The sequence below is a fragment of the Calliphora vicina genome, chromosome 1 (genome assembly GCF_958450345.1).
Source record: "Calliphora vicina chromosome 1, idCalVici1.1, whole genome shotgun sequence".
Lineage (NCBI taxonomy): Eukaryota > Metazoa > Arthropoda > Insecta > Diptera > Calliphoridae > Calliphora > Calliphora vicina.
In genome coordinates, this window is record NC_088780.1 from 26402368 (window position 1) to 26474456 (window position 72089).

Consider the following 72089-nt stretch of genomic DNA (forward strand, 5'->3'; position numbering starts at 1 on the left):
AAAAATGTTACACATTCCAAAGAAAAATATAACTTTTCTCGAATAATCCAATAAAATAAAAATAATGTAAAATTTCATCAGTCCATAGTGTTCAACTAACGCTCATTACATTTCGTAGAATTTCATAACTCTTAGACACTTAACGAATTCAATCGTTACTTTATGCCACAGAGTTTTATCAGTCATTGGTCATTTTATACCGTAGATTAACGGAAATAAGAGATAATTTGTATTTAATAAAAATTAAAATTTCTTTGAAATGATAAAGTTTATTATTTGAGAACTGTTTCTTATTTTATTATGAAAGCAAAATTGGTTTACAATTTCTTTATTTTGTGTTTACTTTCTAATTGATCCCTCTGTTCGCCACAAAAGAATAGTAAAGTGATGATATACCCACCATAGATAATTTGGGAACGATTAAATAGATAGTATAAAAAGACAAATAAAACAAGTAAAAGAACTACCCTTCACCAAATTATACTTTAAAATACAAATTTTAAATATTTTTGGGTAAACAAATTTTAAATTGTTATTTTTTTTTCAAAATTTTTAAAAAAAAATTACATTTTTTTGTTTTTTATAAAATTTTTTTTCAAATATTTTTTAATTTTTAATATTTTTTTTAACTTATTAATGATAAAAATTATGACAAACAAATTTTGTTGGTGAAAGTCATGCACTTTTTTATGGGCCTCCAAATATTTGGGGCATCGGGTCATTTTTGCAAAAAAGTGATAATTTTCTCAGGCTCATATCTTGCAAACAGTTCGTAATTTTGATTTAAAGAACAAAATGTGTGATTATATAAAATCAAAAAAACTTCATCTGTAAAATCAAAATCGCAAAACTTTTCGAAATAAATTTAGAAATTTTTTAAAGTTGCCTAAAACTATGCTTTAGTTTATAATAATTTAATAGTTTATGGCTCAATACTAGGGTATTCATTCGATTAATGATCGTTCGATTAATCGAATAATTTCTTACGAATAATTATTCGAACAATTTAAAAATGGCCATTTTCGAATAACGAATAATTCGAACAATTTTATGTAGAATAATCGAATAAAACGAATAAATGTTCATGTACATATATTTAAATTTATTAAATTGCTTACAATTTTTCATAATTTCAAATTTAAATAAGTAATAATGACTCACAAAAATTGTATTGTTTCTGAAATTCGACAAATAACTAAAGACAAAGGGATTTTCGATCACTGTAGATGAGTGTTCCGATAGCTCCTTCTATAAATATATAAATATTACTGCAAGATGTTACAATTCTAAAAACAAATCTTTAAAAATTTTTAACTTAGGACTTGATCCAATGATAATAAAAGGTATGGAATAAAATATTTGTTATTTAGCTGGCGAAATATTAGAAGAATCGCAATTAATAATCAAAATTTGAACTTAGATTAAAGTGGAGTTGAATGTGATAGATAATGTGATTTTGAAACGGTCGTCGAAAGTGATACTGAGGATGACATTTATAATGATTACATTGAAATAGATGAAGGCCATGATCTTAAAATATATGTATATAAGTGATGTTATTAACCGCATACGTAAGTGTTGCAAAATATTTAATAAATCGAATGATAAACACAAATATTGCAAACTAACGTTTTGTTGCAAGAACATCCGTTGAACATTTTTGTCTAACATGTGAGTAAACTTTTTGCGTATTTGTAAATGCGTCATCATGCACTGTCTGACTTCAAATTAGCCACGTTCACAGACAAGATACCAAACTTCAAACTTTGGACAGATTCCCTTTATTATGTAACTCCCCAAGACCACTTTATTAAGCAAAGATCCGGCAACGTTGAAAGAACTTGATGTATAATACAATTTGTTATAAATAATTTAGAAATAGTGAATAATTAATTTACTAAAGAATTAGTTACTCAATTTAAAACCCGAATTAATGAACGACATAAAAAAGTTCTTAATACGTTTATATTGTATAAAGCATAGCTCCAAAACGGAAACTAAAGGCTTTGCAAGTCAATTTTTTTATAGATTGTTCGGGAGTTAATCTGATCAGAATATTTCTGTTGAAAATTTAATGATGGACTTTGTTTTCGAATGTTTTTTAACATTATCAATACTTGAATTGTTAACTTTAACGTTATTTGTTGTTTTTCTTTAACAATAAAATATTAAAAAACCGACATCAAAACTTCATTCTTTACTTTTTTTAAAAAAATTTAAATTATTCGAATAACTCGATTAATTTTAAACGTGTGATCGAATTATTCGAACAAGTTAAAATCTCTTATTCGAATTATTCGTTTTATTCGAACAAGAGAAAAATAGAATAATTCGAATACCCTACTCAATACACTTAATTCCTTTAGTTTTTTCTTTCAAACTTATATTGACCTAACTAAGTGGTCTTAAGAATCATTCCTAGGCAGTTCATATGTTCTAGAAAGTTGTTTATTAAGATCTTATGTACATTTTTGTAGTTGATTGTTTCCTTTAGTTTCGAGCGGTTTGCTATTTATGTACCTGAACAGGGGGAAAAAGGTATTTTCTTTACATTTTTTTGCGATTTTGGTATTGAAGATGAAGTTTTTTTGATTTTATATGTTCACAATTTTTATTTTTTATGACAAGGGATACAACTTTGCCTCAGAGAGTAAATCAAAATTCCAAACTGTTTGCAAGTTCTGAGCCTGAGAAAACGAACACTTTTTTGCAAAAATTATCTTTGGATGCCCATAAAAAAAAGAGCATGACTTTGGGCAAAACTGTCCGTATTTGGGTTTTTTTCTTGTTGCACTGTGAAATACTATTTGCACAACAAAGGAATAATTAGGTGACAATTTACCATCAATAGATAACATGGGAATAGTAAGGTGTCAAATAACCCCAGCTTAGATGAATTTGTGGCAGAAATAAGTGCAAGAGAATATGCTTAGAAAAAACTTGTCAAAAAAGTCTTCAGATTTTAAATCAATTGTGAATATATCAATAACGTAGAAAATACTTAACAAAAAATAATATATTAACTGAAACTGCAACTAAAAGTCATAGTAACATAACAAAATAATCAACCTTACCTACATACAAGATTCATACATGAAAACATCCTCCATAGTCCCGGCTCGGTTGCTGTTTAAAATCGTTAGTGAAAAAAATTCATAAAATTTTTTTCACTAAAAAATTATTTTTTTTTTAAATTAAAAAAAAAAAAATTTGCATTAATTTTTTCACTAATAAATTAGATTTATTAAATTTTCTTCACCTAAAAATATTTAAAATTTTTATTTTAAAGTATAATTTGGCGAAGGGTATATAATATTCGACACAGCCGAATATAGCTCTCTTACTTGTTTTTTAATAAAATGTATTAAATAATAGCTTTATACAAATTATAACCAACGAAATTTGTGAAACAAGTTGTAATTTATTTTGAAATACAAACTTAATAAATTAATAATTTTGTTTGTTTTTTTAATTGATGGGTGTAAAACAGGTTTTTATATACGAGTCTTAACTTTAACTCTCTCTTTCTTACACTAGATTACAGAAATAAAATCTACTAAAAAAGATAATAGAATATTTGCATAATTTTTATTGTCATCAGCTCCACTGTTTTACTACTAGCAATCATTTATGTATTTAAAAGCTGTTTTTCAATTGAATTAAATTCACTTATTGTGAGCTCTTTTAAATATTTTTTTTTATATTAATGTCTCAAGGAGAGTACAAATATAGATATGTACATATTTAGTACCATTTTGTTTAAAAAAGTACTTTACCTAGAATCAAAATTATAAATGTACCTTTATGTTGGTTTAAATGTACCAAATACTGCCATCACTTGGTATTAAAGTTATATTCATTGTTGTTTTGTTTTATAAACAAAACACCACAACATTTCTAGATTAGAAGATAAAGTGCAATTTTATTAAATTTAATTTAATTTGGTTTGACGCTGTATATTTTTAGCAAACATTCTCAGTTTGTATTTATATTTTCTCTCGTTCATACACTAAAATCAGACGGCTGTGCAATGAAATTGTTTTTATTTATTAAAATATGTGTCGTTTGTATAATTTTGGCGACCTTAAATACTCAAACAAATGCTGCTAAAATATTATCAATTTTTGGTTATCCGGGACCTTCACAATACATCATGGCAGCGACTTTATTAAAAGATTTAGCTGAACGTGGTCATGAGGTCACCTCAATTTCAACGTTTCCACAAAAGACACCGGTTAAAAATTTCCGAGATATTGCAGTAATGGAAAATTCAAAGTTGTTTGAATGTAAATTGAATTTATTTAGACTTTATGCTTTAAACATATAGACTACAGCTTGCGACTACAAATACAGTTGACAGCAATTGTCGCCCTGTAGTCAGCTACTTAATTATAATGAAAACGACAGTAACATCATAACCAGCTGGCATGGAATTTTGACGTTTCGATACATATTTTTCATTGCCATCTACGAAAACAAAAACTACATTAATTTGGCTACTGGGGCAACATTGTGGAGTAGCCGGGTAGCTTTGATGGCGTCAATATAATCGTCGTTTTTAATTTTGATATAAGGTAGTCGGTTGTCGGTAGCCTGCAGTAGTCTATGTGTTTAACACATAATAATTATACCTTCATATATAAATAATTTTTGAAAATTTTCAGCTCTAATGTCCGAAGCCGTGGGAGAAGTGAAAGAGAAAACCTTCTTTGATGAGCTATTTGAGTTTTCTGATTTTGGCGCTAAAATGGTGGTGAATGTGCTGGAGCATCCAAAAGTTAAAGATATTATGAAAAATGAAAAATTTGATTTAATAATACTGGAAGCATTATACTGTGATGCCTTGTATGCTTTGGGACAACACTTTAATGCTCCCATGGTGGGTGTCTCCACCTTTGGCACCATAAATTTTGTTGATGTTTTAGTGAATAACATATCGCCCATGTCTTATATACCCCACATGTCTCTACCATTTGACAATCATATGAATCTCCAGGAAAGACTAGTGAATGTGGTCACCAGTGTTATGGATGATTTTCTGCATAATTTTCTGATGCTGCCGACTCAAAAGAAAATTTTTGAAAAATATTTCCCCTCTTCCAAGCTGACATTCGAGGAAGTAAGAAAAAATTTCTCTTTGGTATTATTAAATCATCATTTTACCTTGGGTTTCCCACGGCCATATGTCACAAATATGATTGAGGTGGGCGGTTTGCATATAAAACAAAAACCTGATCCATTACCCCAGGACTTGCAGCAGTTTCTGGACAATGCCAGCGAAGGAGCCATATATTTCTCTATGGGTTCGAATTTGAAGAGCAAAGATATTCCGCCCGAAACTTTGAAGGTATTTTTGGATACCTTTAGGGAACTTAAACAAAAGGTGCTTTGGAAATTTGAAGATGAATCTATGCCCAACAAACCACACAATGTTTTCATAAAATCATGGTATCCTCAACCCTCGGTATTGGCTCATCCCAATGTGAAGCTGTTCATATCTCATGGTGGTTTCTTAAGCACAACAGAAACCATATTCCATGGTAAACCTATTTTGGGCATACCCATATTTGGTGATCAACCCATGAATGTTAAGAATGCTGTTAGAGGAGGTTACGCATTGTCTTTGCAATTAAATGACATAACTAAGGAGTCCTTTAAGTCTACCATAGTGGAGCTTCTAACAAATGAACGTTACACTAAAAGAGTCCAACAGTTATCGTGTCAATTTAGAGATCAGCCTCAGACACCTTTGGAGACAGCTATTTACTGGATTGAGTACGTTTTGAGGCATGAGGGTGCACCTCATATGCGTAATGCTGGAACGGACTTAAACTATTTGCAGCAATATAATATTGATGTATTTGCTATATTAGCTGGAGGTTTTGTTGTCATTATTTTTGCATTGGTGGCTGTTGTACGTTTAATGGCTAAATTGTTGTGTGGAGGTAAGGAAACAAAGAAGAGTTCGACCAAAAATAAAGTAAAGCGTAGTTAAGTAAATATATATATATATATATATCAACAATATAATATATATAAATTATCTATATATATCAACAATGGCCAAGTTGTATAAATTAATTAATTTGTTTGCATTTAGTATTTTAAGCCATTTAATAAATATTTATATACAAAATAAAACCAGAATTTAATTGTCTTATTTAATACTAGAATTTCAAAAATAAGACTTGCATAGTGGGAGAATTTCAAATAGGTGCAATTGTTAAAATTTTAACTGATATACATATAAAAACAAGTAAGAAAGTGTAGTCAGTCAATCCCGACCATAAAATACCCTACACTGAATAAATGAGCATAAATCTTTTTGTTTTAAAATTTCAATAACTTATACAAGGTGGCGCAAAAGTAAACTTCCGATGTTTTTTGGCTGTAATTAAAAAAAAAATTAAAAACTTTGATTCTTCTTGTGGATTGTTTTTATTTAGTCTTTTATTTTTTTTTTACATCAAGTAGAGAATATGATGTCATGTAAATGGCCGCCTCCACAGTTGATTGTCATTTGAGCCCTTTTTATGGCATTTTCCATCACTTTGGCCAAAACTTCCGGCGATAGGTCCTCACATTCTTGACGGATATTATCTTTAAGAGCTGCAAGAGTCTAAGGCTTTTTGACATAAACCCGCGACTTCAAAAAGCCCCACAAAAAGAAGTCTGGAGCGATCTTGCTGGCCAGTGCAAATCGCCAAAACGGGAGATTAGGCGCCCGGGAAATGCATTCTTCAGCATATCGGTTGTGGCACGTGCAGTGTGTGCCGTTGCACCGTCCTGTTGAAACCACATGTTTTCCAATCCCAATTCATCAAGTTGCTGCAAAACGAACTCGTTGATCATTGCTCAGTAGCGCTCATCATTCACAATAACCGTTTGGACCGCGACGTCTTGGAAGAAAAAAGGTCCGATGACTCCTCCAGCGAAAACTGCACACCATACAGTGACTTTGAGCGGGTGTAATGGCTCATCGTGGGTTACACGCGGGTTTTGCGCCACCTGTTATTAGTGAATGATTTTCTGAAGTGGAACTTATATAGGAGCTATGACTAATTATGGACCTAGCGCCATAAAATTAGGTCATGTGAAACTTATTTCTGTTGAATTATATCACTTTGTACCTTACAAATGTTCGTTTGTTTACTATTTTTTAACTCTAAAACAAATATTTTTTTGTTAAAAAGGATTTCGAGTGTATACTTCTCTATTGTGCTGCATTACCGAAGAATATGCAAATCATTATCGGCGCATCACGTTACCCAATCTTGATCACGCAAAATTGGCTTGATACAAGATATGAAAAAACGTTAAAATGTTTGAAAGCTAAGGTTTGTGGAGTTTCTCAAGAGTAAATATAAGCATCTTATATAAGTTTTTGATATTGGTGTAAACCCTAGGACTTGAAGATTGACATTTTAGTGAAATTAAATAATTTTGTGTTTTTTCGGACATCATTTACCTTAACAACTAAGAGATCTATATCCGGCTGTGCGGAATCTTATATACCCTTCACCAAATTATACTTCAAAATACAAATTTTAAATATTTTTAAGTTAACAAAATTAATTTTTTTTTCAAAGTTGTTTTTTTAATTTTTTTGAAAAAAAAAAAAAATTTGAATTCTTATTTAAATTTTTTTATTTTTTTTTAAATATTTTTTTTTGGTGAAAAAAAAAAATTCGGTATAAAAAATAATTTGTTCCGATTTTGACCCATTGTAGGTCCAACTTACTATGGTCTTATATACGTCGCTGCAAAGGTCTTTGAAATATCTATCATTAGATATCCATATTGTATATATTAATGACTTAAGGTAGGATCACACATGGCAAATATTTGCTCAAAAAAGCGTAACCACTTTTTTTAGCACACATTTGTTTGACGTGTTTACTCTTACAAGTGTTTTGTAAGATCAAACAGCATCAAATAAAATAAAATAAATTTTTTTTGTTTTGAATCATCCTAAGTAAAAGAAGTTTTTGATATAAATAAAATAATTCAAATGTATTTTATTTAGTGGTTACGTCTTTCTCGTCAAATATATGTCATGTGTGACCCTACCTTTAGTAACCCAGATATAGGTCAAAAATCCAGGTTGTTCTGGTTTATTCATCATATCTTAGCCATTTGTGGACCAATTTTGCTGATTTTAAATAGGAAACTTTACGAAGGCATGTCTGACCGAATTATTGAAGATTCGGTTCGCGAAGATATCTGGGGTCTTCAGAAAATCGATTTCACCAGACAGACTGATAGACGGACATGGCTTAATCGACTCTGCCATATATGTGGATTCAGAATATAAGTATATACTTTATAGAGTCGGAAAATTATATTGTGGAAATTGCAAACGGAATGACAAACTTATATATACCCTTCTCACGAAGGTGAAGGGTATAAAAACATATATTGCTATACAAATATGAAGCAATATCGGTGCTTTGCGTTTTTAGAATTTGTTACTCAAACCTAAAATTTTGTTTCAAAATTGGCTAAGTTTGGATAAGTCTGGGGCGCACAATGTCCGCTCAAGTGATTCAAATTTTACTTTATACGTTTTTGCATTAAGTTCTCTTTTCAGATCATAAAAAAAATTTATATAGTCCCGAAGACTTTTTTGAGAAAAAACTTATTACATTTTTTTTTTAGTTTTTAAGGTAAATGACATCCGAAAAATTTATATAATTATTTCCATTCATAAAAATATTAATCTCCAAGTCCAAAGGTTTTCACCAATACCAAAAAATTTTATAAAAAGCTTATATTTACTCTTCAAAAGCTTCAAAACCTTGGCCATTTTAAAAAATTTTAAACGTTTTTTCATATATTTCATGCAAAATTTTTTCTTTTTTTTTCCTTCACCTTCGTGAGAAGGGTATATATAAGTTTGTCATTCCGTTTTTAATTTCCACAATATAATTTTCCGACCCTATGAAGTATATATATTCTGGATACTTATAGATAGAGGAGTTGATTAAGCCGAGTCCATCTGTCTATTGATATCAACTTTCCGAAGTCCCAAATAAGGTCAAAATAGGAAAACATATTTTTTAAGCCGAATTTTTTTTTAAACAAAAGTTTTTTCGCTAAATATTAAAAAAAACTAAAAAAAAAATAAATTTAAAAAAAAATTCGAAAATTTTTTTTTCCCAAATATGAAAAAAAACAACTTGGAAAAAAAATTAAATTTTGTTACCCTAAAAATATTTAAAATTTTTATTTTGAAGTATAATTTGGTGGAGGGTATATAAGATTCGGCACAGCTCTCTTACTTGTTATTTTCACTGTACGTAGTTGGGAACAACAACAACTGAACGTAGTTCGGAACAAGGAATATATTATATAATATTCCGTATTGACTATTCTGGGAACTTCTATTACCAGAGTTTTCTTACTTTGTCGTGAAGTGTGGTGGATCAAAAGATGAAGTTCAAGAGTTGTATGTAGTTTGACTAAAGTAATGCTGGATCGAAACTTGCTCATAGCGCACAGTGGGAGAAAACCCGAATTTAGTGGAACTAAATTCGTATCTTCTAAACGCTTGGCCATATTAATATCATTTATATGGAAATATTGCAGGCAAGGAGGTAAGCTAATAAAGTTATGCAAAATGGGTACTGCTACTTCAGTAGAATGAGCGGTAGTGGCTGCTAAACTACACTACCTCGGAAGAAATTCTATACTATTCTATACAATTGTAAGAAATTATTTTAATATATCTTTCAAAAAATTTAAATTATATAAGTAATTTTATTTATAGCAAGTAACTATTTAAATCTATAGATTTTGGACATTTACCCTATTGCCGGCATAGGTCGAAATATTCATATAAAATTAAACTTTTTTAGTTTTATTAATAAGTTTATTTTTAAAAACGAATAACAATTACACTGTGCAACAACCAAAATCGGAATGGAGAAAATCGGGAAATATTTGGACCCGCTGTTATCAAAAAACTGGAGTCTGATGAATCACTAGGAATTAATGGATCCAACAAAAGATGCATAACATCTTTCGATAACGGTTCCACTTTTTAATAGCTTACAGAAGAAGTTCTGGACAATGTGGATATAACAATGCGTTCAAACAAATATATTAATATTGACATAAAATGCTTTGCAAATGTTATATTTTTAATCTAAATAAAGCACTACCATATTAAAAGGACTCATAATTTTATGTCAAATTTGGTATATTGGCATTTGTTTTTAGCAACTTGTAAGTAGTTAGAATTACATAAATTTCATTTTTATATAATGTAATTACTAATAGCACTTCTTATATACAATCTTAAAAAAATAAGGAACAATTTAGTATGAGATTTTACATCGTCCAAACGATAATAATTTCTTAAAAAAATTATATAAATTCACCTCGCACTTTTTCGCAGCTAAATTTTTCACCATATGTAGTCTATAATATAGCCTTGATATTGGTATAAAAATTAGGACTGCATCTCACAGCATTAGTAACTGGCAACCTTCCGAAAATTCAAAAAGTAAAAAAAAAAAATTCTATAAGAATATGGCCATTGGTTATCACAAATAGCGGAAAATATATTTTTATTTTTCTGATTTACCAAGCCTCATATTCCATCTACATAAAAAAGAGTAAAAATACGACTTAAAGAAAACCTTGTACTATCCAGCTTAACAACAACTTTGAAACCAATTCTTCATAAAAAAAATTTCTGAAAAATTTTTTACATTTAAATAGTTGTCAAAACCAAAATACTGAAGTTATTAATAAATGTTAAACATTTTTAAGTACAGCAACAACTATAGATTGAAAATACATAACAATAAATCAAATATGCGAAAGTTTTTTTTTTTTTATTTTGCGCCACTAAATTGTTGATTTCTCCCACAGTGTAGCGGAGCTAATGTCTTAAGTATAAAAAAGTATCAAGATTTTTTAAAATCGCAGGATATTTTTTATATTTTCTGTGTAAATATACAATTAGAAACTTACAGAAAATTCCTATATAAATTATATTCTTTTTATTGTTTATAAAATCCTTTCACATATTTACTACGATGCACAGAGGGTTGAAATGTACCAAAAGTGGCGATTAATTCAAAAGCTGAACTTTATCTGTTTCAGTCATGTTTGGTATTGGGTTAAAATGCATTAAATAATACATCACAAACTGCTAAAATTACAGTTGTGAGTAACTTACTTTATTGGCAGTGAGCGGTCAAAGTCAAAGAAATATTAAAATGGAACCATCAACTTCAGGTATTTGAGAACATAAATAAATAATTTTTGTTTAGATAAATGTTTTGAAAATATTTTTTAAGATTTTTTTTAAAGTTCTCCATTATTGGGGTTTTTTCGATATATAGATTGAGTTTAAAAAAAATCAGTGCGAGATCGGGTAAATTCCATTAAATGCTCCTAAAATATGAACTTTCAGCTTCTATATACAGAAAAAAAATCGTGCGGGTTTATTGAGGTTTTTTACTTATATAAGTTATAGTGAAAGAACTACCCTTGCTAAAAAACATATTCCGATACAAAATAGGTTAAAACATTTTTTTCTTACATTTTTTTCAAAGTTGAGTTTTTATGTATTTATGATTGTTCATTACAAAAATTTATGATATTGTCTTTTGTGGCTTTTATTTCCAATTTAATTCATTAATTTATCGCTTTCCGTTCCAAAGTTATAGCATAAATTGTGAGCTAAGGTCTTTTTTTCCAAAAAACAATAATGCATTTAACGGGTTAAAAAATTTTTTTTTTAAACTTTTTTTTTTCTAAAGTGCTGTGTTTTTATGGATTTATGATTATTCAGTACTAAAAAATTATAATATTCTCTTTTATGACTTTTTTGAAAAAATTTTTAAATTTATACAATTTTGTGTAAAACAAAAATTGGATTTTAAATTAATTTTATACTAATATAAAAACATACAATAAATTTATATTTTAAATTTTTTAATAGCACATTAGGTATGCTTTAATTTCCAATTTTATTCAATAATTTATCGCTTTCCATTCCAAAGTTACAGCATAAATTGTGAAAAAAGGTCTTTTTTTCCAAAAAACAATAATGCGCTTAAAGGGTTAAATTTTTTTTTTTAACCTTTTTTTTCTAAAATTCTGTGTTTTTATGTGCTTATAACAACTCATCAATAAAAAAATATAATATTTTAAAACTACGGCTTCTATGAATTAATCGCCACATTGGGTACCATTCAACCCACTGTGCGATGGGGGGGATTGGTATGCACCTGGATATGCTAGTTTTTTACTCTTTCATATTTTTTTTTGTATTTCACTATGATAGTGATAGCGAATCATTATGGATTTTTTTTTTTTTTAATTTTTTTACTGTGACACAAAACATGAAATTACAAATAAAATGTGCAATGATGGAGAACAAGACATTGGAACATTGGAAAAAAGCCAAATAAGAGAAATTTATAACACAGCATTTATTTTTCTCTTAAAAATTTAACATACTAACTAAGAGAAATTTCTTATCAAAATGCATTATCGTGATAACTACATGGTGGCATTATCAAATATTGTATTTACTCAATACGATAATAATGGCAAATAAATAAACTAACTACAAACTGATTTCATTAACAATTAGACAGGTTAAGGCAATATAATGTTTAAATTCTATACAATAGTAATTTACCTAATAGTGTTATGTTTGGAGCAAACAGTACGAATAGAAGCTGCCAGAATTTTGGGTATTTTTGCCCTACCACAACCGGCTAAATACACAGTTATGACATCTTTAGTAAATGCCCTCAACGAAAGGGGTCATCAGTTGACGTTGATAATAAGATATAACAATCAAGAGCCACTACACCATAATATACGCAAAATATTAATAGATGGACAGGATGAAATCTCTAAAGGTTGGTGAGTTAAGTTAGTTTAAGTATTTACAGACGACAATACTGTGTACTATTATTATTTATAATTACTAAACCCTTCCAATTTGTCAAGAAATAATTTTGAAAAATATATTTCGTATTTACACGATAGTATTAAACAATTTTTTTTTTGTTAATTGTTGATGTTTTCCTGCAAATTGAGGAACTTTTTCGATTTTTTTTACAAATTGATTTTTTGGGTTAAAATTTTTTAGAAAAAATCAATTTTCCAAAATTTTTAAATTTTCAAAAAAGTACCTTTTGTTCTGCGACTCCTCAATTATGGGTTGCCTTATTTGTATTTATAAATACATATCCGATATACATACATACAAAATGGATATAAAAAGGTTTTGCATTGTTTTAAAAAATGTATGAATATCGACCGCAAATAAAACAAGTAAGAGAGCTATATTCGACTGTGCCGAATCTTATATTAACCCTTCACCAAATTATGCTTTAAAATAAAGATTTTAAATATTTTAAAAAATGAAAAAATTTAATTTCAACATTTTTCTTTAATTTATTGAATTGTTTTAAAAAAATTATGAATACCGTCCGCAAATAAAAACAAGTAAGAGAGCTATATTCGGTTGTGTCGAATCTTATATACCCTTCACCAAATTATGCTTTGAAATAAAAATTTTTAAATAAAAATTAAAAATTAAATTTGTTTTTCGATTTTTTTTTTTTAATTTTTTTAATTAAAATATTTTTTTTTTTTAATTTATTAGTGAAAAAACTTTATGAAAAAAATGAAATTGCAAACGGAATGACAAACATATATGTATATCGGGGATTTCATGTCAAGTGAACCAACTTTTATAATCGATGTCTTCCGATCGGAATGAAATATACACCAAGGTTACCCTATTGGATAGCAATTCAGACACAAATTTCAACAAGATTGGTCAAGAACTCTCTGAGTTAGAAGAAAATTTGAAATATTGACCAAACACGTGATTTTTCTCATTCATGTAACATATTACCTATAGTTCTTAGCAAAATGTGTTCCAAATAGTTTAGATAGCTATTTCTTCAATCTTTCAAAAAAATATAAAAAAAAAAAATAAAAAATTTTTAATATCTTTTTTCCGAAATCAAAAACTTTTTTCAAAATTGGCCTTTTTTTTCTTAAAATAAAGCTTAGGTATTTCCCTTGAAGACCTATTTGGTCGCTAAGTGGGATGTGAGTTCGATATCTATCAAAATAAATGTTTTGTAACTCAAATCATGCAATGTTTGCCTTTTTTGCAAAATCCAAAATTTTGTTGACTTTTTTTTTTTCAAAATGGACACATTTTTTTTTTGCTCAAAAAAAGCTTAGATATTTTCCATGAAGATATATTGCAATCACTCATGGTGAAGGGTATAACAAGTAAGGAAGTGTATAACAAGCGTTAGTTATACACTTCCTTGTTGGTTCTTTACAAATATCTGAACTAACCAAATATGCCCTCCCCACTATGCACAGTGGCGCCTGTAGAACAAGTGAGGTTGAAATAATCAAAAATTTCATGTGCCCCTAAAAAATATTTAATAAACCTATTTTACAGAAAACTGTCCAACGATTTCAATTTAATTCAGAAGATATCGTCCTTCAAAGATGACTGATTTTCAGTGTTCAAAAAAACAGACCATTTTTTCATAATTTGGTCTGCTTTCAGACGCAGTATCTCGAAAACTGGGTAAAGAATCATCATTCTTTTTCATTATGTTGAAATATTTGCTAAAACATAAGTAGGCACTTAAAACGGGCAAAATCCTCTCCAAACACTTATTTCATAGGCTGATCAATTACACAGTGCAACACGAAAAAAAATAACCATATACGGATACCACTATGTGATAAAAGACCAAAAAAAGAGACCCGTGTCTCCCAATTTTGCCCAAAGTCATACACTTTTTTTTATGGACCCTCTGTGTCATTTTTGCAAAAAAGCGATCATTTTCTCAGGCTCATATCTTGCAAACAATTCGGAATATTGATTTACTCGCTGAGGCAAAGTTGTAGCCCTTGTCTTAAAATAACTTCTTCAAAACCAAAATCGCAAAAAACTTTAAAAAATTCTACATTTTTTTACCTGTTTTCTCCTGTTCAGGTCCAAATTCAAGGAAACAATATCTTTCAAAAATGATCTTAGTTTATGGCATACTTTTAGGCAGCTTTAAAAAATGTATTTCTAAATTTATTTCGATCTTTTAAAGTTTTTTGCAATTTTGATCTTGAAGATGAAGTTTTTTTGATTTTATATCTTCACAATTTTTGTTCCTTATGACAAGCGCTACAATTCTGCCCCAGAGAGCAAATCAAAATTCCGAATTGTTTTCAAGATATGAGCCTGAAAAAATTATTACATTTTGCAAAAATGACGAGGCTCCAAATATTTGGGGGCCCATAAAAAAAGTGCATAACTTTGGGCAAAACTGGGAGACACGTTTATTTGTTTTTTTGGTCTTTTATCGACTTCGCTATCTATGACGGTCCAGAATATATATACTTTGTAGGGCGCAAATGAAAAATGTAGAAATTACAAACGGAATGACAAACTATATACATTTGCCACTCATGTTGAAGGTTAGAATAAATAAATAAACCTAAATATCTCTTTAACTAAAAGGGATATCGCCGCAAGGACTATTTATATTTTCAGCTCATTCGGATCATAAATGGATTTTTGCCGATTTTTTAAAAAAGTTTGAGACTAAATTTGAGAGGAAACGCACTAGCCCTCATTATCCATGGTCAACTGTAAATCAAACCGGAAACACCTCAGCTCTAACCATATAAAATTTCGTTAAGATATCCAGTACTTCCGGAGATACTGAATTATTTGGAAAAAAAGTTTCGAAACCACTATTCTATGGTGGTGTAGGGTATAAAAATCATTTGTATTATTTGATAATTTAATAATATTTATTTTCAGACGATAAAATTGTATTGTGATATAAGTTTTTGACAAATATTAATACTCAGTATTGTCGTTAATAAATAGCTCTAGCAAAATTAAAAATATATGTATGTATATTTCACAAAAAATCGTATAGCAGAAACCATTGGTCTAAAATCAAATCCTATCTTGCGCATTTCGTCTTTTATCCAATGATATTTCAGTACATATTTTTTTTAATAGTTTTTTTATTGGATAAAAGACGAAATGCGCAAGATAGGCTTTGATTTTAGACCTATGATTTCTTGAGGAGATTTTCTTAGAATTTTCCGTAGATTGCGTTTCTGCTAAACGATTTTTTACTTTTTGATCGTCCATATAATTCGACCCGGCCTAATGTATATTTTTCTTTATTTTGCTTTTAGAATTTTCAACATTTTCCACCGAAGTTCTGGATAAAAGTTTCTTTTCGAATATGCAAAGCATTTTCGGTAAAAGCGTGTTAGCCACCTCAAATATTATCAACAATCCGTATGTTAAAGAGATTATGAAAAATGAACAGTTTGATATGATAATGCTGGATACTTTTATATGCGAGGCCTTGTATGGCTTGGGAGAACACTTCAATGCTCCCATGGTGGGTATTTCCAATTTTGGCGCTCTAACATCTTTGGACTTAATGGTGGGCAATGTCTCCCCTCTGTCATTTGTGCCCTCCTTATTCACACAGCATACATTTGATGTAACATTTTGGAAGCGCTGTTTAAATGTTGCCCTAAATGTTGTTGATTTAATGACTCATGAACTTTTGCAACTGCCTTTGCAACGCAGACTTTATAATGATTTATTTCCTAATGCCACCATTACTTTTGATCAGGCCAATCGTAACTTCTCTTTGGTGTTGTTGAATCAACATTTTTCTTTAAGTTTTCCTCGGCCGTATGTGCCCAATATGATTGAGGTGGCTGGTTTGCATATTGAAGAGAATTTGCAGAATTTACCTTTAAATGTTCAACGATTTTTAGATGATTCTCCTCAAGGTGTCATTTATTTATGTTTAGGTGTTAGTGCAGACATGTTTAACCTTAATCCGAATAATTCTCAGTCATTTGTTCAAACATTTAAAGATTTAAATTACAATGTTATTTGGCATAACAACTATATGCCATCAGAAGGTTATAAATACAAAAACATCTTGCAGGTTTTCAATGTATCCCAATACTCAATGTTGGCTCATCCAAATATTAAGTTGTTCATAACAAATGGTGAGTTAATTAGTATTATAGAGGCTGTGTATTATGGTAAACCTATTCTGGGCATACCTATGTTTGCCGATCAGCATGTAAATATCAATATGGCCCTTAAAACCGGTTATGGTTTGGGTTTAACATTGCGACAACTCACTGAATCGAAACTGCAACAAAATATTCTAGAACTTTTAAACAATCCACGTTATTTAATAAAAATCAAAGAATTATCCACCGTCTTTCGTGATCAACCTATGAAACCTAAAGACAAGGCGGTCTACTGGATTGAGTATGTGCTGAGACACAAGGGTGCTACACATTTGCGTGTTAAAGGACGTTTTTTAAATATTTGGCAATTTAATAATATTGATGTCTTGTTAGCATTTCTAGTAGCATTTGCTGTAATTGTTTTTAGTATTTGGTTAACAATGAAATGTATATATTTGCTGGTTTTTAAAAGTAAAAATAATTTACAAATAAAGGTTAAGAAAAATTGAAAAGAACTGGAAATTATTATTGGGAGGAAATAAAAACTTTCGACATGGTATCGCACAGAGCTGTATATTTGGTGAATAAATTGTTGGTTAACACAAATATTTGATGAAGAAAAATGTTGTCAAGACAAAGTTGTTGGAGCTAAAGCACTAACAATTTTGTCATAACAAGGCAATAATACTAATGAATGGAGACTATCACAACAATTTTAATAAACAAAAATTTATCAGGTATAGACAGACATACGGTTAATGAATGTTGTAAAGTGTTTTTTTTTAAATAGGTCGAGAACTTTAAATTGAAATAAAACAGATACATGTATGGCATTAGTGATTAAATATGATTTCGAGCGCGTACATATCGTAACCTGAAAGACCAATATTTACACACCATTCGCAATAAATCAGGATGTATCGCGGCAATAACGCGACGAATATTCTCTTCCAAATGGACAAGGTGGTCAGTTCGCCAAATGTTTCTGAAAATTGCATATTGTTACGTTTTTACCTTTTAAAAACGGTGGTTTATTTCCTTTGAATAAACCAGATACATTTGATTGCAAATAAAAGCAGTTTAGCAGTTTCGAATTGTAGCAACTCTTTATTTATTCAAATTTACACAACAATAGTCACTCAGTGTTTTTATATAAATACACGTTTATAATTCACAGTAGTACACAATTTTGAATTAAACTCTTTATAATGTACAAGAATGCAGTTGATGTTAACTCTAACAGCGCCTATGATAAACTAAATCATCGACCGCAGCCATTTATACACAACGCAATCTTTCTTCTAGTAGCTTCATGAAAGTTTTATTTATACAATGATCAACTCAAAGCTTTTATTCAATGTGATATGTTCCATGGTAGGCTTGTGGGATGCCAATTACATTTTCTATTAAATTACTTGAGGTGTAATTGCAATTGATAATTTTAAATAACCATTACATGTAATTGTAATTGATATGTTACTGATTACAATTAGTATAATTGTAATTGCCTTTTTCTATTACAATTACCAGTATGTAATTGATAGAAAAATGCTATGCTAATTAAAAGTAATGTAATTACTTTAAAATCAATTACATTTCTAAATTTTAATATGACTTTTTTAGATAAAAAAGTAAGAGATCTACATATCGAGCCCTTAGCGCCAAATTATCGTAAGCGACATTTTCTAAATTTTTTTTATTGCAAAAATTAAAATTTTATGGACCGACTGATGTTTTAGCGTTCTCAGAATGTCAAAATTGTTAATAACTTAAAAATTATAGGGGGTAAGATTTTATCGTAAGTCAATGTTTATTTTTTATAGAAAACGAATTTTATCATTAGCGACACACAGTGGTATCGAACAAAAAGAGGGAAATAAATCTGTAACTTGCAAATGGTTAGATTGGTTTGAATGAAATTTCACATGCGCAAAGAAAAAGTGTTGTCGAGTTTAAGTTTTGAACCTTGACCTCTGGGCCCATGGGGGCGCGACCAAGGATCCCCAAAGTAGGACACCTCGGGCATGTTATATTTTTAAAACGATTCAATTTATTCGTTTGTGTTCCGATTTCAAAAAAATTACACACATATAATCTTATAGCTTAGGAGATATTCGCATTTGAATATTAAATTTTCAAAATATTTACCCACCACACTCCAGCGGGTCCAAATATTTTCCGATATTCAACAATTTTCATTTTTTGGTATAACAACACATTTATTTGTCAAATAGAAAAAGAATTGTTTAAAAATAATGATTAAGTCCAAAGTTCGAATTTAAAAAGTTTTAAAAAGACGACTTTTCGCTAATTTTCTGGGAAAAAGGTACTTTTTTATTTTTAAGTTATCTTAAAAAATTTCTAAGAGGTTGTATAATGGATTTGTACTTTCTGAAAGCTAAGTATTCATAAAATATTTTAAATTAGTAAAAATTAAAAAATTGTTGTTATCGAGGGGATCAGGTCCATTCAAAAAACACCTATTTTTTATGTAAAATAAAATTTTATTAGTGTTTATAAACCGGTTAACCGAAAAACCGGTTTTTCTTCGAAATCTCGATTTTTTGCGAACCGGTTAATTTAAAATGTTGATTTTCGGTTAACCGGTTTATCCGGTTTTTATCACTCTGTTAACCGGTTTTTAAAATTTGGGACTAAAATTAATAAATCTCATGTTTTTATGCATTTTTAATATTCATTGTGTACACATTATTGGTCTGATTTGAAACCTAAATCGTAGATTAAAAATACAAACCTCTTTAGATTGATATAATATTAATATTTAAGAATTACAATGATTCTAAATATTAGAGGACGATGAGTTTACTTAAAAACTTTTTCGGAATAAATTGCGCATAATGAAACTACTTAAAAATTACAATTAAATTCCGCATAATTCTATAAGTTTAGGTTAAATCTTACTAATGATTCATTAAAAACTTAGTGATGATTTTACCAAACTTTAAATTGAATTCGATGTACATACCTTATTTAAATAAATAGGACTTCATTAGTGTGTTTTGTTCTTAAAATTTTAATTTATTAATCATTTCGTTAGCTTTTCAGAAATATTACAGGAGAGACAAAAAAATTCTAAATCCATGATTTGAAATATGATAATGGAGTTTTATTAATTATTTGGTATGATTTATAATGACAAATAATCACAGCTAAGAAGAAGTGCTTTTGCATAAATAGAAATAAGGCAAACAAAAATGTCAAGAAAATATAAAATAAAAATAAAGTTTGCAGAAAAATATCAATCAACAAAGAAATAAAATATTTGTAAACTATCGTGTAAACAATAAATGTTTTTTCGAAACGATTTTTTGAAATACCGAATGATTTCAATAATATTTTAAATTTGAAAATTGTTAATACTCAGTGTTGCCGTCTATAAATACCTTTAGTAATATATTTATACTCAATTCCATTTGACTGAGATAATAATTTTGACATTTTTACAATATAAAATGGACTTAGCACCTTTGTATATTTATAGTTTTTTAATATTAACCATTCCTGACTACTAAAAACTACAAATTTTAAAGCTGTATATACTTTATTGGACATTTAATGTTTTCTACACATATATGACGGTTAACCGGTTTAACCGGTTTTTTCGATGTCGGTTAACCGAAAAACCGGTTTTTTAAAAAGTCGGTTTTTTATAAACACTAAATTTTATGGCAAAAATTCTAATGTCGCATATTCGATATCAAAACATAGTACCCAATTTAGGTGACCTAATATGTTTCTAATTATTTTGTAAAGGCTTCCGATAACCCCGACCCTGGTATGGATATTATAGCCAAAAAACTAAAAATTCCCATTTTTGGATCTTTGGGAATTGCGGGATTGGTGATAATAAATTTCAAATTTCGTTTTTATTTTTCCATTTTAAATAGAAAAATTTACATATCTGTGAAATTTCATTAAAAATTATTCATAAATAAAAATTTAATTTCAATTCGAAAAATTTGTATCTATGCAAAAATTCAATAAAAAACATTTTTTATCACATTTTTCAATAAAGTATTCAATGAATTTTTAATTGTCAAAAGTTATAAATATTTTTGAAAAATAAGCAAATAGCTTGAACGAAATTATATTATATCGCATCATAACATTTTTAATTCTATGTATAAATTTCAAAATAATAAAAAAAATCTTCTCCTGTAAATTTTAAAATTATATTTTTTTGTATTATCAATTTTTTTGAACATTTAGAGAAAAAAAACTTTTCGTGAAAAAGTAAATGCGGGTTTGTGATAATCCACACTGAGTCGAATTAAAATTGAATTACCCAATAATGAATTATTTTACAAACTATACTTGTACCAAAATTTTCAATCTTTGTTGGGAAACTAAAGACCAAATTAATATCTAGTACGGGTCGTTAGAAAAGTATTACTATAAAATAATGGTCTTCGGCATTGTAATGCGCACTGTAAAAATAAGTAATTGATAACTTTTGTAATTTTATATATTTTTAATAATAAATATTTTGAAAGTAATTATTATATATTTTTAGTCATATTACTATTACTGTTTCTTAATTTTGTAATTGTAATTGATATTTTCCAATTACAATTACATGTAATTGTAATGTAAATATTGCAATTACAATTACTTATAATTGTAATTGAAAAATTAAATTAAAATTATTTGTGATTGTAATGTCCTATTGACCAATTACACATTACATGTAATGGTAATTTAAAAAAATCCAATTACAATTACAAGATAATGGTAATTATACCAGTAATAGATTGCACAATGTAATCATTACACCCTAAGCCTGTTCCATGACTATGTTAATAATGTCCATAGTTATGTTAACTACTGTTAATCGTCCGGTGGACAATGTTTTTCCATAATTGTTTTATCAAATTTTTAATGATTTTTTCTTGTTATCCAGCGTTCCAAATTCACTAACTTCAAACGCGTGTAAAAAAAATCTAGCGCTGAACTAAAAAAAAGCCTTGAGGCTTTTGTTATAGAAGACGTAAGCTTTCATTTGCTTTTGGTTTCATCCCATTCCAATTCGGATTGTTCGATTTTGTGTCACAGTGTAATTAGAAGTCTCCAGAAATATAAAGTATGAAAACATGATGCAACTTTAAACCAGCCTTTAAAACCGTTATATTTGAATTCAAATACAATTTTTTTAACAATATTTATGACTGACCAAACAGTATTCCAGGGGGATATTTATATCATGCACCGATATTGCCCATTTTCAATACCAAACAAACCTTATAAGGTATTAGTGGAACAATTCAGCCAGCTATTTCCTTTCGTATTTTCAACAGACAGACGGACGGACATTGTTAGATCATCGTAGAATTTCATAAGGATCCAGAATATATGTATATACTTTGGTGGGTCTAGGATGATGTGCTGTAATGACAAAAAAGCCCTATCTTTTTTGATTGTGGTTTATACCCATGTGTCCAATATACATATAATAGAAGAAGGTTTAAAAATAAATTTTTTCGTTAGAATTTGTTTTTTGTTTGTCCCTATTATGATTTTTAGTTATTTACAAAATGTAAGTAATTAAATTTATGCATATCTTTGATATTATTTCTGCCAATTTGGCTTTATATAAAATTTCCCAGAAATCAAAATAATAAAACTAAAACAACTTTGCTGTTATTCTTAATTAAATATGTATCTCTAGCCTATTTTTTTTTTAATTTTGCTTAGTTTTAATTAGTTGGCATTTTGTGATATTTTTGTCTTTTCCAGTTTGTTTCATAAATTTTATTGTTTTTTTGTGTGTGAGTACTTCTTTTGTATGGCTGTGGGCCTTTTTATTGCTGTTACTGTGAATATTTCGTAAAATTTGTGAACACAAACATGACACACATAAATAACTAAGGATATATTTAGCTAAATCAGCAAAATATTCAACAAAATATTTACACAGTCTTTTGAATAATAAAATAAACTATGGTTGTATTTAGTTTACATGTATATTAATGGATGTATGTGTTTATATGGTCAATATATAAATGTATGTGTGAGCATTAGGGTGGCTCTAGTCGATGGTAAACTAGATGCAAGTTTTTACATTTTTGAGAACAAAATTATAAAACACAAGTTAGAGCAGTATATTCGGCTTTGCCGAATCTTAAATACCTTTCACCTGCATACAAATTTTTTAGATTGATATATATGGGAGCTATAATCAATTATAGGTCGATCATCATAGAATTAGGAATAGCGATTTTGGTATATATGGGGATTATTTATGACGAATTTCAACTTAATAGCGATATTTATAAGATATTTATGCTAATTTAAGTGATTTCGGAAGTGAACTTTATATGGGGGCTATGGTCAAATATGGACCGATCCACAAAAAAATTAGTGTTGTGATTTTTTTTAGCACGAAACTTATTTTTGCTGAATTTTGTATGGATACTGCAATTCTTAACGCATTTATAGACCATAGAACCATATTTCGGGAAGAAATTTGCATGGGTGCTAGAAGAAATCATGAACCGATTCTTATAATTTTCACCAGAGTTAGTCCTTTTATTATAAAAATAACGTGTGTAAAGTTTTATGGTATTATCTGCAATATATTTACACAAATAACCAAAAATATGTGAAAATTGTAAATTTTTTTTTCGGTTGTCTCACATTTAGGTTCATAGCTCTGGTTGTACTGAACCGATTTTGCTGATTTTCAATACCAAACTGATTAGGGGAACAGTAAATATATTTTTTGCAAGTCTATCAATTTTGTTTGCGTATTTTGGACGTGAGCGGACAGGCAGACGGATATGGCTCAATCGACTTAGAATTTCATAAGGATCAATAATATACTTTGTTGGGTCTCAGATGAATATTTCTCAATGTTACACATGGAATGACAAACTTATATATACCCTCATTCACCGCTTGTGGTGGTGTAGGGTATAAAAACTGACGGATCTTATTTTTTGACAATGAGAAATTCGATTAAACGCATCTTCAAGACTATAGTTCTCAGTTATTGTAGGACACTGCAAAATTGGAACCAGTTTCATAATATGACTGGGTCTAAGATTCAATAGTTACCGAAGAACTTGTCATAATGAGGAACATGATGAAAAGGTTTCTAACTTATTCTGTGAGTGTCCGTCTTTGGCTACAGTGAAAATTTCTACGTTTTTTTTTTTAAATTTTTCGTTCTAAATAACAAAGTGTAAAAAATTCCAATTCCTAAAAATCCCAAAAATGGTATTTTTTACAATTTTGGCCATAGGGTCCACATTTTCTATGGGACTGGGAAAATACTTTGGGGATAAATAGTGAACACAACAAGGTTTCCTAAACTGCTTTCGGTTTTCTGATCCCAGCTTTGGGATTTTAAAACATGTGGCCCAAACTTAAAATTTTGATAAAAAAATAGTTCAAATTCAGAAGGGCGTAGGTGAGACATATTCGAAAAATAGGACATGTTTTTTATATCAATATATTCTTCGCAATGATACCTTACAGAAAAACATAAAATTGTTACATGTTCCTAAAGAAATTTTTTTTAATAAAAAAATATTAATGTAACTTTCGCCCTTATCCCTTGAAGGTATAACCAGGTCTGTGTAGACCTTTTGCATATAAAAGTGTGTATAACATTATTGTTTTACTTTTTAGAGACAAATCCTTTCATGACTTCCTGAAGCAACATTCTCCAAACACAATGAGCAAAAAATCGAACCGATTGTGGATCCTGGTTCGGCTTAATCCAGGTTTTCAAATATTTTGGTTCAAACATCATAACCAGGTCTGTGCAGACCTATGAATAATTTGAACGTTAATAAAAATTAAAAAAGGAAACTATACTATTGGGTAGCTCTTTTCTATGTATAATATAAGGAGATTCACACATTAATAATGCATGTGCATAATTGTGGTTTCATTGCATGTATTGAAAAAAACCGGTTTGTTTACAGCATTCACGTGTCAGGTATTCGTGCCTTGAATACCAAACAAACAAATTTATACATAATTTTAGGAGACCTGACTATGTATTTCCACACAAATCCCATATAGGTCTGCACAGACCTATACCGTTTAGCGCCAAAAATCCTTACACCTCCGAGGGTTAACTCTACTATTTTATGAATTTTTAAATTGAAAATCGTTTAGTTTTGTTACCATATTAGATATTGCTCTGAAGACCTAGCTGAGAGCTTTTCAAAAATATTAAATTCTTTGAAATTGGATGGGAAGCAAAAAAATGGCACGTGTTTAAAAAAGTTTACATGTCGAAGGTACCCTACTTTGCCCCTGAAGCATGTGTAAGGCCCATTTTAATAACTTGAACTCGAATTCTCCTTGGCTACACCATATCGGAGCTCCGTTAGGAGCAGCCATTTAAAACTGCTAGATTTATTTGATTTTGCCTCACTGTGAACTGTCATCACTCCTACTTAAGCTGTAAGAATGGCAGCATAACGAATCTTACGATATGTTACGAGGAATATAGAAAATATTAAAATAGGAAAATAGTATTCAGAAAAACAATTGTATTTAAGTGTTTTTTATCTGAGAGATCTACTGATCTTCTTGTTACTTGAATTAGCCTAAAAAAGGCTAGCGGTAGTACAAATATTTTTAAGAAATGTTATTGAAACTAAAGCGAAAAAACGTCTCCACCCTAATGTAAATATAAAACATACGATATCACAACCATTGGCTATTTACCATATGGTCCATGCAAACATTCAATGATGTTTATGATGATGACGACGATGATGTTAGATAGTTTCGCTCAATACATATTATTGACGTAATAGTGATATATTTGTTTAGACAGTATTGCCGTTTATGAAAAACATTTGATTACATTTGGGAAAGTTAATTAAAGTACATAAATTGAATGATATAAAGGAGAAGAAAATGCAATATATTAGACTTAATTAAAGTTGGCTGAAAATTGCTAGTAATTTTGTCGATACCAAATATGATAAGAGATTTATGTGAGTTGAAGTGATTTTCGGAAGTGGACTATTGTCCGCATATGGACCGATTAGAATGTGATTTCAACTTGCATGAAATTTGTTTCTGTTCAATGAATTTTAAAATGTATGTCTGTTAAGTCCCTATTTCAACAATATAATTGGGGTATTCACACGGTATCCTATTAGTCGTATTGTCATTATATCCTAATATATTATAATAGTTGTTGTTGTGTTTTAAACAAAAAAAAGAATTATAGTCTTATTAGTTTAGAACATTTTTGTTTGAAACACAATAAAAATTTGATTAAACTATCATAATATATTAGGACATTATGACAATATAACCAAATAGGAGACCGTGTGAATACCCCAAATATTTCCCGCCCAAAAGTAAAGTTGGGGGAAGGTAATAAAAATTTTTCCCTTAATACATTAAATACGATTAGAATTTTCATCCAACTTTAACAAAATTCTTAACCTGTTGATAAAACTAAAAAATTACAACCATTTATTTAATTACAAAATCCATAAAATTTGATTTACCCAAATGTAAGTATGCATAAGAAAATAATTAGAAAATTTAATATAATATCTCATAAAAATCAAATAAAATAAAATTTTAACAATTCAGTCTTTATTGTTTCAACCAATAAAACATACAAACAAACATAATGTTTATGTAACAAAATTAATAGGTTACTGGCAGCAGTAGCATAATATCTACAAAGCTCTTAAAAAACTATCTAACCTTTTAATCAAATTAGGAATTTGGAAACTAAAAACCCCAATAAATGAAGTCAATTTGTATGGTTTAGGGGATTTTATTGTGTAAGTTTTTGACTCTCGTTTTTGTTGTTGTACATGTTATTCTTAATGTTGTTGTGTCTGCTTTTGTCTATTGTTTGTTAAATTAGGGAAATCTAATGAGTCAATATGGGCAGTATGAAAACCTCAAACTATTTGGCCACACTCATGTTGTTTTGGATACTAAAATGCCAACCAAAAATGATTTTAATTAATTAGGCTTTTATGAGGCATGCATCCCAGATACTAACACTCATACACAAAAGCACACTCATACATACATATTACATAAACATAAAACATAGTTTAACACACATAGATACATAAAAAGCTACAAATAAATATAAAACTAAACTAATACATACATGCTAATAAAATGTACTATATTTTAGAGAGAGAGAGTAAACATAAAATCACACACATCAAAATGTCCTTTTTCGCCATGTTTGTTAATACTCGTATCGGGAAGTTAAATTTCAACATAAAATCAAGCACTAAAACACATGAAAATATGTAAGTACACATGTATGAATGCTTGAGCTAAAATACACCAACATCCTTAATAAAAAATGTTTTAGTTGAACGAACAATTTGCATTTGTTGGAGGGTAATAAGTTTTAAGTTCTTTAAAATCTGTTCAGATTACAATAAACTAAGGATGTGAATTGTAATCCAAGTTCGATGTTTTGTTTATACCGACCACTGATCTATATCTAGGGTATTCATTCGACTAATCATCGTTCGATTAATCGAATAATTTCTTACGAATAATTATTCGAACAATTTAAAAATGGCCATTTTCGAATAACGAATAATTCGAACGATTTTATTTAGAATAACCGAATAAAACGAATAAATGTTCATATATAATTTCTAATTTAAATAAGTAATAATGACTCACAAAAATTGTATTGTTTTTGAAATTCTACAAAAGGACTTTCGATCACTGTAGATGAGTGTTCCGATAGCTCCTTCTATAAATATATAAATATTACTGCAAGAAGTTACAATTCTAAAAACAAGTCTTTCAAAATTTTTAACTTAGGACTTGAACCAATGAAAATAAAAGATACGGAATAAAATATTTGTTATTTAGCTGGCGAAATATTAGAAGAATCGCAGTTAATAATCGAAATTTTAACTTAGATTAAAGTGGAGTTGAATGTGATTTTGAACCGGTAGCCGAAAGTGATATTAAGGATGACATTTATAATGATTACATTGAAATATATGAAGGCCATGATCTTAAAATATATGTATATATGTGATGTTATTAACCGAATACGTAATTGAAATCTAAAAAATATATAAACTAACGTTTTGTTGCAAGAAAAGCATGGAGTTCGTTTTATACATGATTTTGAACATCGTTGAATGTCTTTGTCTAACATGGTAATAAACTTTTTCGGAGATTCGGCAACGTTGATAGAGTTTGATGTATAATACAATTTGTTATAAATAATTTAGAAATAGTGAATAATTAATTTACTAAAGAATTAGTTACTCAGTTTAAAACCCGAATTAATGAACGACATAAAAAAGTTCTTAATACGTTTATATTGTATTTGAATTCAGAATCATGTCCAACTAGCTCAAATGGTTGAAAGCATAGCTGAAAAACAGAAACTAAAGGGTTTGCTAGTCAATTGTTCGGGAGTTAATCTGATTGGAATATTTCTGTTGAAAATTTAATGATGGACTTTGTTTTCGAATGTTTTTTAACATTTTCAATACTTGATTTGTTAACTTTAACGTTATTTATTGTTTTTCTTTAACTATTCGAACAAGTTAAAATCTCTTATTCGAATTATTCTTTTTATTCGAAAAAAAGAAAAAAAATTTTTTGTTAAAAAAAAAATTGTGTGAAAAAATTTTTTGTGAAAAAATTTTTTTAATAAAATTTTATGAAAAATAGTAGACAAAAATCGAGGAAGTCGCAGTTTTTTTTTTTGCCAAATTTTCTCAATTTTAAATAGCAATATAAGACAATAACGGATATATTGATGTATAAATCATTTATAACTTGATTTTAAAGTTGTTCACGGGAATTCCCGCGACAGGAAATCCTGGGAATTCCGCAAAATTTTTAATCCCGGGAAATTGAGTGAGAATTCCCAGAAATTATTTTCTTCAGTTTTATGAGATGTATTTTGAACTTGACTTTCTCTAAAAGATGCTTGACTCTAAAAAAAGAAAATTTCAATAATTTATATTTTTGAGTGATTTTCGGAAGTGGGCCTTATATGGGAGCTATGACCAATTATGGACCGATCACCATGAAATTGGATCGTGTGATTTACGTCTATATGAAAGTTAACTATTTTGAATTGTGTGTGTATACCTACATTTTAAAGCGATTTATGCAAGTTAAAGTGATTTTTGAAAGCGAGTCTATATGGGAGCTATGAGTAATTATGGACCGATCGTAACAAAATTTGGTGACATGAATTTTGTATATATAAAACTTATTTGGAGCGGAATTTGTGGAGAGACATATATAAATTAAACATTTATGACCGATAAAGTCCAATTCCGGAAGGACATTTGTATGGTGGCTAGGTCAAATAATGGACCGATTTCAGCCGGTTTCAATAGGCTTGGGCCTTGGGACGAAGAAATAATATGTACCAAATTTGATCGAAATATCTTCAAAATTGCGACCTGTACTCTGCGCACAAGGTTTACATGGACAGCCAGCCAGACGCACAGTGGGAGAAAACCGTAATTTAGTGGAACTAAATTCGTATCTTCGTATTAATTTCATTTATATGGAATTATTGCAGGCAAGGAGGTAAGCTAATAAAGTAATGCAAAATGGGTACTGCTACTTCAGAAGAATGAGCGGGAGAGGCTGCTAAACTACACTACCTCGGAAGAAATTCTATACTATTTTCAATTGTATGAAATTATTTTAATATATCTTTCAAAAAATTTAAATTATATAAGTAATTTTATTTATAGCAAGTAACTATTTAAATCTATAGATTTTGGACATTTACCCTATTGCCGTCATAGGTCGAAATATTCATATAAAATTAAAAATTTTTTAGTTTTATTTTATTAATAAGTTTATTTTTAAAAACGAATAACAATTATTAGTTATGAAATGATTTTATTTCATTATTATAAATAATTTAGTTATAATTAAACAATGAAATAAAGAGTAATTAAGCTAACTAACACTTGTTAGAATTTTGTGAATTTTTATTACGAGATTTTTAAAATTTATTTAAATTATTCGACTTCAGAGTCTGATGAATCATTAGGAAGTAATGGATCCAACAAAAGTTGCCTAACATCTTTCGATAACGGTTCCACTTTTTTATAGCTTGCAGATGAAAATAGAGATGCTAATCGGGACTGAAATCCCGACCCGGGGTTTCGGGATTTTCGGGAAATCTAAAATCCCGAAAATTATGAGAAAGAAACGTACAGAAAGAAACGTGTCTTTACAATTGAAAGAAAATTTTTTATTTAGCAATTAATTTTTTATTAGACACCAAAAAGCTTAAAATACTTGCATGAGTACATTATATAAGAACAAATAACAATAACGATAGGTCTAAGATCAAATCCTATTTTGCGCATTTCGTCTTTTATCCAATGATATTTCAGTATTTTTTTATTGGATAAAAGGCGAAATACGCAAATATTATATTTTTAATCTAAATAAAGCACTACCATATTTAAAAGGACTCATCATTTTAAGGCAAATTTGGTATATGAGCATTTGTTTTTAGCAACTTGTAAGTAGTTAGAATTACATAAATTTCATTCTTATATAATGTAATTACCAATAACACTTCTTATATACAATCTTAAAAAAATAAGGAACAAATTTAGTACGATTTTGTACATCGTCCTAACGAAAATAATTTCTTAAAAAAATTATATAAATTCACCTCGCACTTTTTCGCAGCTAAATTTTTTACCATATGCAGTCTGTAATATGGCCTTGAAATTGGTAAAAAAATTGCATCTTGCAAAAACTGCATCTCACAGCATTAGTAACTGGCAACCTTCCGAAAATTCAAAAAGTAAAAAAAATAAAATTCTATAAGAATATGGCCATTAGTTATCACAAATAGCGGAAAATATATTTTTATTTTTCTGATTTACCAAGCCTCATATTCCATCTACATAAAAAAAAGTAAAAATACAACTTAAATAAAACCTTATACTATCCAGGTTAATAAAAACTTTGAAACCAATTCTTCATAAAAAAAATTTCTGAAATATTTTTTACATTTAAATAGTTGTCAATACCAAACCACTAAAGTTATTAATAAATGTTAAATATTTTTAAGTACAGCAACAACTATAGATTGAAACTACATAACAATAAATCAAATATGCAAAAGTTTTTTTTTTTATTTTGCGCCACTAAATTGTTGATTTCTCCCACAGTGAGACGGCCGGACATCGTTTAATCGACACAGAAAGTGATTCTAAGTCGATTGGTATACTTTAAGGTGGGTGTTACACTAATATTTTTGAGCGTTACAAACATCTGTACAAACGCATTATACCCTCCCCACTATGGTGGTGTAGGGTATAATAAAATATTAATTTTTTGCGAATTAACTGAATTAATTGGAATTCAAGGAAGGTAAAACAAAATCTAATGGAAATTGAAGACATATAACCAAAATTACTAATCTTGTCAGTTTATCTCTTTGTATTAGATTTTGATTGGAAGTCTACATTCTTAAAATTGAATAATTTGTTCTAGACTGGATTTCCCGGAATCCCGGAAAATTTCAAAATGAATCCCAATTTCCCGGGAAGTGGAGAAGTACGGGAAAAGAAAAGACTCTAGCTGATTTCAACATACAGAATAACGATCCTGAATATTTATACTTTATAATTTTTTTTTTCGTTAGTGATTTTCGGAAGTGGGCCTTAAATAGGAGTGATAATGATTGGAACCATAGCCCCAATTATGTATCGATCGTCATAAAGTTTGGCGACGTTACTTCAGTGTACATGAAACTTATTTGTATTAAATTTAATGCTAATATCGATAGTTTTAAGAGCTTTGTGCTCATTAAAGTGATTTTTGGTAGTGGACTTTATATGAAAAATATGGTTAATAATGGATTGATCAGCAAAAAATTAAATATGATTTCCTTTTATAAAACACTTATTTGTGGAGGAATTTGTGTGGATTCTTATGGCATTTATGACAAAAAAAGGTAATATTTCGGGAGAACTTTTGTATGGGGGCAAAGTAAAATAATGGAACAACTTCAACCAGTTTCAAATGTATTCAAAATTCCGGTGTATACTTTGCGAACAAGGTTTACATGCACATCCACACAGTAAGGGTGACGGATGGATATAGTGGTGGTGTAGGGTATATATGGCGGCATGAAATAACCCCCCACGAAATAACACCCCAAAAATAAAATGAAGTAACCCCCTAAAATTTGGGGTCTTATTTCATATGCAATAAAACCCCAGTTTTGAAAATGAAATAAGACCCCAACGAAATGAAATAATTCCCCAAACAGAAATGAAATAACACCCCATTATTGGGGTCTTATTTCATATGAAATAGAACCCCAATTTTTAAAATGAAATAAGTCCCCAAACACAGTGAAGGTGATCAAAAACAATTGGTGGTTTCAAACGGTATGCTATAAGGTCATATTTAAACACATTTTTGTTGTTTTTCAAACAAAAAAGTTTTAATCTAATAAGACTTTTTGAACTACATATTTTTATTGTTTTATCATAAAATAACACTTTTTGTTCGAAGTACAACAACCATTTTGTTTAAACTATCATAATATATTAGGACATTATGACAATATAACTTAATAGCAGATCGTTTGAATCCAACAAATGTGCTTGTAGCTTTCTTATTTTGTGTTGAAATCTCTTTTAAGACTTTTGGATGAAATAAAAACTATATCTATTTCAATACGAAATATATTTGGGTTTAATGAGATTTGTTAAAATATTGATTTGTAAATATATTTTGAATTAGTGTAATATTTTGTAATCAAGCGCCGAAGGCGAAAAATTGTGTAAAAAATAAAAAATCGCCCGATTTTTTATTTTTTACACAACAATATTAACAAATAAACAATTTACAAAACAATATTTCAACTAAACTTGTTTTAAGTTAAACCTTATAGCTCTTATTAAAAAAGTTAGAGCAGACTAAATATACAAATTTCCTATGAAAAAGTAGACCTTTTTTAAAATTAAAATCTTTTTAATTTTTATTTAGTTAAATATGAGAAAATAAATTGAATTGTTTTCTCAGAAAGTATTTTAAAACACCATTAGACATTTAGAAAAAAATATTTTTTAACTAATATTTAAATTATCACGATCTTATCTCTGCGAAATTATCACTTCAACTGATATCACAATTTTTTTTTTGTGAATGGTAAATACAAGTTCTTTATAAATAAAAAAATTAAATTATCCCCCAAAATTTATATTGGGGACTTATTTCATATTGATTTTTTGGGGTATTATATCATATGAAATAATACCCCAAAAAATTAAATAACACCCCAAAAATCGTTGTTGTTGCTCTCTGTACTAATTTTTGGGGGGTTATTTCATTTTATTTTTGGGGGATTATTTCGTGGGGGGTTATTTCATGCCGCCGGTATATATACTGTTTTTATTCCTAGGATTATTTTTTTTTATTGAACTATACATTGGTCTAGGGTATATATGAAACTATATAGTCGTATGGCTTTCACAGCTTTGTGGTTGAATTTCTTTGACGTAGTCTTCAATTTTCTCCTTTAATTCGCGGACGGTTGTTGACTTGTTCTCATAGAGCTTTGACCTTAAATAACCCCATAAAAATAAAAATTCTAGTCATGGAAATTATAGAGTACACCAGGGAATGTCCATCAATAATTTAATTGTTTTACTGGCTGTTGAAAATTCTTTAATATCAATATTTATGAAGAAAGAACTATATTATCGGTCATTATATTGAGCAGCAGTCACTGCTTGACCAGCCTCATTTTCAAAGAATGTTGATAGCTCCAGATCAAAATCAGCACCAACGATTGTCATGTTGTAGATGTATTTGATTTTCAGCGCCCATATGTGGGTTACCTGAAACTAAAATTTTGACGATTAACAAAGCCATCAAGGTGAAAATGTGCTATATCGTTCAGAATGATTTTGCTCGAAAAATTTCATGATGTCCACCACCAAAAACATAAATATTGATTTTGTAATTCCGTTTGTTACACATCGACATATTGATCGTAGACTCACAAAAGTATATATAGATTATACTAGGTTATATAGTATTCAAATAATTCGAATAATTCGATCACACGTTTAAAATTAATTTAATTAATAAAAATTTTAAATTAAAGAATGAAGTTTTGATTTAAGTTTTTTAATATTTTATTGTTAAAGAAAAACAAAAAATAACCTTAAAGTTAACAACTCAAGTATTCATAATGTTAAAAAATAGTCGAAAACAAAGTCCATCATTAAACTTTCATAAGAAAAGTTCTGATCAGATTCACTCCCGAACAATCTACAAAATAATTGAATAGCAAAAATTTTAGTTTCCGTTTTGAAGTTATGCTTTAAAAAATTTGAGCTAGTTGGACATGACATGTTGGGATGAAAAATTGATGGCTGCAAAAACGATTCTATGGGTCGCAATGCGTAAAGCTTCGCTAATAATTATACTAATGTGACATCTTCTGTTTGTTTCATAAATGAAACCTTTTTATTTAACAAGTATTGTCTTTTAGTGATTTCTCTTTGCTGCAACGTTAAGCTATATTTGTTGCAAAACTCTATAAAGTTCATTTAATTTGAAGCATTTGGTTGCGTATTCTCTATTATTTTTTTTATCTATTATTATATGGAAAAAAATCTATAAATTAAATTTCTTTTCTTTTCTGTTGAAAATCTCATAACTGCTAAGTCGATCATTTTATTAGGTCATTGTCATGATTTCATTTAATTTCTTCTCTTGTAATTCTATATTTATAAATAAGTGTGTGTAAGAATATCGTTGGTTCATTTTGATTACGATGACATTTTACAACTTTAATACAAATAATAGCAGCTGAACGATGATAGTATATTGTGCAAAGTTTTTTGCGTGTCCTGTTAGCTGTTGTGTGAAAAAGTGTGAGAAATACTTGGGTAAAATAAAATTAGTTAGCTTTACATTTATGGACCATAATTTCCCTTATGACTGGCAGTATAAAACTCAGACACACACGTAGCTAGCGACACTTATCTAAGATTTGCGATTACCAGCAGGATTAAATGATTCAAACATTTCATAGCCATCTAACCATAAATGGTCAAAGAAGAGCAGAGTCTTAAGAAATTAAAAAAACAGAAAATTTAATTAAATAAAAACGTGAAATATATCTGTTGGCAACGAATATCAAATCTTTAAACATTTTCTACAAAATGTGCAAAACCAAACGAGCCCCACCACACATGTAATAGGAAATAAAAATTTACTATAAAATAAATATTTCAATCCAGCCATTAAAGTATTGTTTCAATTATAAGGCTTTAATTTTCTTTGTGAGTGAGTGTGTGTTGTATGTCTCTGTTCGATTTTTTTACACAACCTTTTTTAATTTTCCCTTTTTATTGCAATTCTTATGGTCCCTAAACAAAATTTACAGTTCTGATTAGTATGAGCTTGAACATGTGTGGATTCATAATTGATCAGTTGAGTGTAAATGTGGGCGTCAAATCCTGAACCGCACAAGATAAGTCGAAATACACACAAAATACATAATAAATTATAAAATTTTTGTAGTAGGATGTGTATTGGAAATGTATTGGTTTAAATGAAATCATCAAATTGGCGGTCTGCTTGATTGTAACAAATTGTGTGGTCTTCTCTTTTGCAGTTTAAGTTTCTTTTTGCGGAATCCTACAGCTAATTATGGTATAAATTATTACATCAAAAAGATATTTAATATTGGGAGTAGGAAATTTAATGTGTGGGAAAAATCAAGGAATTACATTTTGCTATAGTTAAAAAACAAACGTCAAATAAATTAGTTGTTAACGCAGTTATCCCTTAATAATTTTTAAGATATTGTAAAGGGAGTAGAAAGCTCGATTGTCGTCGAATCGGTATGTTAAATATTCGATAACTTTCATAAAAAGTATGCAAGTGTAGTCAGTCAAGCCCAAACACATGAAATTCTACACCGAGTATACACTGGGTGTTGCAAAATTCAGACAAGATAAGAATTTCTACAGTAGAGTGTTACCAATAGAGTGTCCAAAAAACCGGCAAATTAAAAAAACTGGTTTCCGGTTTCACCGAAACAATGTGTTTTTGAAAAAACCGGTTTCGATTATTGTCTTTTAAAAAAACCGGTTAATCGGTTCATAGTAAATTTTTATTTAATGAAAATTTAGCATTTTAGAATTCTTTATGGAATTATTTTATATCATTTACGAAATGTTGTCAAATGCTACAATTTTCTATAAAATAAATCAATATTTTTAAAAATGGTATCAACGTTTTTCATAAATATGTTTGAATGAGCTTTAGAAAATATATTTCATTAAAACCGGTTAACCGTCTTACAAAAACCGGTTTGTCAAAAAACCGAAAAGTTAAAAAAAAACCGAAACCGGTGGAGTTTACAAAGGTGAAAAAACCGGTTTTCGGTTTTGGATACTCTATTTACCAACCAAAAAAATCAGATTGATAGCTCAGAGTTTAGGGTTAGTAACGAGAGATCAAAAAGTAAAAATTTAACAGTTCGAACATTTCGATCAAAATCCTTCTAAGCTAAGTATGAAGCAATTTTTTTCTTGATGGCTATGTTAAAAAATTCGCCAAAATTATGTGTCTGTACCAGCAAAGTCATGGAGTCCATTTTAAGTGAAAAAAAATCTTATATACCCTTCACCAAATTATACTTTAAAATAAAAATCTTAAATATTTTTGGGTAAACAAAATTAATTTTTTTTCCAAACTTTAATTTTATTTTTTTTTTAAATTTTTTTTTACAAAATTATTTTTTTAATTTTTTTTTTAGTGAAAAAAAAAAAATTATTGAATAAATTCTGGTTGAAAATATTTTTTCCGATTTGACCCATTTGTGTTCCAATTTACTGTGGTCTTATATATACGTCGCGACGTCGTGTAGATACATATATAAATTAACCATTTACGACCGATAAAGTATAACTTCGGGAGAATATTTGTATGGGTGCTAGGTGAAATAGTGGACCGATTTCAGTAATTTTCAATAGACTTCGTCCTCGGGCTGAAAAAAATTTATGTACCAAATTTTATCGCAATATCTTCAAAATTGCGACTTGTACTTTGCGCCAGTCATATGAACAAATAAAATAAAAATAGAACAAAAATTTGGGAGTAATTTCATTCAAATGAAAAAAGTGTTCAACAAACAGGTCAAAGCAGGTCAACAAGTATATATAGGCTTAAAGAGGACACTTTGGACCTTCTCCTGGTTGTAAAATTTGTTTAACCCCTTTTGACCCTAAGCACTTTTACTCCACTGAAATTCAAATTTGGCTAAAATATAGTACCTGAGAAAAAAATTAATAACACATCAGATATAAACGGTACAATGACGAATCATATCAGCTCTTAAAGACTATTATCCTACCAACATAGCAAAAGAAAAATCATCCAATTATCGATAATAGTTTGCGAGTAATGATAATTTATTTCAGATCAAATTTACAAAAATCACATTTTTATAAAATGACATAAAATATTTGACTTTAACATCATGCCACGCACACAATTGACAATATTTTTATCTAATTTTTTGGCTACCTTAGTTTCAATGTGTTTACTATTGAATGGCATTAAAATTTTTGAAATCGGAGTTAACAAAAAGTTGGACTTTTGGCCGATGAAATTAAGATATGAGCCACCGTGCGTCGTTGAAAGTCGAAGGACTTTGAAATATCTATAATTAGATATCCATATTGTCTATATTTATGATATAGTTATTCAGATATATATCAAAATAGGCCAAAAATCGATGTTGTCCTGGTTTATTGCTTATATCTCAGCTCATTTGTGGGAAGATTTTCCCGATTTCAAATCCAAATTGATACATGGTGGAGTACCAAAGAGCTGAATTAAATTGTTTATGTCAAAAACCAGTCAAGCAACAAAATATCGAAAATTTTGCATGGTTTAATGCAAAAAAAAATTAAATAATGCCGGCTGTTATGGTGAAGGTATGCTGAGAAATCCATGTTTAATGCTTTGAAGAACGAGAGTATGATGACGAATAGTTATTTCAGAAGAAATATGCATATATAATTATGATGTTAAACCCTTTAACAACTTAATTTGTGATTTAACATTTAAAGTTCCTAATAAAATTAAATTATTTCGTTTGAAATTTACAAAACTGATGGTTGTTTGTTTCATAAACAAGTGCAAACTTTGTATTATTTTTTAATTATATGCTAATATAGATAAAAAAGTTTTATGTTTATCAAACATTTACACAAGTGGATAACTTTCATAAGAAATACTTCAATTTTGTAAAAGTAATTTTTAGGTTGCTAGGAAATTTTCTTTGGTTTACTCAAAATCAATAATTTGTTGCTTGACTGGTTTTTGAAATAAACGATTCAATTTCGAATGACTAATGACTAATAATTTATCTTTATTACATAAAATACCACTAATTATACAGATATGAGTTAGCTGGTTACAATACAAAAACAATTAAGATAGTATGGTTGGTCAAGCCCGACTATATAATACCCTACACTAAGTAAAAGAGCAAAAACATTTTTCTTTTAAAATTTCAATAATTTATATTTTTGAATGATTTTCGAAAGTGGGCCTTACATGGGGGCTATGACCAGTTATGGACCGATCACCATGAAATTAGGTCGTGTGATTTAAGTCTATATTAAAGTTAACTATATTGAATTTTGTGTGTATACCTACATTTTTAAGCGATTTATGCAAGTTAAAGTGATTTTCGGAAGCGGGTCTATATGGGAGCTATGACTAATTATGGACTGATCATAACAAAATTTGGTGACATGAATTTTGTATATATAAAACTTATTTGGAGCAAAATTTGTGGAGATACGTATATAAATTAAACATTTATGACCGATAAAGTCCAATTTCGGAAGGACATTTGTATGTGGGCTAGGTTAAATAATGTACGGATTTCAGCCAGTTTCAATAGGCTTGGTCCATGGGCCGAAAAAATAATATGTACCAAATTTGATATAAATATCGTCAAAATTGCGACCTGTACTCTACGCTCAAGGTTTACATGGACAGCCAGACGGACGGACGGACATCGTTTAAACGACTCAGAAAGTGATTCTAAATCGATCGGTATACTTTAACGTGGGTGTTGGACTAATATGGGCGTTACAAACATCTGCACAAACGCATTATACCCTCACCACTATGGTGGTGTAGGGTATAATAAAAAAGGAAAATGTCAAAATGGTTGTGATTTAAAAAGAGGGACAAATATATTTCACACTCGTTGCCTATTAAAAATTTTATTTTTTCTCTCGCTCTGCAAATCACAATCATTGAAAACTTTTCTGACAACTGTCATTTGTTGCATATCTATAATAATCTGTGAAATAAACATTTAATTTATTTTCAATTTCTTTTAACTTTTATTTGCAAATTTTCCTTATGTCTAAACAATAGAAAATACATACATTTCATTGTTATCCAAATGCCGAATACAATTACAACAAATATCACTAAATAAGCTAGTAAAACATCAATATTATTAAATTGCCATATATTTAAAAATCGTCCTTTACTGCGCAAGTGCACGGCACCTTTGTGTCTCAGCACATACTCAATCCAGTATAGGGCTCTCTCTTTAGGTTTCAGTGGTTGATCACGAAAAACTGCTGATAATTCCTTAACTTTTATGGAATAACTAGGATTATTTAAAAGTTCTAGCAGTAGATGTTGCAGTTTCGATTCGTGGAGCTGTTTGAATTTTAAACCCAAACCATAGCCCATTTGTATGGCCATATTTATATTAAAATGCTGATGGGTAAACATGGGTAAACCCAAAATAGGTTTGCCATAATAAACTGAGTCAATTATGCTAAGTAGCTCACCATTTGTTACAAACAATTTAACATGGGGATGTGCCAATATCGAATGATGGGACACATTGTAGACCTGCAGAATATTTCTGTATTTCTCAGCTTGTGGTGACATATTGTCCATATTGCATATTATTTTATAATTTAAATTCTTAAATGTCTGGAAGAGTATTGAGGTGCTATTGAGATTCAGTTTAAATGTTTTTAAACCAGCTGCCAAATGGAAATAGATGACACCAAATGGAGCATCGTCTAGAAATTGTTGGACATTTAAAGGCAGCTGCTCTAATCTCTCATCAATATGCAAACCAGCTACCTCAATCATATTCGGTAAATAGGGACGAGGAAAAAGCATAGAATGATGTTGATTCAGTAACACCAAAGAGAAATTACGATTTGCTTGATCAAAATTAACTGTAGCATTTGGGAAAAACTCCTCATAAAGTTTGCGTTGATGCGGCAGGTATAATAAATCATAAGTCATTTTATCCACCAAACTTAAGGCCACATTTAAGAAACGATGCAGAAATGTTACTTCAAATATGTGCTGTATAAATAATGTGGGTATAAAGGAAGTGGGCGAGACATTGCCGACCAGTTTATCCAAAGACGTAGAGGTGCCAAAACTGGAAATACCAACCATGGGAGCATTAAAATACTCCCCCAAGCCATATAAAGCCTCCGTCATAAAAGTTTCGAATATTATCAAATCGAATTGTTCATGTTTCATAATTTCCTTAACACTGGGATTGTTGATGATATCAGAGGTGACTAAGACACCTTTACCAAAAATATTTTGTAAATTTGCGAAGAAACTTCTATCCAAATCTTCCATAGAAAATGAAATAAATTCTGCAAGAATAATAACAAAATAAATTATATAGATAATAATTTCTGTATTTATTATTATTTAGTTTTACTTACCTACCTTTATACAATTCTTCGTGTTCTTGTATCAATATTTGCCGTATATTATTGTGTAGTTGAGACTGTTTAGAAAATCGTATTACCCAAGTTATCTGATGACCCCTTTCATTAAGTCCATTAAGTATTGATGACATAACACCATATTTAGCTGGCTGTGGTAGACTTGATATTGCCAAAATATTTGCTGCTTCAATTTCTACAGGCGCTCGACATAAACATATTATTAGTGTGTAAATTATAATTGTGTTACGTTCTAACATTGTAGTGCCCTAAACTGTCTAGTGGTTAATGAAAATGTTTTCTAGTGTTTTTGTTTATTTCCATTGTTATCGTATTGAGTAAATACAATATTTGATAATGCCAAACATTTCACGCTAATGCAGTTTGATAAGAATTTACTCTTTGATAATTGTGTTTTTTAAAGAGAAATTGTTAATTAATTAGTGACATAGAAAATTGCTCTTTAATTTAAAACGAGATAAAGCCTCTATCATATTTAAATACACATAGATCGGAAACTCTCCTGTCAAAGACCTAACTCAGTTGTCAGAGAACTAAGTGGAGAGAATGTATTAGTAAAAAAAACGAGGTGAAGACAAAAACAATACTCGTAGGTGTTGTTTGTTGAGTAATTTGTTTGTTTGATTTATTTTCTAGTTTCCGATCTATTTGTATTTATCTATGGCTATAGTAGGCATAATGGGAAGGGACGAGAGACTTAGAGAAATTGAAATATGTACAAGATAGAATACAGATTTATGTGCAAATGCATGTTTTTTCCAAAAACCGCCTAATTACCATTTGGCAAATTATCTACCCTAATTTTGATTCAAATGTTATTTACTAACTTCTCTTCCTCAATTGAAAATTAACATTTCAAAATATTTAGTTTGAAGAAAGCATAGAGATGAATTTAAAAGTATCAACAATACATTAACACAGGTCAACAGCAATAAAAGGCTTGACTAACCACTATATAGCTTTAATGCATCATGGCTACCTAAGTGCAAAAATGGTAAAATTTTCAATTCTATGGATGGATTTTGTACTCCTCGTACAAGGTTTACATGGCCAGCCAGACGGACGGACATCGTTTAATCGACTCAGAAAGTGATTCTAAGATGATCGGTATACTTTAAGGTGGGTGTTAGACTAATGGTGATGTAGGGTGTAAATATATTTTTTACATGAAAATAAAAAAAATTTTTGTTTTAAAAAACTCATGAAAAATTGAAAACAAAATCGAAATGGTAATAAAAACACATAATAAATTTCCATTCAAAGTACACGATTAGCACACGCAATTTTGTGAAAATGAGTGAATTCACTTAATTGTGAATAAATTCGAATAGAATCCATCGATTTTTATGACCAATATCTCATTTGGTTCATATTACATATGGCTTTACGATAAAGCAATAAACCTGAACAATTTCTGCCGTTTTCGATTTTTCATGAGTTTTTTAAAACAACAAAATTTGATATTTTCACGTAAAAAATATATTTTTTTTTTGCTTAAATTTGTTATTATTACAGAGTTAACTAATAAGCCGATTGAAACGCAATATATATATGAAAATTTATACATAGTTTGGGGAAAATGTTTACAAAATTCAATCAATCGAAAGAAGAACAATAACTACCTAATTTTATGTATATCAGACAAAAAACTAAAATTTTGTGAAAATGAGCAAATTCACTTAATTGTGAATAAATTCGAAAAGAAGCAATCGATTTTTATGACCGATAACGCATTTTGTTACTATTATATGTGGGTTTGCGATAAAGTGATAAATCTGAACAATTTCTGCCGTTTTCGATTTTTTGAAAACACAAAAATTTGCTATTTTCACGTAAAAAATATATTTTTTGCTTGAATTTGTTATTATAACTCCGAAACTACTAATCCGATTAAAATGCAATATATAAGCGTATTAAAGGTCATGTTCATTTCTATAATATCAGACTAACCGTTTTTGGTTAATCATTAATTATGTGAAGAAACGTTTAAAAATATTCACAATTTTACTTAAATTTTTTTTTTTTAAAAAATTCTCATAAAATTTAAAATTTGGACCATATTTGTAATACTGGAACCGCAATACGTTAAAATTATGTAGTGGTTTGAAAAGCCTCTAACATTTTTCGATTTTGTTCCCTGTGTAATTGTATCAAAAATAGTTTTACACCCATCTCCAAAAAAGATGGTTGGTATATTAATATTCGCATTCCATTTGTAACACCTGTTTATAACCTGTTTGTTAGTCATCTAAAGAATGTATTTTCCCCAAACGAGTCAAACGACATAATAGAGTTACCACCTACTTTAACCCATATTACTGTAGCTGAACCACTTCGTTTTGAGATTTCGGAGATAGACAAGGCTATTGTTGATTTAAACTCCAAAAAATCACCTGGTATTGATAAAATCAGTAACAAGATGCTCCTCGAGCTACCCCAAATTGCATTAACAATAATACTATTTATTTTTAATGCTATATTACGCCTTGAATATTATCCAAAAGAATGAAAGGTTTCTTTAGTTTCAATGATACCTAAGCCGGGAAAATATCACAGTAAAGTAGAATCATATAGATCCATTAGCCTATTGTCAAATATATCAAAGCTATTCGAAAAACTGTTAATGCACAAGTTAAAGCCGATAGTGAATCATCGGATTTCGAGAAAAACATAACACAATAGAACAAACTCACAGGTTGGTAGAAATCATATCCAAGACATTTGAAGGAAAAAATATTGTTCTGCACTCTTCATCGACGTTTCGCAAGCCTTCGACAAAGTATGGCATGAAGGATTATCGATAAAAATAAAACAGTATTTACCAGTGAAAGTTCGTTCTTAAGAGGGAGACTTCATAAGTTCACCACAGGTTATTGAAGCAGGCGTACCCCAAGGAAGTATACTGGATCCCTTCCTATATTTGCTATATACTTGTGATATATTTGACACAGATGACACAGCTATACTAGCCATTCATGAATACCCCAAAAAACCATCTGTACTTTTACAGGACCATATACTCGATATAGAAAGGTGATTAAAACAATGGAGAATAAAAGTAAATGAACAAAAATTTATACATCTCACTTTCACATTGCGTAGATAATCGTGCCCTCCAATCCTAATAAATAATCATATAATACCTCAACAAACTGAAGTTATATATCTAGGTCTGCATCTAGACCGACGTCTCACCTGGAAAAAGTATATACATATATACGAAATTGACTCAAATGAAGTTAAAATTACTACAAATTTACTGTCTAATTGGTAAAAACTCGATACTGAGTTTAGATTGCAAACTTTTGCTGTACAGCTCAATAATAAAACCCATATGGTGCTATGGAATTCAATCATGGGGCACGGCCTCAGCTTCTAATATTGAAAAAATTCAAAGATTCCAAAATAAAATATTAAGAATGACAACAGCAGCGCCTTGGTATGTGAGATATATTTATAAAATTAACATTTATAAGGACCTAGGTGTCTCCCTGTTGAAAAATTAAATAAAAAAACAAGCGGAGTCATATTTGAAAAAGTTAGAAGTTCACCCAAACCCACTTGCACGAACATTAATGAGATGTAATGGCTTCATCCGACTAAGAAGAAGGAATCCAACAGACCTGCGCTGATGATAGGATCTATAAATTAAACATAATTTTTCGTCCAACTATGGTGGGAGGTAAATAAAAATTAATATTTAGATTTAAGATTTGAACAAGTTATTGATAGTTCACATTATTTTGTGAAGATACAATAAATAAAATATGAAAACAAAAAAAAAAATTGTAACACATCGAAATTTTCATAGCAGACCCACAAAAGTATATATATTCCGGATCTTTATAATTTATGATCTTAAACTAGGCTGCCAAATTATTTAAATTTGCTTTGAAAATCAGTCGACAATTCGCGCAACTTATAGCTGACTGTTTTAACGAAAAATTGTGTTCAGCAATGATGATCATTTTTGGCTTAACGGGTTTGTTAAATAATAGAATTGTCGCATATGGAGTGAGACCAATCCACAACAGACCCTACAGTTAAAATACGTAGTTAGCCGACCGAGAGCCTCAGCAAATGTCTTCTCGGATGGCTGTAGTTAGCCGATGAGAGCTAAAGTATTCATCTCCTCGCATTGTATCCATAACTATATTTACCAATAATTAGTCGTTAGCCGACCGAGATATGAAGCCGATCAACAAGCATATCCCAAAGGTATAACACAGCTCTGTGGTAAAGAAGCAGACCTTTAGACGGACTAAGTATACCCCGGAAGGAAACAAAAACTGCATCCCAACGATCAATGGAGATCATTACCGCACCATGATCAATGATTTTTTGTTGGAAAATATGGATGTCATTTATTCGGGCGAGTAGTGATTTCAACAGGATAGCGTTACATTCCATTCGGCGACCGCAACTATTTGGTGATAACTTGATTTCGAGAAATGGACCCGTCAATTGGCCTCTAAGGTCATTCGATTTAACACCTTTCGATTATACCCTGTGGGGCCACTTCAAGTCACTGGTTGATGCTGATAAACCAGCAATAACTGGTGACTTGGAGGCTAAAATTGTTCGTATTAATCGTGACATACGGCCAGCAATGCTCGAAAAAGTGACCCAAAATTGGACTCCAGAATGCGCTACGTCCAGAATAGTTACGGTGCCCATATACCCGAAATCATTTCCAAATGTTCTACTGATCTTTCGAATAAAAATTGTGTTTAATTAAAAATTACTTTAAAACACCCTTTATGTCGGTTCGTCCATCCGTCTATCTATTGAAGTTATGACAGCACCTACGAGGAAGGAGTTAGGGGGATGAAATTACGCTTAAATATTTTTTATTTCTTGATTAGTATTAAAAAACAGGCAAAACCAGTCAAGTAGAATCAGAGTTATGGACCAAGTGTGAGACAACTTCCAAAAAGGTTTATATTTTTCAAAATGTTTTTGCAATTTACTTTAAATACATTACAGATAATACATTCACAGTATGCACATGTTATTCTTAGTACAAAAGAACAATTTATGTTGAAAATAGTAAGAATCTGTCCACGATTTATACTAGCACTCATGCAAATTACTTCCCGGACTATTAATTAAGAACATATTGCTTCATCTAAAATAGGTCACTATTTTTTAATATCGACTATGTGATTTGAGAACTTTTTCCTTAAGTTTGGATCCTGGACCTGGTCCACTCGGTATCAAAGAATTAAGATTTTTTTTCATTTAAAATATTTGATGTAAAGTAGCTTTCAAAAGGAGTGGAGATTCATTATACATCTTCTTAGATAACTTAAAAAGAATAAAAGTACTTTTTATTCAAAAACCTACTGAAAAATAGCATTTTTGAAATTTAAATGCTTGTAACATTAAAGTTAGTTATGATTTGTAAACAATTCTTTTTTGGTTTGAAATATACATTTTTGTTAGTCCTACAAATGAATAATGGAGTAAATTGGGAACTTTGTTGGACCCGCTGAAAAATTTTTAGGTAAACAAAATTTAATTTTTCTTTTAATTGTTTTTCAATTTTTTTTTTTGAAAAGTTTTTTCCAAATTTTTTTTTTTTGGAAAAAAAATGTATGACAAAAAAAATTTTTTGATGAAACAAAATTCAGGTTAAAAAATATTTTTTCCGATTTTGACCCATTGAAGGTCCAACTTACTATAGCCTTATCTACATCGTTGCAATATCTATCATTAGATATCCATATTGTCTATATTAATGACTTAGTAATCCAGATATAGATCAAATATAGGTCAAAAATCGAGGTTGTCCCGGTTTTTTGCTCCGTTATTTATGGATTATTGAAGATTTGGATCCCGAGGTGTCCTACTTTGGTGACCCCTGGCAGCATCCCTGGTGGGAACATGGGGTCCAAATTCAAAACTTACACTCGAAAATACTTTATCTTTGCCTATATCATATTTCATTCAAATCGGACTAATGTTTGGAAGTTACAAATTAATTTATTTCTATGGGAACATCAAATAACCAAAAAGCTCAAATTAAAGGTCATCCTAATGTACTGAATTACATTATTAAAATTGATTTTTGCAATAACTTATCAAATTTATTATTATAAATTGTATATATACATATGTATTTAGGTACAATATGTACTTATCAACAACTATTTATGGGATTAAAATGATGACCACATATATACATACTCGTCAAATCTGCCATGACTATAAACGGTTAAATGCAAAAATTTGTTTCTGCATGCAAATACACGTTTAAATATTTTTGTGGTTAAAAACTGTTAAATAAGCGTCATCATCAACAATTAGTTAATATTATTGAAATTGAAATTTATAATGCGAACTCAATAAACCACTCAATCATAGATATGAAAACACAAATAATACAACATTTTTAAAGAATGTGGTTTATGCAACAAATACCAATAATTATTATTTAAACATTTGAAATATGAAAACACAATACATATATTTAGACAAATGTTGTAGAGAAACCACAGATACGGTGGCAGTTTAAATAATCGCCATACAAAGACAACTTAACCGCTCACAAATATAGTGTATGTATTTAAATTAATATGTATAAGGACTTTAAGACATTTTTATTGCTGGGAAATGACTGACGTTTAATTAAAGTTTTTTTTTTGGAGGGGGACTAGTGTTATATTTGACCTAAACATGAAATATCAATTAAATATTAAAATTTAATAAAGTTATGCAGATTTAAATGACGAATTTTCATTTCGTTCAGTGAGGTTTACCAAAATACAAAGTATGTAGAGGTGTCACGATTAGGGTTTTTAATTTCCTGACCTTTTTTGATTCCCAGGAATCTGGACATTTTTTTCTACATTCCCGGGTGCCCGGCTATTCCCGAAATATATAATGATACTGTAAATTAGGAATATTATAACCAAAGTTCATATAAAAACTTAGTGTTATAATTACCAAATATCAGAGCTTCGAATTAATTAATAAAATTTGAGCTTAATTCACTAAAATTTTAATCCGTAATAAAAAAAATGTCAGCCTTTTATTCCATAAATCCATTCCTAATTTTTAATTTTTTAGATTCATTCCAAAGCCTTTGTTTAAACTGAATTAATTTTAAAGTTAATTAATAACAGAATTTATTCAAACTTTGAATGATTAAATTTTTGTTAAATCAAATCATTTACAAAATTAATTGAAAAAATTGTCTTAAACCTTTTTGTACTAGATTTAAATTGAAGAAATATTTAATCATTTAATACATTTTTGAAGCTATTTTGTTATGAATTTGAAGAATAAATTTAAAGAAATTAGAATGATTCAATAAGAATTAAATTCTATAAATAATGAATTCTCTTTTTAAATTTTCATACGAAAAACACCAAATAAATATAAGCAAAAAACTGTAAAAAACTGTTCACTGTTTTTTGGTGAAAAAAATAGAGTTCTAACTCGTTTTCTATGTATTTTCGTCAGTTTTTAATTCCCGACTAAAAATCCCGGGAATCGGGTGGTGAAAAAATGGCAAAATTCCCGGGAAATTTGTACCGGGAATTCCCGGGATAAAAATCCTAGTCACCATAAGCAGGTTTTATATTTCTGCCTTTCTTGTCTTGAGCATTATCATCGCTTCAGATGCGGAAATTCTGTTTATTGATATAGCCATTTAACAAAAAGTATGCTTCATAACTGAACAAAATTTTCAAAATAAATTGTAGGTTAATAGCGGTCTTTACTTCGGCCCATTCACCAAATATTGGGAGCGAATGATGATCGTGAGGTTTCAATTCATGTACAAGTTGAATCTTATAATTGTGAAAACTAAGATCCTTAAGCAATATTTTTAATAATGCTGATGAACACAAGTTTAATTGTTGAGCACGATGAAGAATTGGCACATTTGGATCATCGTCAACACTACACAGCACACCAATAATCGCTTGTTTTGTGAACACTGTACGGCATGCTTCCGGTTGCGTATTATCGTTTATAGTAAACATATTGCAAAAACGATCTATAGTTTTTCAAATTAATCGCTCTGGTGGACGATTAACAAAAAATCACGAATTGAGTCACGAGTTTGTGGTATTGAACCAAACCAAACTAACCTCAAAACTACCAATAACTCTCAACTCAACCAATCTAAAGTTTTCCGACTTTAAAAAATCATCCATATATGTGTATATGTATTATAAGTTTAATATTAAATTTTTTGCCACAAGAATGCATTTTAATTAAAACTGGTCTTTCATCATTCATATCCACAGCCACAACTACCTACACAAACACATTTACCATATAGCAGATACGCCAAAGATATGACAGAGACTACTACATTAGAGGGACGCCGATTTTTTTTGTAGATTTCAAAGAGTGCAGGGTGGAATATTGTGACACTAGGCCTAGTGTTGAGTTTCATTGACTTTCTGCATTGTTTTCTAGAAATATGTAGATTTAGTTATATTTATGAATATTACATTAATTTTTTTTTTTGGAAATTAACCCTGTATCTCCTTTGGGTCAAAATAACTAAAAAACTGTATTATCGCCAAAATTCGGAAAAAATGCAAATTTTTCAGTTTTTGTAAAAATTTTGCTACTAAATAAATACTTTTGCAATTGAGTGCAAAAGAATCGAAATGTGTACGTAATTATCGTTGTAATGAGATACAAATGACAAAATTTGGTTAAAAAATGATAAAGTTATTAAAAATTCGCCAGACCATTAACGTGTCTCAGGCCACTTGAACAAGAAATTTAGGAAAAAATTAACATATTTCGAGAAAAATTAAAATAAAAGCTTATTTTTATTTAAAATATATCAGTATTTACTTGTATATGAGTTTTTGCCTTCGTGGCACACCTATTCGCAGGTATAGCTGGGTACTCTGTTCAAAATTTCGTGCGAAATGCTATCAAACTACATATAAAATATTTGGAATGAAATATATGCGAAATAATTTCGCAAAAGCAGTACTCTGTTTTTATTGTTGAAAACATGTGAATTACATCTGGCAACCTTATTTTTCCACACGAAATAACATACGCAGCACTTCTTTCGCACGAACAGCTAGCTGTCAAACAGCATGTAAATTTTTTCGCATGAAAAAACCATAGTTTTTCGCAAATATGAACAGAGTACTAGGCTTTCGAATCTCCATTTTCAAATTTTTAAAAATTTTCTTAAACAAATTTCTGAATTTTTTGATCATCACATTGGAATTTATTGAGATCATAATAGGGAATATAAATATGAAAAATTATGTCAATACCTCTTACAGTTTCTCCGATTTAAATTTTGCGTCCATATTTCGGCGAATGAGCCCAATTTCCTTACTGTTATAAATTTTAAGTAAAACCTATTCATATTATTATAGTCCTGGTAATTTTAAATGTGATCTGAAAGTTTTACTAAAATCGGTAAACGCTAACCTTTAAATCGTGTAGGTCAAATGTAAAATTTTTCAATATTTGGAAATTCTAATGAAAAGATAGCGAAATGTTATATATTTTTGGACCGATTTTAATGAAACTTGAGGAAAATATAACATAAAGTCCAGAATTTAAAATTACAGCACAAAAATGGAAATTAACAATTAGTAGCACTTGGGTTCCAAATGACCTTCAACTTTTAAAATCACGAAAAAGGTAGCCACTTTGACCTCAAGTGCTCTTAAAGGTTAAAATCCATTCTTGCACTGTTGTTGTAAATGTTAGACTCCAATGTAAATTTTCCTCAAGTTTCACTAAAATCGGCCCAAAAATATATAACATTTCGCTATATTTTCATTAGAAATTCCAAATATTGAAAAATTTTACCTTCACGATTTAAAGGATAACGTTTTCCGATTTTAGTAAAACTTTTTTTATATGAATTTCGTGATAAGTCAAATTTAATAATGTTAAGCTGTGCCCCATCGGCTAAGAAGTTTTTAAATGTTTTTACAAATGCAGCTGGAAACGGGAGAATTTTACGAATTAAGCGATATTAATTAAATTAGTGATGGTAATCTATATAGATCTTATGTTTTTATAGCCACCATCAAATAACTATATTTATTCTATTAAGCTAGCTGGCTGAGATTTTGAGTGAATCGGATCAAATTAGGACCAAAATGCTTAAAAATACCGTCTAATAGAAATGTTTAAAAAATGAACACTAGAATATTTATTTTAACCCGAACTTCATCACCGGATTAATTTTAAATAACAATTAATAATACTGTCCAACAAATTGGGACTTTTTGATTGGAACAGAACAGCGACTCTATAATTCTGAAAGGGTCTGTTGATTAGATCATTTTTGTAAAATAAACTTATAGTCCAGCTGGTCTGAATTTTATGGGGATAAATTTTTGTGGAAGATCTTAACCCCCTATCACCTATCTTTAATATTGGCATCCCTATATTCTATCATATATATAGACGGGCCACAAATAAAACAATTCTCTATAACGAATTGACTATTGACAACAAAAGATTTGATACAAACTCTTATTTAGGGGTTAGAAACCAAGATTCAAGATATAATAAATATTGGTGGCTTAACCAATAATATCCCTTATTTTTACCTCTTGACTTACAAAACATAATCATATATACAAGTAATATTTTTTTTAAATTTTTCCTTACATTGGAATATAATACCTACAAAAACTATTGTAAACACATTTATATATATTTCTAAATAATATTAAAATATATATACTTGAGTACCCGAATATTGGGGCTGTGTATAATTAAACCTTTATTTAATCTATTGTTTATTGTGTTTAATTTGTTATTCAAAAATATGTATATTTAATAAACGAAATTAAAAAAAAAAAAAATTTTAAAATATCGAACTAGTTTGTTGTGCAAGTAGTAATATAGATAGTGTTAGGTTTCCAATTGGCAATTTTCAAACTGCTGGGATACAATAGGACAATCATCAGATAAGTAAAGTTGAGTAATATTTTATTATACCCTTCACCATGATTGGCAAGGGTATATTTAAGTTTGTCATTCCGTTTGTAATTTCTAAATTTTTCATTTGCGCCCCACAAAGTATATATATTCTGAATCGTTATAGATAGCGGAGTCGATATAGCCATGTCCGTCTTTCCGCCTGTGTGTTGAAATTAACTTTCTGAAGCCCCCAAATAACTTACATACACGAATGATACATCATACGGCTCGGTTGCTATTTAAAATCGAGAAAATCGGTCCACAAATGGCTGAGATATAAGGAAAAAACCAGGACAACCTCGATTTTTGACCTATTTTTGACCCATATCTGGATTACTAAATCATTAATATAGACAATATGGATATCTAATGATAGATATTTCAAAGACCTGTGCAACGACGTATATAAGACCATAGTAAGTTGGACCTACAAGGGTCAAAATCGGAAAAAATACTTTTTAACCCGATTTTTTTTTTCACCAAAATTTTTTTCACTAAATATTAAAAAAAAAATTTAAAAACTAAAATTAAAAATTTTTTAAAATTAAAAAAAAATATTAAAATTTAAAAAAAAAAATTTTAAAAAACAATTTCGAAAAAACAACTGAAAAAAAATTAAATTTTGTTTACCTAAAAATATTTAAAATTTTTATTTTAAAGTATATTTTGGTGAAGGGTATATAAAATAGATAGACAAAAATTAATAGACAAAAATTTGTTTTGCTTAAAAAAAATTCGGGTTGCAAAGATCTTTGAAATATCTATCAGTAGATATCCATTTGTTGGCAGACTTCCTCAATTTTTAATAGCAACCGAACCGGGTCTATATCGGAAAGTTGATTTCAACATAGAAACGGACATGGCTATATCGATTTATTTTTTACACATACATATGTCTAAGTATTTTACACTAACGCCATAATTTTCTTTGTAGTCAAAGTCATTATTGAACATCAATAGCATATTTATCTTGATATTATTTCATCTATTTGTCATAAAATTAGTATATTCGGTTATGTTGATCCTCTAGTGATTTTATATACCTCGTCTTTACTAAAACTATTTGAATAATTTGAAGCTTTGTCTGTGCAAATTGAAACTGCTGACGTATGTATATTCGAGAAATTTCATAAACATCACTTACCAATTTATTTTAAAAATTTATCAAATACACAAAATGAATTTGTGTGGTTACACATTTATATATTTTATAGCACCTTCTTAGCTGTCACTTATTCTCGAAGAAATTCCTTAATTTAGTGACTTGAAAATGACAGCAAATATTTTAAATATTTTTTCATTTAGCTCTACTCTCTCGCACGCTTATTTCAGTTCAATTCTTTTTTGTACGCTCTGCTACATCGTTATTTATGCGCCTCATTGACTTTTCCACTCATTATGGAATTGTTTTGCCACATTAATACATTATCAAAAGTAATGCAAATGTTTGTTTTAAGCTTTTAGATTTTTAATTAAAAGTGTTTTTTTTGCTGTTTTATTTTATTTTTTGTTACTTTGCTTGTCTTTGTTGTAGAATGCAAAATCATTTTATTTAATTAACATTTACAAACTTTGATTACTGTCCACGGATGTGGTAACAACAAAATCTACCCACCCACCACCATTGTCATCATTTCAACGTAGATTGTCACACACAGTTGTGTACACTGACACATTTACATAAGTATACATATATAACCAGCAGTTCTGGGTAACTATACCGAACTAGTGATTTTATCTAGCATTATGGGTGACAACTAGTTACATAAATAGCCACGTGGGTAGTAATTTTATCACTTGAGTGTCCAAAACAGGGGGTAATTTGATCCTTTTGGAGTTCTGATAGCTGGTTCAAAGTAGTCAACGCGTAGTATTCACATACTGGTTACATAGAGTCAGTTACCCTACTAGCTACCTAGTTGCCAATTGACTCCCCAATAGATTACTTATGGTTTGTAAAATAACTACTTACTAGAGTACAGTATATAATAAAATGTTAAATTTAATTCACCTTAAATTACTTAGAGACACTACTTTAATGATTGTCTTAATTTAAGATCACATGGAACAAATTGTCTTCTCCGTGAACCAAAATATATCAATTTGAGTCAGCCAAGTGATCAGATTTAAGTGGAAATTACTGTCTATAAGGGATTCATTGACTACTTCTAAAACTGCAGGGTACATGCATATATATATTTAAATGCTAAAAGTCATTTATCTACTTTATAGAGAGTGATTTTAATATACAAGTAGGTTTTTGTATTGTCTAGATTTACCTGACAATATTAGTTCACTTAGGACCATAAATAAATTTAGAATAAAAAAATGTAACCAAAAGTGAGCTCAGATAATAAAGTAATTAAAATGAGAGAAACCTCTAAGGAATAAATGGTTAAATTATAAATTTATTAAAACCAGATGGTTGGTAAATTTTCATAGTAGATTCTAATAAGCCCAGGAAATGTTTTCTTTTGGCATTAGAAAAGTTGGCTCCAATTAATTTTTGCTTATTAGAGTGTTTGGTAGAAATCTATTTATGTTAATTTCTTATAAAATTTATCTTAGGTAACATTCCCTTATTTTATCACAAAAAACTCAATCTATTGCTGATTTTCATTAATTTCCATTTACTTACTGAAAAACAAAAAAATCATGCCCAGCAAGACGTTGGAAAAAAACGCTTTTTTGGTTTCTATACAAATATGACCATGGTAATGGTTGCCTAATTACTTTTTACATTCAATAAAAAACAAAAAGAAATCTGACTATTTTGTGTTTCTAAGGTCTTTACAACAAAACATTTGCTCCATCTCTTTACAAGCATCAGCTTTGTGTCCCAATTGGTCATGACAAAATAAAATAGGCCATTTAAGAAGCGGCTAGCCGGAACAACATAAGACAACTTCACCTGACGATAGATTGTCTCACTAATAGTAACATGAGTCAAGCAGTCGCTGATTGCAGTGGTGCACTACTAATGAACAAAGATGCTCAGACGCAAAGATGGAGAGAGCATTTCGAAAAAATTAGTAACGTCAACGAAGATGAAGGTGCTGAAGACAACGAAATAAACAACAGTAGTTCTGCAGGAAATAGCTTGAGAATATCATGCAGCTCTCCCAGTTCAAATGAGATAAAACAGACCATCGCAAAATTAAGAATTAATAAGGCAGCAGGCGAAGATGGAACACCAGCTGCAATTCTGCGGGCTGACATTGAAACCTCTGCTGAAATTCTATAGACTTACCACTCTGGGAGGAAGAGAGGCTGTCTTCTACTTGGAAAAAAGGCCTAATTGCAAAGTTGCCGAAATGTGGTGACTTGAGAGGTTACAACAACTGGAGAGGAATTATTCTGCTTAAGACCATACACAAGATACCGGCAGTCATAGTACAGGGAAGAATCCTAAACAAAATATATCCGGACAAAGAGAAGCTGCTTAGATCAGGCCAATACTCTACGCAATATATTAGAGCAATCTATGCAATGGCGTATGTCTTGTATCTATTCTTCATAGACTTCAAGAAAGCTCTCGATAGCATCAGACGAACTGCCATATGAAAACCATTTAGTAGGAAAGGAGTATTCCAGGAAATAATTAAAATCGACGAGTTTGCAGAACTCTCAGTTCTTCACAACGGGAATATCAGTCAACCATTTAATTTTTTTTTTTGAACAAACACAAACTGCGAAGCATTTTGCTTGTCTGCAGACATACCCAGAGTTTCTGGGGTTTCTTCCCGTAACCCTCAGATTGATAGTCCAGCTCACTATTGCCTAGTCTTACGGGGGATCTCAACTGTTCACCATCGTACAGGATGATATAATGAGCGAAGCCTGTTTAGAGAGAAGAGGAATTGTATGGAATCTCTCACGCCAACTCGAGGATTTGGATTATGCGGATGATATTTGTCTACTCTCGAACAAATACAAGATCTGGAATGATTAGCCCGTAATGCTGGACTTGAAATAAATAAAAATGCCATGAGTAACAACAAATGGAGGCGCAGAAACAGACCAAAGCTACATGCTCAACAGAGCGTGAGCTGCTTTCGGATGAATGCATTCAGTATGGAGAAACTCTTAAATATCCATACGAATCAAGATCAGAATATTCAAGGCATGGTTAAGGTATAATCTGTTGTATTTATACCTGGTTAATATCAGCACAATCACGCAAAAAGTACAGTTATTCATCAATAAGTGCCTCAGAATCATATGCAGGATATTCTAGCCGAACACCACCCGCAACTCGGACCTCTTTAACTTAACCAAGGAGGAACCCATACTGAAACAAGTGAAATACTGGCTAGGAACATGCATGTTCCGCTTTTCTACAGTTGAACAATATTTTAAAAAATAGAAAGATGGCTGATAGTATTACAAGGATGGCGCAAGAGTGGAATCTTCTCACTCAAGAAGCCGTGGTCGACCCAAGAACACCTGGAAACGCACGATAATCCAAGAACTAAGACAATGAAGACAAACTATGAAGGCGCGAACACAACGGCAGCAAATCGAGTAAAATTGAGATGCTTTGTGGAAGCCATATGATCCCAAGAAGTGTAATGAAGAAAAATGAAATACTGGACGACTGTATTTGAAAAATATTTTAAAAAATAGAAAGATGTTTCATTGTATTACAAGGATGGCGTTAGAGTGGAATCCTCACACTCAAGAAGCCGTGGACAGCCCAATAACATCTGGAAATGGACGATACTCCTGGAACTAAGACAATGTGGGAAGGCGCAAAAACAACGGCAGCAAACCGATTAAGATGGATATGCTTTGTGGAAGCCATATGCTCCCAGGAATGGTAATGGAGAAAAAAAAACAAAATAAAATGTTGGACGACTGGTAAGAAACAGATATGTTCTGCAATTTTTTACAGTTAAACAATATTTAAAAAAATAGTGAATGTTTGGTGGCAACAGTTCAAAAAGTTATTACTAAATATCGTTGGAATATAGATTTAACATCGACAATTTCCGAGAGCGCAATAAAAAAATAAAATGAAATCAATCGGTGATCACTGCTCGTCCAAAAAAAGACGCTAAAGATATATAATCGATATAAATATATAAATGTCTTTGTAAGTTTGTTTGTTGGTTTGTTTATTTGTTTGAGCATCACGCCTAAACGGCTGAACCGATTATATTGAAATTTGGAACATAGATAGATCCGTACTGGAAAGCGTCAATAGGCTATATATTTTTTATTTTACTACTACAGGGGTAGCGAAGCGCACCGTGTCAAGCTAGTTGAATATAAAATTGAACTAAAGTCTAACGATTGAAGATAAAGTTGAGCTTACTTAAAGATCTACGATTAGAGATAAAATTTAACTATATAAAGGCTTTCGATTGAAGATAAAGTTGAAATACATAAATATCTCCGATTGGATCTAAAATTTAACAACAATAGGACCTCCAATTGGTGCTAGCATTGAAATACATAAAGATCTACGATTGAAGCTATAATTAAGTTGCATAAAGAATTAGGAATGAAGCTACAATTGATGTATATAAAGATCTTCTGTTGAAGTTAGAACTGAATTTCATAAACCCTACGATTACAGCTAAAATTTAACAACATAAAGCCCTCCGATTGAAGCTAAAATTTAACAACATAAAGCCCTCCGATTGAAGCTAAAATTTAACTACATAAAGACATACGATTAGAACTAAAATTTACCAACATAAAGACGTACGATTGCACCTAAAATTTAACAACATAAAGCCCTCTAATTGAAGCTAAAATTTAACTACATAAATACATACGATTGGGGTTAAAATTTACCAACATAAAGACCTACGATTGATACTCGAATTGAACTACATAAAGTCCTACTATTTGAGCTAAAATTTAACTACATAAAGACCTACCATTGAATCTTAAATTTTACAACATATACCTCTCCCATTGAAGCTAAAATTGAACTACATAAAGACATACGATTGAATCTCTAATTGAACTACATAAAGACCTATCATTGAGACTAAAATTTCACAACATAAACCCCTCCGCTTGAAGCTAAAATTTATCAACATAAATCCCTCTCATTGGTGTTCGAACTAAACCCCTATCATTGAGACTAAAATTTCACAACGTAAACCTCTCCAAAGCTAAAATTTAACTACATAAAGACGTACGATTAGAGCTAAAATCTAACAACATAAACCAATCCGATTGAAGCTAAAATCTAACATCATTAGCAGTAGCATCATCGACTACCAGACCCAGGGTATTCGTCGCAGTCACAGTAGCTCCAGTGGCACTCAGACCTGTGGCTTCCGCCTGTGTAATCACGTTACCCTTGGAGATTTTAGCACCCTCGACCAAGGACATAGGGCCGTCTTTTTTGTCTGACATTTCATGGGGGCGGGTTTTGGCAGTTTATACCTCTACCATAGGTAAGAAAAAAGACACTGCCGCTCCACAGGAGTCAGACCTGGATGCCGCTTAATGTGAGTCAGACGCATCCTGGATTTCAGGTTTTTACCAAAAACATTCGGACTGACAGAACCAGATTGTACTCTCCAGCCGCCCTTAACATAGGGAACAGACGCCAGATGGTACGGTTATGTTGCCTAGGTAACCCAACCACAGTCCCGGACCGACATAAAAAAGCAGACAGAGGAAATTTGTAGCCACCCTAACTAAGGGAACAGACGCTACCAGTTGAGGTCGTGATCGCTAGGCGACCGAAGATGGTCATTTACCCAACATCCGCTCTTAACATAACGGACAGACGCTGTGAGGTATGGGGAGGGTAGTTCTTAGATCACAACCTTAGGATGCCTAAGCCCTTGCACCGTGCCCAAAGACTCAAGGTGACTGACTACTCACATCAGAGGAAACTAGAACTTGACTGTATAAAGACTTACAATAGGAGCTTAAATTGAGCAACAGAAAGACCCACGAATGCAGTTAAAATTGAACTACATAAAGACCTACGAATAAATACAGAACTGATCTGCATAAAGACCTACAATTGGAGCTTTAATTGATCAACACGAAGACCTGGAGTCGAAAGAACCCACATGTGATTGTCCAAAAACGAATGTATCCGGCATGGTTGGATTATAGATTGTTCAAACAGTGGCTGTAACTAGTTTTCCATACATAAATAGTCGATGACAATATTATTTTGCCTTATGATTTGGCCAACTGGGTTAATATCTTGATACACACACACTTTGTTTTAGTTTTATTATATTTACGTACAACGTTTTCAAAGGTAAGTGTTATAAAATCTGATTAGTTGACATTTAATCGAAATTGTTATAATGAAAGTCTACAAAAAATATTTTAATGTCAACTACAACAAAATAGCAAGAAAACACAGTGGTAGTATTTGGAAAAGAAATGTTAAAATTAAGAAAAAATATAAAGAGCTATAAAACAATTACTGAAATATCATAGCAAATGTTAAAAGCCTTATTGCTTTAATAAATGCAATGTTTCATTTTTGAACACCATTCATTGTTCCCTCGTTACCACTGTTCCTAAACATTTTGTGTGTAATCGGCTTTATATAAATATGTACTTGTAGTAGTTGTTGTTTTTGTGTGCGTTTTGTACATTAAATATTTACTCCATTGTGTTTTAGTTAAATAAATCGATTTAGTTTTATCAACATTTGCCTTTGTCATTATTTAATTAAAAATTCAGGTAATTTGTTTTCGTTTTCTGAAGTCATCTTGACAATTTGGCTACAAGAATAAAAGCAGGACATACTTTCAAATTTTAAAATTATGAACAAAGTTTTTAGGCAAATAAGTAAAATGTCGAGTTTCTATAAATTTTAATTGAAGGCCATAATTTCTAAATACTTTGTTTCATGTCATTATTTTGAAATTATCCCCTTTATTACTCCACCCCTAGAAACCATTAAAAATAAATGATTTTCTTAAGTTGTCAATAATTTGTTAAAATAAGTGTAAGTGAATATCATTGTTGTTGTAGATGTGTATATGCTGTTGTAATATTTTCATAAACAAAATGGTTGTTTTTGTTAAATTTTAATTAAAATAACTTAAGTGCCAATATTGGCTGACTATCTTGAAAGAGGAAGTGAATTAATTAATTTATTTTAAGGTAATGTGTTGCTGTATATGGATGCATGTTTTTCCTACTTAATTAGATTTGAAAATATGTATATATCTATGCAAAACCCTTGTAATAGCGTCTAAATATGCTTCAACATGTTCTTTTTATTATTATTAATATTAATGAGACTACATGCACTGTGATGCTTTGTGGAGCCTTAAGCTTTATGTTAACAGGTTTTTAGGCTTCCTATGAAGAAAATTATACTGTTTGATGAGAGGTCCAGGGTCCATTAAGATCTTTCCGAGCCACTTTGCTCTACATACCGCTCACATTGTATAGTCACAATGCTCATGCTGATAGGTTTGATCATGCATCTCGCAAAACCTGCACTGTTTCGCCACAACATTACCCATAACAAATTGGTTGTATCAAAGACCACATCGTTTGTTAAATAATCTAGTAAATATTCTCAAATCGAGCAACAGCAACTTGTTTAATCATCGAATAGACAGAGTGATGACCCAAACGGTTCATGCATTAGCCCAGATATGTTACTCCATTGTATTTCGAATTATGATTCAAACAAAGAACAAATTCTTTCCCTAATGTATACCCTCTGGATGTCATATCAACAACAACAAGCTACATCCTGTTTTTTAAACAAACACAAACTGCGAAGCGGTTGGCTTGTTTCAAGAGTTCTCTGGGAATGGAACGCCCAGAACGCTATCGTCTGCTCTATCGTCTGCTCTATCGTATGTTGACCCGGTTACAAATAATAATCGCCTAGAGACTTCTACTTCTATGGCGTAATACAGTCACAGTGGATTATCTAGGAAAAGTTAAAACGATTTTCCTGGAAAGAATGATTTAAAAAAATTTACTTTCCAGTAGTTTTTCTGTCATTTTCAAGAACAACAAACTGAGACTGATTAGTCTATAGGATTTTGACAGTTGTTCAGAATTTTATCTCCAGCTTTTGGTTTAAAGACCCCTTGAACTTCACGCCAGTTCTCTGGTACATGACAGATCAGGGAATATATTTTAAAATTCTCGACAGTTGGTGGAATAATAAGCTATGTTTCAGCAAACTTACCAACTGTTGCAGAGGATTTAATTGGGCTATATTTAGATATTGTTCAATTCTGAATACGATTAGTTGTGGTTACTAAAGCTAACCATATATAATTTGGATTTGGACTAAAGGATATTGAACCCGGAAAATAGGTATACAGAATTTAAAGCTCCGGTGAACTGGAATCCGTTCAATTAGGATATTTCCGTGAACACAGACAATTGTTGCGATACTGAGATAAAGTCTTCTGTATCCGAGTTGCATCAGGATACGTAGGTCCTCCACATTGATCTCTTTGATCTCCTGATTTTTCTATTGTAATCAATGAGTGCAGTTTACCTTGCTTCTGTTCTCCATTTTTTAAGATAATTGTGGCTCCAGTACTTTAATTGATAACTATCTTAATAGTCATTGCGGATGTTAGTACTCAATTCAAAAATTGTGCTCCTATTAAAGTTTTCCGTGTTACATTATGGGATTGCGAAATTTCTCTTTATACGCCAAAGAACTTCTAATGCCAAACATTATATATTAATGATGGGAACGTCATCAGAGATTTGCCTCTGTTTAACGGTTTAATATAAGTTATTACTATGTAGGATCTAAAAGATCGACTGTCATATACTCATGCCACTTCGACTTGAGTTCCGAAGACAATTTTGGGACTATTGAAAGTCTACGTTTGTCAAATGCTACCTTTGCTGACGCTATTCATTACTCCACAAGGAGATTGTCTTTCTGAAAATTGTCGGTGATTCAGCCTCTTCAGAAAAATACTGTTCAAACATTTCCTTCCATGATACCTCGTCTTCGCTAAGACTGTCAAACAAATCAACTCCAGAAAAACTGAAACCTCCATACGGAAACCGGGGATAGCTGCACAAAATTCAGTTGGAGACAAAATTTTTGAGCTGAAAAACTCTCGATAAAACTATAATTTTAAGAAATTCGACCACGTTATAATTCTATAAATATGCAGTTCTAAAATATGTTTTAGAAGCTTCAAAATTTTGTCTCCAACTGCATTTTGTATAAGCTTGATCTTGTGCAGATACTCCTGGAGGGTTCAGTTTTTCCTGAGTTAATCCATCTGATAGTCTTAGAGATTTTAATGTCAAGCAGCCCATTTTGAACTTGCTTCATCAGCTTGTAAAGAACTCTTGCCTTTTCCATATTCATGCCTTCCACTGCATATTATCGGTCTGTCTATTGCAATTTTTGCCAGAAAGTAAATGGAATATTTATTTGCTGATATTGCATGTAATGCGAAGAATAGCACGTATTCTTTATTCGTTACATTCTATCATTTAAAATTATGAGACCTGAAAGAGGTTCAGTTGGGTCCATAGGGGACCCAATAAGTTTATTACTGGGCAACAGTAGAACATCATACAGCAGATCCCTTATCTGTAGGCGACCATAATTACAACTAGATAGTGCACTTTCCCTGAGGCCACCGTTATGAGACAGATTATTTCAAGGACTCGGTACGAACAATCTTCTTCTATATATATATAAAAGAGTAACGTTACTGACTGACTGATTCATCATCGCAAAGCCCAAACGGCTGAAGCTAGAATCATGAAATTTTGACTGTGGGTTCCTCTCTCCCCAAAACGATCCGATAACTTTTGGAAATACGAACGTTTAGGGGGTAAAAAATGGTAAAAACGAGTAAATTCGGTAACCTTATATCTTCAAAACTAGTAAAGATACAAAAAAACTTAAAAATGCATGTTACTTCATCTAAAAAATAAGCTGACAGGTGTTTCGTACTTTTTCGAAATTCGAACTTTTTAGGGGAGAAAACGGGTAAAAACTGTATTTTGGTACTTTTTTGGCACTCTATGTATCTTTTACACCAATAAACATATAAACAAAATTTAAATCGTATTCTTTACTTATAAAAAAATAAAAAATATAAGTTTGGTATTTTTTGGAAATTCGAACCCTTAAGGGATAAAAATTGTGTTTATTTTTGGTACTTTTTCATAAAATATGTTTTTCTATAATTTGACATAGACATACGAATATTTTATTATGAGCTCCCACCACGATACAGAAATAAAATTTTACAACCGCAATGGGGATAGAAAAGGTACCAAAAAGTGGATAAAATCGGGAAAATACATTTTATTTTAAATTATTAAACAAATTTGTATAATTTTCTTTAACATTGGTTCCTGGATTCATACAAAAATTAACTAACAGGGTATTATTTGGAACTCGAGGGCCAAGGTGTATATTGGGTCAAATGCGGATAAACAGTTTGGTACTTTTTTTGAAACATATTTTTTCTTGGGCACATTAACACAGATTTTAATCTTTTGAGACATAAACAATTTTGGAAAAATGGAATATTTTTAAATTTCAAACTTGAGGGGTGTTCAAGGTGGTACTTTTCTCCTAATGGTACTTTTTAGATATTTTAAATTATTTCACTTATCGACATTAAAGTTAGCTGATATGTATCTGAGTGAACTTAGTATTAGGAGTAGGGGATAATATTTATGTACCAAAATGTGAGAACTGAACTACAGGTACTTTTTTTATTGTTCTAATGGTACTTTTTGAATTTTCTATAACAATGGACTTAGAAACATGAAATTAAGCATATATGGTCCTAAGTGAGTGGGAATTCTAGGGGGAGACTTTTTGGTACTTTTTCTTTATTCGAATGGTACTTTTTGTAATTTCTTCACCAATGAACCTAGAAATATGAAATAAAGCTTACATGGGCACGAGTGGGTGATAATCCACAAGTGGCTGCTTTTTGGTACTTTTTCTATATTCTAATGGTACTTTTTGAATTTTCTATAATAATGGAACAAAATTTTGGTTGTTTCACCCGAAATTCTTCTCTATCAACTGACTTTCTGTTGATAGTATCGAAAAATTCTGTGAGTTCAAATTTAGTTTAAAATCAACAAATCATCAAATCTAGCAACCGTAATTGAAGCCTTTGCATATTGTATTGCATGCTTTTTATACCTATAATCCATTGTAACGCATCGAAATATTCTGACGAACAAAAGTACATATCTGCTGGGTCTTTAGAGTTTCCAAAAAACCGTAGAATTTCAAAGCCGCGGTTTTGTGATAATTTATTAAATATTAAATGTTATAGAAACAAAATTAGTTGATAATATAGGAAATGCTATACAAATTTAAAATTCAAACTTGATGGGTTATGAAAGTGATAATCAATTGAACTATTTCTTTGTTGCAATGGTACTTTTTGAATATTGTATAAACCTAAAAACTTAGAATTAGGCACACATTATTCTGAATGAATTTGAATTCAAAAAAGGTGTCTTTAGTGGTAACTTTCTTTTGTATTTTCTAAAATAATGGACCCAGAAATATGAAATTAAACATTTACAATTAGATTCATAAAGGGAGAATTAACAGTACTATTTCTTTCTTCTAATTGGGGTGGAGAAGCGCACCGGGTCAGCTAGCATCTGATAAAAGTTCATCTTAAGACAGAGACACCTCGTGTACTATACTATTTCGAATGATTCTTCCTTAATGACAAAATTTTATAGTTGAGGCTACAAAATTTTAGAAAGGGTAACAAAAGTTTAGTTGTTTCACCCGAAATTCTTCTCTATCAACTGACTTTCTGTTGATAGTATCGAAAAATTCTGTGAGTGCAAATTTAGCAACCGTAATTGAAGCCTTTGCATATTGTATTGCATGCTTTTTATACCTATAATCCATTGTAACGCATCGAAATATTCTGACGAACAAAAGTACATATCTGCTGGGTCTTTATGAAATTCTGAGATGATCTGGCTATGTCCGCCCCGCCCGTCTGTCAGCTTATCTCTTGAAAACACGATAGGGCCTAAACGAAAGGAGCTATCTGGAAGAAATTTTCAACAAATAAAATGGGAAATACCAGTTTATTATTTCACCTAGCCCCCATACAATTGTTCCCCGGAGTACTGTTTGATTAGTCATAAATATATTGATAATTCGGCAATCCTGGTAAAATTTTGCACAAATAGTTAATATCATAATGAAATTAAACATAAACAAGATTTATATGACGCTCTTACTTACTTGTTGAAATTTACGTAGTTTAAAGGGTGCTGGAATTGTATGTCAGTAGAATTTTTACATCAATTTCCACGGATCTAGTAGAGGTGTGCATGCAAAGGAGAATTTTTCTGAAACTGTATTAATCTGAGATTTAAAAATTTTAAAATTTACTTGAATTCAAAAATTACACTATATTCCTTTTAATACTTGCTTGCTTGCTACTCTTATATATGTACTTCATCAGTATGTATTTGAAAATTCATGTTGTAGTGTCAGGATTTCGGTAATGTTTTTTTTCGAATAAAATACTCAGTATGCAGCACATCTTGAAAAACCATTTATATGTTTCTTTCATTTCTTATGAGGATTTTCATTTTTCGTTGAACTTTTTTTTTTTTAACTGGTAAATATTGCTGTTGTTTGGTCAACTGAAAGTGTATACATATGTGCTTTTAAAAGTATTTGTGAGTTTGTGCATAAACGTGATTTTAAGCAACAACATTTCTGTTGCAACCCAGCAGTTCTGGGTGACTGTGTCGAACTAGTGATTAGCTGGTCCGAAGTAGTCAATGCATTTGATGTACATACCGGTTACATATAGTTAGTTATAGGAAATCTTAAAATAAATGTGTTCAATCCAGGGAATTCTGGGGAATTTGTTATACTAAATTATGCCGTATCATTAACACTTTTCAAATAATCGGTCTAAATCCGATAATGTATATATTTTTATTAAAAGATTTAAGAGGTCCGATTACGTTAGATCTAGTGTTGATTTGTTTAGATTTGTGTGAAAATTAAATCCTAAAACCGAAGAAAAATATTTGGGTTTCGGTTTCGGTTAAAACCAAACATGACATTAGTGGCAATTACTGTCTCTAAGGGATACATTGACTACTCGGGTTTGCCGGGGCCTGCATACACATACACAAACTATAGTTTCGTTGAATATAATTTTATTTTTTGCAATTTTTTTCGTTTTTCATTTCTGGTTGGCTTTTCTGAGCTTTGTAATGTTGTAACAATATTTTGATTCTTTGTTGCCACCTATGTGAGAGTGTGGTTTTTGTGTTGCTGCATGTGTGGGTTATTTTTTACCTCTGTCAAGTTTTGTCATGTTGGTGTTTTGTGTTGTGTTGCTGCAGCTTCTTGTGTAGGGTTTTGTTATAACAGTTGTTAAATATGAACAATATTTTTGCTTCATTTCCGTTTCCTGCCACAAGCATATACACTTGTTAAGGTTCAGATAAATGGTGCTGCTGCTGCTGCTGCAGCAGTATTTGTTTACTACAAACACTACAACATTTGTTGATGGACATATTGTGTTTACAAAAAATCTTGTTGCTTTTCTACCCCTTTCACACTGTTTCTCACGGTATGTTGTGTTAATATTTTACCTGGGTTCGCAGCTCCTTTTTATCCTTTAACAAATGTTTGTAACACACATAAATAACATCATATTTCCAACATCACCTAAAAAGTTAAACAACATCATGGCCATGGTGATCGTCATCATCATCATCTTCGCCATTTTTCTCGGTAACAGACAGTTTCTCATACATGAATACACGAAATATTATTAAAAATCCAACATAAATATAAAATATGAAAAAGTTAATTTAAAGAGAGAGAGAAAAAATCTCGTTTTATAGTCATGTTGGTTTTTTTTATATTTATTTTCATTCTGTTTTTTTTTAAATTTTTTATCAAATGCGTATGTGAATTTGCATGTATTTTTACATATTCATATGAACGTACTTTTTTTGAGTTATAAAAACACTTGTCATCCCAGTTGAAGTGCTAATCAAATGTTCTCATATGAACAGGATCCCTGGGCTGTCATGTTATAGGTGTTACTTTTTGCTAGATAAACTGCATATAATAAAGAGCTGAATTTTAGGTTTGCAGTTAACCAGGTTATTTGACTTTAATAAGGAATTTCAAAGAAATTTTAGTATTAAACAAGATTGGCTATCATAGAACATTCTAGCATATTTAGTTGACACTTAGTTTAGTGGTTGGATAAGCTTTCGAATTTATTAAGTACGATAAGCACAATAACTTTTAATTATTTCTAAATAATTTCATCAACGATATTTGTATTTAGTACATACAAGAGAGTTATTGTGTTTTAGGTACACAGAGAAAACAGATTCGTAATAGTAACCGAATTTGTGCACACATAAAATTTTTCGGTTCTAGGAATAGAAAATTAGTGGATAAAGAAGAATTTCGGTTGAAGCAAATTCGGTTGCTATCTGTTTCCTCCATGTAGTATTCAGGCATGACATTTGTACGAAATCATTAACCGATTATCACCAATTTTAATAGGCATTGTTTTTGTTCGAAAATAAACTCATGTCGCAAATTTTATCTATATATACAGTGGGGAGCTCAAATGAGTACATGTTTCTATTTTGTGCACTTCTTATGGAATAAAAATAAAACTAATAAAGCAAATCCAAAAATTTTTTCTGTCATTTATTTTATGTCTAATATGTAACTAAATGAATTACAAATCAAAACAAAAAACATCCAGTTCTAAATAAAAAAAACAGACAAAACTAAAATAACTCGCATGTACTCAATTTTGCACCCCATAATAACTTTTGGGAAGAATTGCATTTTTTAAAAAAATTTTCAAAATCCTTTATTACATAAATAAAATTTTACACGCATTGGCATATTTTCTATAAATTTTTCATTAACTTTTTTGGTATACTCTCTCTCTCGTGCTCAATCCGCTGTTAAAGCTCGTACAAATTGGTAGGAATTAATCGGTATTGTTTCGACCGCCAATTCACGATTCACTAAAAATTCTCAATAGGATTGAACTCAAGACATTGAGCTGATAACTGCATTAATAAGAAATTTTTCTAGGAACACCATTCTTTACGATTTTTGATGTGTGCATTGGGTCACCATCCTATTGAAAAATTACTTCTTCTGCAGGATTTCCTCTTTTATATACAAAAACGTGATGATGAGACTACAAAATCGGTATGGTGAGTCTGCAAAATACGCAGATGGTTTTCTTTTCCCATTATTTCATTGATTCTTTGCATTGGTCCAAGGTGGCACCATATAAAGCAACCCCATATCATTACCGTGTTTTACTGTTTCCTTACTGTGTCACCAATTTTGAAAAAATCGGCGAAATAATGAGTTAAGAAGACTAATCATACCGAATTTATAGACTTGCCATTCCGATTTTGTACATAAGAGCACCAACAATGTCGAAGAAGTTATTTTACAGCAGGACGGCGAATTAAAGCACTCATCAAAAACTTTGAAAAATGGTTTAGTGAGCAAAATTTCTACCGAAATAGTGTACAGTTCGATATACCGACCTCAATACGTAATCATCTTTGTATTTTTCACATTCATCTTTTGACTTTGTAGAATATAACGCTAATCCTGCAGAAGAAGTAATTTTTCAATAGGATGGTGACCCAATACACACGTCAAAAATCGTAAAGAATGGTTTCCTAGAAAAATTACTTATTAATGCAGTTATCAGCTCAATGTCTTGAGTTCAATCCTATTGAGAATTTTTAGTGAATCGTGAATTGGCGGTTGAAACAATACCGATTAACTCCTACCAATTTGTACGAGCTTTAATAGCGGATTGAGCACGAAAGAGAGAGTATTCCAAAAAAAGTTAATGAAAAATTTATAGAAAATATGCCAATGCGTGTTAAATTTTATTTACGTAATAAAAGATTTTGAAAATTTTTTTAAAAAATGCAATTCTTCCCTAAATTTATTGTGGGGTGCAAAATTGAGTACATGCGAGTTATTTTATTTTTGTCTGTTTTTATACCCTACACCACCATAGTGGGGAGGGTATTATGCGTTTGTGCAGATGTTTGTAACGCAAAAAAATATTAGTCTAACACCCACCTTAAAGTGTACGGATCGACTTAGAATCACTTTCTGAGTCGATTAAGCGATGTCCGTCTGTCCGTCCGTCCGTCTGGTCGGCTGACTGGTTGGCTGTCCATGTAAACCATGTGCGCAGAGTACAGGTCGCAATTTTGAAGATATTTCGATAAAATTTGGTACATATTATTCTTTCGGCTCAAGGACCAAGCCTATTGAAACTCGCTGAAATCGGTCCACAATTTCACCTAGCCATACAAATGTCCTTCCGAAATTGGACTTTATCGGTCATAAATGTTTAATTTATAAATGCATCTCCACAAATTGCGCTCCAAATAAGTTTTATATATACAAAATTCAAGTCATAAAATTTTGTTACGATCGGTCCAAAATTAGTCATAGCTCCTATATAGACCCGCTTCCGAAAATCACTTTAACGTGCATAAATCGCTTAAAAATGTTGGTAAACACACAAAATTCAACATAGTTAACTTTAATATAGACATAAATCACACGACCTAATTTCATGGTGATCGGTTCATAATTGGTCATAGCCCCCATATAACCCCACTTCCGAAAATCACTCAAAAATATAAATTATTGAAATTTTAAAAGAAAAATTTTTTTTGCTCTTTTACTTAGTGTAGGGTATTATATGGTCGGGCTTGACCGACCATACTTTCTTACTTGTTTTATTGAGAACTGGATGTTTTTTATTTTGAATTGTAATTCATTTTGTTACATATTAGACATAAAATAAATGACAGAAAAAAGTTTTGGATTTGCTTTATTAGTTTTATTTTTATTCCATAAGAAGTGCACAAAATAGAAACATGTACACGAAAATTTTACACCGATCAGCAATTTGTATCCAAAAATCGTACTACAAGTTTTTTTAAATATTGGTGCTTGATTCCCATATAAGGTCCACTCTTGTTAATAGCGTTGTTTATATGAAATTCTACAAAAATAGCCATCAAATACTTAGGCCCATAATAGGTCATATATTGAACCAAAATAGTGCACAGATTAGTAATTTTTAAAACCATACTACTGAATTTAGTGAATATCGGTCCATAATTGGCCGCAGCTCCCATATAAATACATAAAAATTGCGTTAAAATATTTTATGACAATCGAATCATAATATATCATAGGTCCATATAAGTCCCACAACCCAATATTTTGAAATTTGTCGAAATATATTTGTATACCCTTTTTTATACCCTGTTTCTTCACTTGAGGTTAACGTAACGTATTAACTAATTATTAAGTATATAAATTGTTCTAATAGGAATTTCAATTATAAATTGCTGAATTAGATAAAATTTTTTATACTTTTGAAATAAAATATCTTCTGCGTAAACTAGTCTTTCTACCAAATGTTATATTATTTCAGGTGTTATACCATCATATTTAGGTGGAGGGTATTTAAGATTCATCACGAGCGAATATAGTACTCTTACTTGTTATACCCTCCACCACCATAAGTGGTGAATGAGGGTATATATAAGTTTGTCATTCCGTGTGTAACATTGAGAAATATTCATCTGAGACCCAACAAAGTATATATATTATTGATCCTTATGAAATTCTAAGTCGATTGAGCCATGTCCGTCTGTCCGTCTGTGTAAAACACGCTCACGTCCAAAATACGCAAACAAACTTAGTAGAGTTGCAAGAAAAATGTTTATTATTGTCCTAAGCAGTTTGGTATTGAAAATCAGCGAAATCGGTACAAAAGTTATGAATGAAAATGTGGGACAACCTCAAAAAAAAATTTATAATTTTCACATATTTTTGGACATTTTTTGTAAATATATTGCAGCTAATATCATAAAATTTTGCACTCGTTACTTTTATGATAAAAGGAGTAACTGTGGTGAAAATTATAAGAATCGGTCCATGATTTCTCCTAGCCCCCATACAAATTTCTTCCCGAAATATGGTTCTATGGTCTATAAATGCCTACAGAATAGGAATATCCACATAAAATTCAGCAAAAATAAGTTTCATGGTAAAAGAAATTATACTGCAAAATTTTTCGTGGATCGGCCTATATTTGACCATAGCCCCCATATAAAGTACACTTCCGAAAAACTCTTAAATAAGCATAAATGTCTTATAAATATCGCTATCAAGTTGAAATTCGACATGAATAATCCCCATATATACCAAAATCGCTGTACCTGATTCTATGAAGATCGGCCGATAATTGGTTATAGCTCCCATATAAGGACCACTTCCGAAAAACACATTAACCTACATAAATATCTAAAAAATATCAATATCAAAACAAAATTTCACACACATCCATAGTTTATATTTAGAAATCATACTACTGGATTTTGTGAATATCGGTCCATATTTGACCATAGCTTCCATATAAGGTCCACTTCCAAAAATCAGTTAAGTACTCATAAATCTCTTATAAATACATTTATCATGCTAAAATTCTACAAAAATAATACGCATATATATAGATATCACTTTCTTACAAATATAGTTATCAGGTTGAAATTCAAAACAAATTTATTCAATATATACAAAAATCGATGTACCAAATTTTATGATGATAGGCCCATAATTGGTCATAACCTCCATATAAGAACTTCTTCAGGAAAACACATTACCCTGCACAAATATCCATAAAAATCTACACTACTACAAGATTTTTTAAATATTGGTGCATAATTCGGCATAGCTCCCACATAAAGTCCACTCTTGTTAATAGCGTTGTTTATATGAAATTCTACAAAAATAACCCTTAAATACTTAGGACCATAATAGGTCATAGCATCACCAAAATAGTACACAGATCAGTAATTTATATTCAAAAATCATAATACTGAATTTTGTGAATATTGGTCCATAATTGGCCACAGCTCTCATATAAATACATAAAAATCACGTAAAAATATTTTATGACAATCGAGTCATAATAGGTCATAGCTCCCGCATAAGTCCCACAACCAAATATTTTAAAATTTGGCCACATATATTTGTATACCCTTTTTTATACTCTGTTTCTTCGCTTGTGGTTAAAAGGGAAAAATGTTGATCCAAACATATTAACTAATTATTAAGCATATAAATTGTTAAATTTCATTTCATGAGGTCCAGACTTAAACTCGACAACACTTCCCCTTTGCGCATGTGAAATTTCATTAAAATCGGACTAAGGGTTTAGAAGTTACAGATTTATTTCCCACTTTTTTTTTCTCATACCACTGTGCGCCACTTTGACACTCAGA

The 72089-nt window shown here is 30.3% G+C and overlaps 3 protein-coding genes across 3 annotated transcripts; 2 read left to right on the forward strand and 1 right to left on the reverse strand.

The window, feature by feature from the left end:
* The first annotated feature begins 3994 nt into the window (after positions 1-3994).
* On the forward strand, positions 3995-6147 carry LOC135955231 (UDP-glucosyltransferase 2-like). Its single transcript, XM_065505562.1, has 2 exons — positions 3995-4286; positions 4665-6147. The coding sequence occupies exons 1-2, from the start codon at positions 4031-4033 to the stop codon at positions 5993-5995; spliced, it is 1587 nt and encodes a 528-aa protein (XP_065361634.1). The 5' UTR covers positions 3995-4030; the 3' UTR covers positions 5996-6147.
* A 6475-nt stretch (positions 6148-12622) lies between these two features.
* LOC135961226 (UDP-glucosyltransferase 2-like) lies at positions 12623-17540 on the forward strand. The gene is made up of 2 exons (XM_065512741.1): positions 12623-12887; positions 16222-17540. Exons 1-2 carry the CDS (start codon positions 12632-12634, stop codon positions 17538-17540), a joined length of 1575 nt encoding a protein of 524 aa, XP_065368813.1. The 5' UTR covers positions 12623-12631.
* A 21880-nt stretch (positions 17541-39420) lies between these two features.
* Positions 39421-41087, reverse strand: LOC135961291 (UDP-glucosyltransferase 2-like). Its single transcript, XM_065512815.1, has 2 exons — positions 40816-41087; positions 39421-40739 (listed from the first exon to the last, which is right to left on the reverse strand). The coding sequence occupies exons 1-2, from the start codon at positions 41072-41074 to the stop codon at positions 39421-39423; spliced, it is 1578 nt and encodes a 525-aa protein (XP_065368887.1). The 5' UTR covers positions 41075-41087.
* Positions 41088-72089: the final 31002 nt, after the last annotated feature.

Bases quoted from the DNA above. Each gene is read 5' to 3' on its own strand.
- LOC135955231 (XM_065505562.1), top strand. From the start codon at position 4,031: ATGAAATTGTTTTTATTTATTAAAATATGTGTCGTTTGTATAATTTTG. The intron at 4,287-4,664 runs GTAAATTGAATT...GAAAATTTTCAG, and splicing joins AAATTCAAAGTTGTTTGAAT to CTCTAATGTCCGAAGCCGTG.
- LOC135961226 (XM_065512741.1), top strand. From the start codon at position 12,632: ATGTTTAAATTCTATACAATAGTAATTTACCTAATAGTGTTATGTTTG. The intron at 12,888-16,221 runs GTTGGTGAGTTA...TTTTGCTTTTAG, and splicing joins ACAGGATGAAATCTCTAAAG to AATTTTCAACATTTTCCACC.
- LOC135961291 (XM_065512815.1), bottom strand. From the start codon at position 41,074: ATGTTAGAACGTAACACAATTATAATTTACACACTAATAATATGTTTA. The intron at 40,740-40,815 runs GTAGGTAAGTAA...TTATTCTTGCAG, and splicing joins ACACGAAGAATTGTATAAAG to AATTTATTTCATTTTCTATG.